The 70,882-nt window shown below is 45.4% G+C and overlaps 2 protein-coding genes across 9 annotated transcripts; one reads left to right on the top strand and one right to left on the bottom strand.

The window, feature by feature from the left end:
• The first annotated feature begins 10,618 nt into the window (after positions 1-10,618).
• On the top strand, positions 10,619-30,266 carry ANGEL2 (angel homolog 2). Of its 7 annotated transcripts, none has more exons than XM_032393098.1 (9): positions 10,619-10,827; positions 13,041-13,366; positions 17,903-18,159; positions 19,081-19,150; positions 20,687-21,108; positions 22,026-22,152; positions 22,571-22,628; positions 25,002-25,165; positions 27,189-30,266. In XM_032393098.1, the coding sequence occupies exons 2-9, from the start codon at positions 13,048-13,050 to the stop codon at positions 27,338-27,340; spliced, it is 1,569 nt and encodes a 522-aa protein (XP_032248989.1). In that variant the 5' UTR covers positions 10,619-10,827; positions 13,041-13,047; the 3' UTR covers positions 27,341-30,266. The 7 variants fall into 7 exon arrangements, with proteins under 7 accessions (XP_032248989.1, XP_032248990.1, XP_032248987.1 ...); XM_032393099.1 differs by lacking the exon at positions 13,041-13,366 and adding an exon at positions 14,998-15,247 and having other exon boundaries at positions 10,619-10,868; XM_032393096.1 differs by having other exon boundaries at positions 10,619-10,868.
• A 313-nt stretch (positions 30,267-30,579) lies between these two features.
• VASH2 (vasohibin 2) lies at positions 30,580-68,823 on the bottom strand. 2 transcript variants are annotated; one of them, XM_032393103.1, is made up of 7 exons: positions 68,548-68,823; positions 59,511-59,599; positions 54,966-55,022; positions 54,140-54,214; positions 47,512-47,893; positions 46,196-46,311; positions 30,580-32,985 (listed from the first exon to the last, which is right to left on the bottom strand). In XM_032393103.1, the coding sequence occupies exons 1-7, from the start codon at positions 68,821-68,823 to the stop codon at positions 32,913-32,915; spliced, it is 1,068 nt and encodes a 355-aa protein (XP_032248994.1). In that variant the 3' UTR covers positions 30,580-32,912. The 2 variants fall into 2 exon arrangements, with proteins under 2 accessions (XP_032248994.1, XP_032248996.1); XM_032393105.1 differs by lacking the exons at positions 54,140-54,214; positions 54,966-55,022.
• Positions 68,824-70,882: the final 2,059 nt, after the last annotated feature.

Raw genomic sequence — 70,882 nt, 5'->3', positions numbered from 1 at the left:
GCAATCTCACCCCTAGGTATTTTACCCAAGAGAAATGAATACACATATCCATATGAAGACCTACATGTGAATATTTATAGCAGCTTTATTTATAATAGCTCCCAAATGGAAACAACCCAAATGTCCACTTAAAAGATGGTCGTCCCAAGATAACTTAAGGTAAAAATACTGATAATAGGTGTTTCATTCCTGGATATATATACCCAAGAAAAGTGAGTGGGTATATCCAGTAAAAAAAGACACACATAAGAAAGTTTGTAGATTATTCAGAAGGTCCCAAAATTTGCCAGAACCCAAGTGTCGATCATCAGTAAAACGGATGTTAAATGTGGAATAAAATCATACTATGAAATTTATATAGCAGTTAGAAAGACTGAACTCCTGCTACATGTGTCAACAAGGATGAATGTACACACGTAATGTTGAGCAAAAGAAACCAGACATAAGAGTACATACTCTACAATTCCATTCATATGAAACCCAAAAACAACTAAAACTATTCTATGGTGATAGAAGTCAGAATGGTGTCTATCCCCAGAGGGTGGAGGTGGGGGATGAAAGATAAACAATGAGTATTGCCTGAGAAGCACATGAGAGACTCTTCTGGGACACTGGAAATTTCACGATCTGGTGAGCAGTTACATAAGTGTATACACATGAAAACATTTATCAAGCTGAACATTTAAGAATTATGTATTTTGTGTGTATGTTGTACCCAATTAGTAAGTTTCTTAAACCTTTAAAGAAATAAAAACTACCCTGGTCTTCCTAGCTCCCTCCAATTCATCCTTCATAGTCCCATTAAAATTATCCATTTTAAAAAGAATATGTCATTATGTTATTCCTCTGTGGGTCTTGTTACCATGATTTTTCTGTCATGATTTTTGGGTTCATCATGTCCGGTCCCTGCTCACCTGTTATCTCATTTCTCTGGGTTTCAGCCAAACCCTTTGCTATTTCACACCTCCAGATCTTCCAGTCCGCTGTTTCTTTTGAAACCCCCACCTCCCATCACCTCCAACCAGCCTTCTGGAATCAGCTCACACAAGGACTAGTTTCTCCCTGAAGCCCTCTTTCACAGCCCCCCATTTCCCTTTCAAGGAGAATTAGGTGCTCTTTCCTCTCTGCTACTACATCTCTATTCTATATCTCTACTATAACACCTATTACAGAGTAGTGATATGTCGTTTAGGCTAATTTAAGACTGACATGTTTTTATTCCACTACATTGTGAGCTCCTTAAAGGCAGAGGCTCTTTTTCCTTTGTATTTGTATCTCCAGTATCTATTGCAGTGGCATAAAGATAAGAGGTATTTGCTAAATGCATGAATTCCAAAGCTCTAAAGATTTTTTTTCCTGCTTAGCCAATTAAAATATGTTAAGTTACAATTATGTGGTTTTCTTCTTTGCCAAAGTCACAGACAAATAACTACTGATCTGAGCTTATGAGTGGATGAAAGAACAAATAAATGTACCCATATTAAGCTCAGTCAAAAGCAAAGAAACTTGAGGGTTTGGTAAACTTTTGCTTCCTTGTCACAGAATTTTCTTCAGTTTCTAGGAGATTTTTAAAAATATTGTATTAACTCAAAGATTCCCTTAAATCTTTTTTTGACATCCATGATCCCAGATTCCTCAGTCTTAAGGTAACTGTTTATGAACTAAAAATGCATTTAAAAAAAAGTTAATACCTACCTTACACTTTGATGTTAGCCTTCACAAAGGACTCCTCCCAGCTAAATGTCTAGTTTGGGCATGTGTGGAGTCAAAATACTTGGTAAAGTCACCACCAAATAGCCATTGATTTATTCATTATGTAGACAAACAAAAAACATGGTTCATCTCTTCAAATAGGTATCAAACAACCACAGAGCGTGTTTTTGCTCTTTCTTATGTGCAGCTTTCTGATGCTCTCCTCCGACGCTCCATTGCTCAGTCTCTTCATTCTCCTCTGTGTCCAAGGAACCCCAGCTGGGGTCTGCTCTTACTCCTTAATACCTTCCCAGAAAGATAACTCTCGGAGCCCTAAAACAAACCAAGCCAGGCATCAAGATCATTTGTCAGAGATGAGCTCGATTCCACAACATCCACAAATCTCTCTACTATAGGGACTCACAAGTCCGCAAAGCCCCCATTCAGGACTAAGAGATGGGAATAAGAAAGGGTTTAGAGTAGAGAAGAGAGAAAGGCTAACCTGAATTTCATATCCTGATTACCAAATTCCTATAATTGTACCTCTGTTTTAAAAGCCTGGACATCAAGAGTTCTTAATTTCATCAGCTGGAACATTAGGAAAGAAACAAGTTCTAGCAAGGGCTGGGGTGCTGTAATGTTTTCATCAATGACTACTGCAGAATATACACTCATGGAGGATTCCATCAGCTTTCCAGACTAATTTACTTATTATAAGACCATTATTTAAATCTTCCCTATTTCAATTAAATCTTTAGTTTGCCACCACTCTAGTAGGCTAAGATGTAACATTAGGTTGAAAAAATGAGAAATGGTATGAAAGAAAAGGAAACATTCCACAATCATAAAGAATTAGGAAACCACTGCACCAGACTACAAGGTTCTGCAGGGGAAAGAACTATGTCACCATGACAACCTGGGATATTTTTATTGAGAGAGTTGATAGACTATACAGAAACATTTTTCAGAATTTGGAGGTTGAAAGTGATGTATAAGAACATGTGTGGGGGGCGCCTGGGTGGCTCAGTTGGTTAAGCGACTGCCTTCGGCTCAGGTCATGATCCTGGAGTCCCTGGATCGAGTCCCGCATCCGGCTCCCTGCTCAGCAGGGAGTCTGCTTCTCCCTCTGACCCTCCCGACCCTCCCCCCTCTCATGTGCTCTCTCTCTCAGTCTCTCTCTCTCAAATAAATAAATAAAATCTTTAAAAAAAAAAAAAAAAAAAAAGAACATGTGTGGGAGTTGAGAGACATTTCAAATTTGGATTTACATCTTTTTTTTTTTTTTTTAGCTTTTCCTTGCAAATCCACATGTGGCCAAATATTGTTTTTTAAGGGCAAAGGGGTAAAAGTCATTTTTATACCCCATATTTATATGTAAATGTTATGTACCTATATGTATATGTAACTTCACTAGTTAGGAAGTTTTCATTAACAAAGGTTACAAACTTTCTTTTTTTTTTTTTAAAGATTTTATTTATTTATTTGTCAGAGAGATAGAGAGCACAAGCAGGGGGAGTGGCAGGCAGAGGGAGAGGGAGAAGCAGACTCCCCGCTGAGCAGGGAGCCCGACGTGGGGCTCAATCCCAGGACCCCGGGATCATGACCTGAGCCGAAGGCAGTCGCTTAACCGACTGAGCCACCCAGGCACCCAAGGATACAAACTTTCTTGACAAGCAGGAGAAATGTACATCAATTAATAGCTCAAAATAGGGTTATTATACATTAGCATACACATCTTTGGCTTAAAAATCTGAAGGTATCAGGTGGATATTTCTCTTTTTTTTAAGGATTTATCTATTTGAGAGAGAGAGAGTGCCCACGCGTGCACCCAAGCTGGGGGAGGGGGAGAGAGAGAGAATCCTCAAGCAGACTTCTGCTGAGCACGGAGCCTGACTCAGGGCTCAATCCCAGGACCCTGAGATCATGATCTGAGCTGAAATCAAGAGTTGGATGAGCCATCCAGGTGCCCTTCAGATGGATATTTCTATTACCTATTAAATCACACTACATTACTTTTCATTTGACTTTATAACATTTTTATCTTCTATTTTTAATTTCCTTCGTACTATTTCTCAAAGGGTCTGCATAAAGTTCTGCTATATGTGTATTATCTACTCAGTGGATGCTAGTTTACTTAACCAAGTTTATGCATTCAAGTTTATTTTGCCTACAAAGTTGATGTAAAATGGAAAAAAAAAAACATTTCTTCCTCTCTGTCTTATAACAGATACTTCACAGCTACCATTTTATTTAAGTTTCACAATATTTCATAGGCATTATTATCCCAATTTTAGAGGTGAAATAACTGTTATCAAGGAGATAATATATTTGCTAATTCCACAGCTGGAAGGTGTCAGGGTCTGTGTTAAAACCCAGGTCTATTTGACTCTTTGAGAGTCTTCCCATTTCCTATGTTACAGTGAGTCTCAATGTCCTCATAAATCTTGAGGCACAGACTTTGCACTTATAAACAAATTGTTTCTGGACCATAATGCAATATATAATGCAATATATTTTTTACTTCCAGCTAAGATACCTTGTAAGTTCTTGCTTTGAAGACATCCTCTGCTCCATACACATAGTAATGAGACATAAAATATAAAAAGGGAAATTAAGAAACAAACAAAAAACAGTGATCATGCTCAGAACCAATATAAACCTCTGAGGCTCAGAACACCAAGGCTGAGGCCTGCTGGGCTCCCCATCTAGGAATTTTGTCCTGCTGGGAACAGGGATCAAAAGTCCTCCCAAGAAGGGAAGAGATGGTTTCAGGCTCACTGCTAAAACTAGGGGCTTCTTCACCCATGAAAAAGGTTGAAAAAGGCTGCAGTGACTGCTTCCAGAGCCATTGCTGAGGGAGGCAGGAGAAAGGTGACACAGCACCACATCTAGGACCTGGGCCAAGCTGTCCACTAGTTCAGAGACTGGATCTGTAATATCTCTTAATAGCATAACCAGACAAGACTAAGCCAGTAATAAAAGACCTGATTCTAGTCTGGGAGTCCCTTGGGCAAAAATGGAGGCAACTAAGAGTTAACAAAGAGCAAGAAAGGAAAAACAAATTTCCTAATCAGGATGTCTGCATATCAAAATTCCAAAACATATAAGGAAATTCATATTCAGAGCAGTGAACAACAAGATTAAAAGAGAGGAGATAAATTCATTCTAGGTGAAATGGACATAAGAGAATGATCTGAAAATGAGTTTTAAATAAGCATGTTTAGTATTCTCTGAGAGAGTTAAAAGAAAAAATACAAATAATTATAAAAGCAAGGAGAAATAAAAAAGGTTGATGTGGAAAAGCATCTACTAGAAATGCTGGAAATAACAAAATATAGTCATTGAAATAAACACTCAACAGACAAAATACACTCTAGAGTGGTCTCAGTTGAAGAAAAAATTTAGTAAATTAATAGAACTGAGAATTCACCCAGACTTCAGCATAGAGAGACAAGATGAAAAGAAGAAGAAAGACAAGGAGGCAGACAGGAGGAGTGGTTAAGAGTAGTCAGAAGACAAAAGAATTAAAGAGGCTTTAATAATGATCTAATAGGAATTCCAGAAAAAGATAATAGAGGAAATGGTGGAAAAACAAAATTCACAGAGATAATGGGGTCAGTATTTCTGAATTGAACAAAGTAATTAATCTTCAGAATGAAAAGTACACACAGACTACCAATCAGAATAAACAAAAACAATTCCATATATACAAAGTAGATCTCTTTTTAAAAAAAAATTTATTTAAATTCAACTTAATTAACATATACTGTATTATTAGTTTCAGAGGTAGAATTCAGTGGTTCATCAGTTGCATACAACACCCAGGTCTCATTATTTCTCTTTTTTTTTTTTTTTTTTATTTATTTTATTTTTAAAGATTTTATTTATTTATTTGACAGAGAGAGAATGAGAGAGAGAGCACATGAGAGGGGGGAGGGTCAGAGGGAGAAGCAGACTCCCTGCCGAGCAGGGAGCCCGATGCGGGACTCGATCCAGGGACTCCAGGATCATGACCTGAGCCGAAGGCAGTCGCTTAACCAACTGAGCCACCCAGGCGCCCCCAGGTCTCATTATTTCAAGTGCCCTCCGTAATCCCCATGGGAATGTTGATTCCTCCTGTCCTCTGGAACTAGTTGAAGGCCTTCTCTAGATGTGTCAAAGTAAAATGTTTCTGTTTCAGTCTGTTCTAGACTTTTCTTCTGTCTCCTGGCTCTGCCTTGTTGGCTGATCGAATCTGGATGTCCCAGAACAGACACTGAAATGGTCACTTCCCTGCCCAAGGATTTGAAAAACAATTTTCAAATAATTCTAAGTCTCTCTGCTGTTGTTCAAAATGTGTATTTTTAGTAGTATTTTCTCTTCTGCCACCTTTCTATAGCTCTAGCCATCTCTATTTCTAGTTGCACAGTCCTTAATTACTTCAGGAGCTTCACTGTACCTCTGTTGCACTCTGAAAAGTGCCTCCACTTGTGACTTACTCCTCAGGAGGAGAGACACTCTCAGACTTCATGCCATTGCATCTCTCCATTCTCCTCTCTGCTCCAAATTCAGCCTTGGCAGTTTCAGTAAAAGAGAGAGGCAGTCTTACCCACTTTAGTTTTGGGCAGGAAGAACAATGTTCATAGATCAAGAGTAAACACAGAAACACAAAAACTCACCAGTCTGGATATTAAAGAGTTGTGCCCTTTCCCACACAGAATTCTTGAAAGTTCCCGTATCACAGAAATGTGGGATTTCAAGCACTTCCACTTTCTTTGAAACACCAGTCCCTCTGGATGAGGTTTATTAACTCACACTTTTTGCCATATTTGCTATTCACATCCTAGCCCACTCAATTCAAGATCCTGAGCTCTTAAGCAGTGTCCTGAGTAACAGATGAATATCTGTACGCTTGTCCAAAAAGCTTGGTTTCCCTTTAGTAGAGACCTTGGACCCTGAGGTTTTCTTGACTATCCTTCTTCACTGCCTCAATCCCTGGCTATCTGTGCAATTATGATGAGATGGTATTTTGAAACATCAAACATTGTCTGCCCATGTCTTGTTAGCATTAGACTATTTCAAGAAAGAAATCACCTGCTCCCTAGAGACTGACCTTAATTATGTAAATTTTGATTCTTAAAACATTTCTGATTAGTTTCTATAAGAATAATATATTATTTTAAGTACATCACAATTAAAGTTATTTCTAATTCTTTTTTTTCCAGGTAATTTTAGGAATTAAATTTATAGAAGTGCTGGGGCACCTGGCCGGCTCAGTTGGTGGACCATGCAACTCTTGATCTTGGGGTTGTGGGTTTGAGCCCCACATTGGGTGTAGAAGATTACTTTAAAAATAAAGTCTTTTAAAAAAATTTTAGAAGTGCTAATTTATCTCTATAAGCCAATCAGAACACAGCTCCTTTAATAAAATAAACTTCATAATTTAACTTATTAATATCTTCCATATGTAGGACATCTCATAGTCATATAATAAAAGATAAAGCCTTCCATGAGTAACAGACACATAGACACACAGACATATGGAGAGTTTATGGCTTTGATTCTACAATTTCAGCCATGGGTCAAGAGTCAACACAGAAGGGGCACCTGGGTGGCTCAGTTGGTTAAGCGGCTGCCTTCAGCTCAGGTCATGATCTCAGGGTCCTGGGATCGAGCCCCGCATCGGGCTCCCTGCTTGGCGGGAAGCCTGTTTCTCCCTCTCCCACTCCCCCTGCTTGTGTTCTTTCTCTAGCTCTCTCTCTCTCTCTGTCAGTTAAATAAATAAATAAAATCTTTCTTTAAAAAAAAAAAAAGAAGAGTCAACACAGAAGCACAAAAACTCACTAGTCCAGATACCAAAGACCTGTTTTTCCCAGTGGGCACAGAATTCTTGGGCTCAAAATAGACAAACAGACAAGACTATTAAACCAGATTCTCTGCTATCTCTCATTCAATAGAAAATAGATCTCTAGAAATCATTAATCCTATTACAGAGATCACCAATGGTCAGACCATATTACCAAATTGCTGATTACTGCTGCCACTAGAGGGACATAATCTATCGTCAATATACAAACCAAAACACAAAACTGGTAGAGAAGAAAATTAAAATTAGGAAAACAGAGATTTAAAAAAATTCTGTTGAGGGGCATCTGGGTGACTCAGTCGTTGAGCATCCATCTCTTGATCTCAGCTCCAGTCTTTTTTTTTTTTAAAGATTTTATTTATTTATTTGACAGAGAGAGAGATAGCGAGAACAGGAACACAAGCAGGGGGAGTGGGAGAGGGAGAAGCAGTCTTCCTGCCGAACAGGGAGCCTGATGTGGGACTCGATCCCAGGACCCTGGGATCATGACCTGAGCCGAAGTCAGATGCTTAACGACTGAGCCACCCAGGCGCCCTTATTTTTTTTTTTTTTAAAGATTTTATTTATTTATTTGAGAGAGACTGAGTGAGAGAGAGAGATCACGAGCAGTGGGGAGGAGGTAGAGGGAGAAACAGACTCCCTGCTGAGCAGGGAGCCTGACTCAATGCCAGGACCCCAGGATCATGACCTGAGCCGAAGGCAGACACTCAACCAACTGAGGCGCCCCTCAGCTGAGGCACCCCTCAGCTCGGGTCTTGATCTCAGGGTTGTGAATTGGAGCCCCGCTTTGGGCTCTGTGCTGGGCATGGAGGCTACTTAAAAAAATTTAATTAAAAAAATTCTGTTGTGCTTCAGATTCACATGGGAGCAAGAAAAGAAATACCTGGACTTGGCAATCCATGAGGCACACCTCTTTGGTCATAAGTTCATCTGTTTCTGTCAGATGAATACATTGGGCATCTCGGTGGGAATTGCAAAACTGTTAAAGGATAATTCTAAAAAAAAAAGTAAAGTTATACAAAATGATTTTATTTAACTTATTGAATAAAGGAACCAGAGAGATGTTATAGTCTGTTCCAGGAGAATCCAAAAAGCAGACAATTTACAGATCAGTAGTATTGACTTTGCAAATGGATGCAAAACTGGCTTTTCTACAGAAGAGGAGAGTTCTCCTCCCATTGAATAGAATTCATTCACGTGTTCATAGATAATCATCATTGGAATTACCACCAGTTCTCGACAATTTAACATTAATCACTACAGAATTCTAAAATAGTCATTCAAGATAAAGGTGAATATCTTTTAGGATCAGACAATCCTCCAAACTCCAGCATTCTAACATCCATTAATCTCTTTTTATTATTTCAAAGTGCTACATTTCTCCTACACATCACAAACCAGAGGTTATAGCATGTACTAGAGGGAGAAGTATCTGTTCATTCACAGATCTGCTCTAATTCTGGTCCTGTGTTAACCATTCATTCAAAAATATCTTATCTACAGTCTATTGTGTACCTAGCACAGCACTAGGTGAGGTAAATTTTGAAAATAATGGGTCATTGTCCTTGCTCATAAGATACTTATAATCTTATCACAGAGTTAAGACATATAAGATACCAGTCAATTCATTTAATAAACTGCAAAATTTTGAGTACAACCAGAAAATAGGGCTGTATAAAATAGAAATACATCTGACCAGCACTATTCATGCATTATGTATTTGTGAATTTTGCCTACTTACTAAAATGTATCTGTAACTCCAAAATCAATACTTGCAAGTGCTTTTTGGTTTTTTTTTTTTTTTGAGAGAGAGGGAATCTTAAGCAAACTCCACACTCAGCATGGAGGCCCACAGGGGGTTCGATTTCACAACCCTGAGATTGTGACCTGAGCCCAAATCAAGAGTCTGATGCTTAACGGACTGAGCCACCCAGGTGCCCCCGCAAGTGCTTTTGCAATCATTCATGGACAAATGCAGAGTGGTGAAAAGTTTAGTTGTCCAACCTGCATGTTCCCAGGTGAGGTTGAAGGAAACGAAGCTTGCCTTCTTGTTTCAGCTCCCACACTATAAACAAGTGTCCTCTTCACAGTCTATTTAGTACCATGTTTTTCACGTTTTTGTGCTTTTTGTTGGTGATTCTGTTTAAAATGGCCCCCCAAGTGCAGTTCTGAAGTGCTTTCTAGTGTTGCTAAGCACAAGACGTCTGTGATGTGCCTTGCAGAGAAAATACATGGGTTAGATAAGCTTCACTCATGCCTGAGTTATAGTGCTATGTTATGTTATGTCATGTCATGTCATGTCATGTATCGATTAGGTGACTAAAATGTGACCAGAGGCTCACGGGAACCCCTATATTTCCACTAGAGACAATGGTTCAGTCTTTGCTAATTCAGTTGGCAGTAACTTTAGAGAACATAACTACCACAAATGATAGCAATCAACTATATTTATACTGAGGGAAAATGCTTTTCAAATGCATCTGATTTCCTCATTAAGATATGAGAACCAAAAAAGCCTTCCCGATAAATTACTACGCTGCTCTCCCAAAGAGCCTACAAAAGCAGTGATTCTGCCTTCCAGTACCCTTTCCCCACCTCCCCAGTTTATTCTTCCGTCTTCCTCAGTTTCTCTCTGTCTCTGTCCCTCTCGGAAGGGTCTCCGCTTAAATAATGCTTTCTAATAATCTAGAGTCCTACACTAAATTTGAGAAGACACACAGGACACACACATACACTTAAAAGTGACCCCTGCGGCTGTGTTCCCACAAAATTAACTGCAAAAATCCCTGGTATCACAGTTCTATGGGAACAGAGACAAGGGTATTTCCCCACCTCGGGCATCCGCCTTTTGAATCTCCCAAGGATATAATAAAAATACGCTAAAACATATATTTTTTTCTTCTTAGCTCTCACGCAACCACCCCGTACCCTCCCGTAAGCCTTTACAAAGCTGTTCAGCCCTTGGTTCGGTTCTTGTTTCTTTAAGACAGAGGTCGGTTGTTTGCCCTATTCCGAAATGGCTGCGCAGGCTTCCCCACACTCTGCGCATGCTACTTGAACGCAATTCGGTGTTGAAGCAATTCCGAGACTTTCGCGGCGCAAGATGGGGACTTGGCGGCCGGCGAGCCTGAGCCTCCCAGCATGCCTTGCAGGCGGGCCCGGAGTCCCGACGTCTAGTGATGGGGAGCCCCGGGTGCCTTCGGCCGCCAGATCGGGTGTAGAGGTTGAAGTTGAGCCCCGGGCCTGGGAATTGGACGCCCGCAGGGGGGAAGATGGAAGCGTGGCGCTGTGTGAGGAGGGGCTACGGCCGCTGTGTGGTGGGGAGAGGCCGGTCAGTAGGGCTGGGTGGCAGGAGGGAGGAGCGGGGGCGGGCGGCCCGGGTTAACCCGGGGCGGGGCGGGCTGGGGGAGAAAGGAGGAGGAAGAGGGTCCGGGCGGCGGTGCCGCGGGGACGAGCCTCCGGAGACCCCAAGGGATAGGTAAACCCGGCGCGCAGCCGGCGGGGCGCTCAGCGGACGGGGTCCGGGCCGGGCCCCGGGCCGGGCCCGGGGCGATCGGTCGCCGGCAGGGCTCGTGCCTTCCCGACCTGGTTGGGCCTTGGAGCCCCGGCCCACTTCCCCTGCCCTGCCCCGGAGCCAGCCCGAGCCCCCCGATCGCCGGCCTCCTCCCAGGCCTTAGCACCCGCAGGGAGCTGAGCGTCGGCGGGGAGGCGGCCGGTCCGCCGTAGGTCCCGGGGCGGCCTGATCCCGAGGGAGGCGCGCGCGTCGCACGCACGCCCAGGGGTTTGTTTGTGGTGTCAGTGTCTCTCCCACTTCAGTCATTTATATACCAGACTTTACGGTTTATTACCAAATTCTCGTTCCACACTTGTGTGTACTACATTTTTTCTTGAAATTGTCTCTTTTTTTTTAGAAAGGCACTTCAGTAATGCTGCCTAATTATATTAGCGTCGCCCTAAGCAGTATCCACGAAATCTTGGGTTTGACGTACTCATTATGGGTTTTTTCTAATAAATACTTAGATGTGAAAAATCAAAAAGTTTCATTGTGTATCATGTGAAATGGACTGGTGTACCGCACCTGGGAAACACAACACTGTATTAATTATTATATAAGTTACGGGGATCTGGTTTTAATCTATAGTCCGGGGCTTGATGACAATTCAGTTCAACAGTGTTTTCCTGAGTACCAGCTGTATGCCAGGCACTGTGCTAGGCACTTGGCGGGGGAGAGACCGGGTGAAAATGAATAAGAAAGCTCTGGCCTTGAAGGAGCTCATCATCTTGAGAAAAAGACGTCTATATAAGTAACTACAAATATAGAGAATAAGTTTTGTAGCACAAGTTTTATATTTCAATACGGTAGCCTATTAGGATAGAAAAGATATGGAGCAAGCACCTAAATCTCTGTGGCTTTCAGAGTTGTCACAAAGCAGAATAATCTGCCCATGTCATGCTTTTAAAGATTTACAATTAAGTTGAATTTAGAGAACGATTTGAGAATGCATAAACAACAAAAATATATCATAACAAATTTAAATGCCTTTAAAATGAATATATAAAAGTCAAGTAACAGTAAATACAGTTTAAGCAAAATTTCTTCGGTGGTAGAAGTGGACAATATTAACACTATCTTGGAAGTGTACTTTTAATGAATTCTGGGAAAGGATAGAAGTCCTCTGAATCCAAAATCTGGCCAGAATAGTATGGTGAGAAGATGGTGCTTAAGTTGCATTGTTTCTTAAGAGAGCCGGAGAGCAACATATTTATTCAAGTTAATGGTAACACTACTTTGGAGATATTTTGGATGATCAGTACATTGGTGCTGTTGGGTTTGAAGTATTGGTGAATTATTAATAAGTAATCGCTATCCCATTTCATTACCCTCAAGGAGAAGCATGCCTTAAAAAAATAAAAAAGGATGGAAAAATAAATTATCCATCTACTGATTAGCCAGAGAGGTAGTTTTGTGAAATTGTGATAGGTTTTTGTTTTCTTAGCTATACAAATGTTTGGAAAATGTAATCTTGGTGTAAAAAACTGCTCAGAAACATGTTTCTACTCTAAACCCAAGTTGGAGGAGAGATTTGCTTTAATTGTATTCAGCTTAAGTGTTCCATATTGAATCAAGTATTACATTTGCTGTGGTTTTTTTTTTTTTTCATAGAGTTTATTAGATATTAGAAAGCTACTCTGAAAACCAGTTTGATGGTTGGTTAATCTCTCAGGTGAACTGAGGACTTTTTGAAGTGTGTGTGGTATTTTGGGAGGCTGATATTCTATGTTAAGTATTTCGAATACCATTCATAGGTGTTTAGGGAGAGTTTTGAGACTGTTGCTACTAATAATTAAATCATGGCTGTTCCCCTCCCACCCATCCTTCATGATTTAGAAGTCAGATTTTAAATATTAGACATTATCGTCCCTTGAGGAAACAGATTTGGATTTTGGGTGCTATAGCGTGAACAAATAGTGGTGCCTCAAGGAGTGTATTTATTTCTTTTAGATACCCCATGTTACCCCATCACCAGAAGAGTCTGGGCAGAGATTGGACGACACCGTGGGAGAATCTGCAAAGGTGTTGCTGGAACAGACATATTTCTAGTTGTATGAGGTGGCCTGGACATTATTCTCGTGCTCCTTACCCATACTTCAGTAGTAGGCATTTTTCACTAAATTGGAGACCACCTTGTTTGTTTGAGTCTAGAACTCCGTTTCAGTACTGGAACTGGAGACCTGACAACCTGAGCCAGACCTCTTTGATTCATCTCTCTAGTTACATCATGAACTCTGAGGGAGATGAGCCTTCATCAAAACGAAGAAAACACCAAGGTAAAGGTGACGTTTATCTTGGTGCAGAAATAGAAGCCGTAGAGTTATTGAAACTTTACTATCTAATAATCCTTAAAACCTCCTCCAGATTTTGGAGGGGTTTAGTATTTATTTTCAGCTAGTAGTTTTCCGTTAGGAAAAAGGAAGTGATTTTTTTTAACTTAAGTCTTTATTTATATCTATTTTTATTTTTTATTGTGTATTCCTGGCAGTAAATATAGAAGAAACTATAGAGAGAGAGAATAAGGTTGGGAAAGAATGTAGGACTAAATTAAAACATTAAATTTAATTTAAGAATAATTATCAAATCCATTGTTTTTAAAACAGAGGTCCCTAGACTTCCTAGAAATTGGTATATGTTCTTGGGAGTTCACATATCTATTTAAAAAATTAAATTTCATGTTTTTATTTATTTATTTTGAAGATTTTATTTTTAAGTAATCTCCACACCCAATGTGGGACTCAGACAATCCCAAGATCAAGAGTTACATGCTCTACCAACTGAGCCAGCCAGTTTAATGCTAACTTTTTTATGTAAGACAAAAGGATATTCTTAAATAGATGCAATCATAAATGAAAGATATTTTCTTACAGAATAAGAGTTTAGCTTATTCAGTATATTTCTCATAGTGGGTTCTGTTGATATAATCTTGAGAGACTGTGGGAAGTTTTGTCTTTTAAGAAGGGGACGACATCTTATTCAACTTGGAGAAATAATTTTTTTCTAAATATGTTGATCATTTCTAGTTTTGTCATTCTTTTTACTCCAAACAATTCACGAGACTTCCTTTGTGCTGCCAGCCCTGCTTCTCCCTCAAGTATATATGAATGATCTAAGTAGAATTTCGAGTTGTCTTTCTTACGAGCTGTGGTTTTCAGTGAAGATAATTCCTCTGAAGGTATTTGGAAATAGACCGTGTAGGTGTTAATGTGTAGGGAGCTCACATAAGTTTGTCAAAGGAAAACACGCAAAGTGAGTCTCACTTGGAAGTCAGAGCTAGGTTAGCTCGAAGATTAGTTCGTGATCTTTTAAGTGAAAATTCTGCTACACGTTTGAGTAGAAATTTTAAGCACTGAAAGTGAAAATCTATTTTTATAATACTTGACCACAGCATGTGTTCATCAACAAATATTTGTTTGAACGAATGAAAGGTGTTAGAGGCATTAAAATTAGGTTCCTACGAACAGTCAGTCCATAACCTATAAATCTAGGGCTGTATGAAGACATGAGATTGCTTTTCCTTCCCGTATTCATTGTTCATCAGGTCAGCACACTGCTCTCTGGTTTAGCCTTTTGTAAATCTGGTGTGCTCTCAGGTGGAGCTGTGGCGTACTGACAAGCATGGGCTCAGGAACCACTCCTTGCTCTCATTCTGCTCCACCATTAATTGTGTGAACTTGGACAGGTTATGGAACCTCTCTGCTCCTTGGTTTCCTAGTGTGAAATAATGCCCACTTTGAACGCCTGTTGAGGATGAAATGAGACATGTCAAAGTGCCTAATACACTGTCGGCTTCATAGTAGGTACTCAGAAAATCGTGGTGGTTTTCCCTTTAACGGATGGGGGATTACATTTACATACTGATAAACTTTGATTGCGATCTGACTCTTTATATGTCCGTTCTTCCTAGGTGTTGTGAATAAGGAAAATGCTCTTCGTTAAGCCATATTTGTGACTTCCGATAATTCACTAATACTTTTCCATCAAGAGAACAGCCTTCTAATTTGCCTGTCACTTTAAAGTGGCATTTGAAGGATTTGTGTGACACAATTATGACTTTTTAATTAGGCACCCTAAAAACCTGATCAGGCCTATTGCTTACTTTCTTTGATTCATCTGTCTTCTCTGCTGTGATCACCTTGTTCCTCCTGACATGGAAGGTATATAAGCTTTTGTAGTGTGAATTTATGTTGTGAAGTATATGAAGGCCAAAGACTGTCATCTCTGTCAGGCGTCTTCAAATTGTCTTCCATGGAACCCTAGCATTCAAACACATTTCTGTATGTTTATTAAAAGCAAATGTGGTCAGGAGAAAATATGTATTTACCCCATCACCCCAGCTCCAGTATACCAGGAGTTGATGGTCATGACATGAAAAGTAATGCGAGAGTTATACAAAGTCTAGAAGTTTGAAAGCCACTCTATTCATTAGGTAATCTTATGGTTTCAGTTATTTCAAAAATGGAATTGCAAAGAGTTGGCTTACACACGCTTGTCCCGACAATACAGCCTCAATGATTTATGTGCCCTTACATATACATATTTTACAAGAAAATACGAACAACTTTTCTGGACCTTCATCTTTCATATTTTACTGTGGTGGTGACACCAGGATAGTGCTTTGTGATGGTAGCCTGCATTTTGTTTGCATGACTAGAGTCCTTTGCATCTTGTATACATACGAAGACTATGATTTGTGGCTAAAACCATCATAGACAGTCCCCAGTTTATGAATGAATTGTGTTCTAGGTAATTAGTTCTTGAGAATCAGTTGTCAGCCATTGTTTCTGTTTTCCCCATGGAAACTTACAAATCTCAGAGTAGTCCTGCAGAGTCAGTGCAATTAGCTGTAGTTCTGGGCCTTTACAGGTAGGATTCTCCATATTCGGTGCAGGATACAGGAGGGGATAGTTCCGTCCCTCTCCTGGGTATAGGACAAGCTCCAGGCTAAGTTCTGTAATCCTGGAAGGCTTTTGTTTTGTTTGGTTTTCTTTCCGTCCACCTTTTTTTCTTTACCCTTCTCCTCAGGCTCTTAGTACCTTCATGGTATCGTAAGTCTCCAATACCCCGTTCCACCCAGACCTCACTATTCATAAAAATGATCTTTCTCTTCTACCCTCTGGTCAAAATGTCTACTCCCTCCGGGAAGCTGCTATCAGCATTTAGATTTTGAGGAAAACAATCTTATTAAACTTGTTTACCAGAGGGTATTTTTAAATTTCACTTTATTGGCGTTCTCATGGAGTATTTTGATACTCTGATTATGAATATATCATCATTGTGGAAGATTTAGAAAAATCACCTACAATCCTTCCACTCAGATAACTGCTCTTAAAAATACTGGTATATTTCCTTTTGGTCCTTTTTTCCTGTATGTATAGAATTATTTTTCCTCAATTTAATCTTTAATTGGTAGAATCTTAGGCATTGTAATCCAGTATAGTGAAAACCTTCATGCAGGAAAAGGGAGATATTCTAAGGCTGAGGTTTTTCCTGTAAATTTAACCATACTTGAAAATCGATCTCCAAATCTGTTTTCCCAAGTTCTTCCCATTTCTTGTTTTCCCCTTCTATTGAGCTCATAGAATCTCTAAAAGTTCCTCATTTTTCTTCATGGCTTCCATGGCAGTAAGCGTATTCTCCTTCATGGTGGGGTGAGGGAGACAAGATCAAAGGGGCGTATGTGTGTATATTTGTGTGTGTGTGTTGTAGGTCATTTCTAAGTCGAGGACTGCCTGTAGTTGCAAAATCTCATGCTTTTTGATTCTCTTTTCATCACTGTCAGGGTACACGTGTCTTTGCAGAGTGTAAACCATCACACATTCCTGGTTGCTGCATGCTGGGTTCTTCAATCAGCCCTTGTCATTTACTAGCATTCTACAACTATGTTATCTTTAACTTTTGCTTTGGTGTGCATTAAAAAGATTTCTTTGTTCATTTTGTCTGCATTGTTCCACTAAATACTGCTTCCATTTATTGCCATCATACACCCTTCATTCATGTCTAAACCAGAATTCTGAGATGAGTTATTTCTAGAACTTAATCATTTGATAATCTTATCTTACTAATAGGAAATAAACTACGGTGTGAAATCATCTTATTGAAAAGCCAACTGTGACATACAGATATAGTTGACCCTTGAACAGCAGTCGAACTGCGTGGGTCCACTTAAACGTGTACTTTTTTGATAAGTACGGTACAGTACTGTAAATGTATTTTCTTTATGATTTTCTTAATATTTTCTTTTCTTCAGCTACTTTATTGTAAGAATACCGTATAAAATATATATAACATACAAGTTATGTGTTAATCTACTATTTAAGTTATTGGTAAGGCTTCCAGTCAACAGTAGGCTATTAGTAGTTAAGTTTTGAAGGAGTCAAAAGTTTTATGCGGATTTTCAATTGCACAATGCCCTTAACCCTCCCCTCTACCCCCTGCATTGTTCAATGGTCAACTGTATGTTATCATGGTTATAAAGTTGCTGAGCGTGTCTGGCAGAACCACTTCTTAACCTTAAGTAAGTGAGAAACTATATAGATCTAGCTTTATTAACACGCTCTCAGTCTCCATAATGACTTGCTAGATCCTTTTAAACTTGTTTTATACCTGTTGGTCAGTCATTATTTTACTGCCTTCATAATCAATTTGATGACAACTTCTGTTACTTAGTGCTATGTTGCCATTTCCTAGGGGAAAACATTCTGTTCATTACCTGTGGGAATTTTTAAAAGGCAAGAAAAAGCTTACATGCAGGAAAATATTTAGTCTGTTTTTCATTAATTCTTTATATTTTGTTCAATATATTTTAACAGGCACAATACAACGACATTGGGAATATATATGTAACCATAATAAAGACAAGACAAAGATCCTAGGAGACAAAAATGTTGACCCCAAATGTGAAGACAGTGATAACAAGTTTGACTTTTCAGTGATGTCCTATAATATACTTTCACAAGATTTATTGGAAGACAATTCACATCTTTATAGACACTGCCGGCGGCCAGTTTTACACTGGAGTTTTAGGTTTCCCAATATTCTGAAAGAAATTAAACACTTTGATGCAGATGTAAGTGCAGAATATCATCAAAATTCTTCACATAAGAAAAGCTCATTTGTTTTTTTTTTGTTTTTTTAAAGATTTTATTTATTTATTTGAGAGAGAGAGAATGAGAGACAGAGAGCATGAGAGGGAGGAGGGTCAGAGGGAGAAGCAGACGCCCCACTGAGCGGGGAGCCCAATGCGGGACTCCATCCCGGGACTCCGGGATCATGACCTGAGCCGAAGGCAGTTGCTTAACCAACTGAGCCACCCAGGCGCCCAAGAAAAGCTCATTTGTGAACTAAATGGTTTTATCCCTTTTGTTTGTGGGGTAAGAAGGGAAGATGGTTTTAAATATAGTGATGGAACACTTTTTAACAATGTATCATGACTTCCAAAAAGTCATTTGCTAATCATTAAATTTTCAAAAAAGATCCAAAAAGTTGGTATAAATAATCATTATTGGTATAAATAATCATTAAATTTTCAAAAAAGATCCAAAAGTTCTGCTTACCAGTCAGTCTTGAGACAGGGACTGGCAATGTATTAAATATTCAGTAAATATTTCCGTTGATTTGAAATGTAAGTCATTCCTATAAAAATCTAGATACATTCAAAGAAATCACCTTAAGAAAGGACTAGTAGGATTTAGTACTAATGAACATTGTAATTCAGGAAAAATATCCCAACATGTAAATTTAAAATACTTCTTTTGGGAAATACCAGTTTTGGATAGTAAGAGAGAGAGCTTCATGTAATTAAAGGTCAGGTTTTTGGGGACTGATCAAATCTAGAAATATTAGATAGTTTTAAGAAAAAGGATTGTGTCTTTTTATTTCAACTTTCATTAGATTTTTAGAATATTAGACGCCTGTTTTTAAAGATGAAAGCACCAGAAACTTCATATTTGCTCTCTGTTTTAATTCAAGCCATTTTTTTCCTTCCAAGGTACTTTGTTTGCAAGAAGTTCAAGAAGATCATTATGGAGCAGAGATCAGGCCAAGTTTGGAATCTTTGGGTACAATGTAACTTTTATTTTAGCTGGATTTACTTTGAAAGATTTGTGTGTTGTTAAAGTGTAACATGCTAACAAAGATGTGTGTGGTGTATCTGGGCAAAAAAAAATCTTGGGGCACCTGGGTGGCTCCGTCTTTGAGCGTCTGCCTTCCGCTCAGGTCATGATCCCAGGGTCCTGGGATCGAGCCCCGCATCAGGCTCCCTGCTCCGCAGGAAGCCTGCTTCTCCCTCTCCCACTCCCCCTGCTTGTGTTCCTCTCTCACTGTGTCTCTCTCTGTCAAATAAATAAAATCTTAAAAAAAAAAAAAATCTTAATTTTGAAAAACTTTAATACCCATTTCAAAAGGTCAGGAAAAGATTGAGGTATTTTAAGTGGGAACTTTTGGGTTGATATATAATTTTATTTTTTATTATTTTGTTTAAGATTTATTTCTTTTGGAGGGGAGGGGCAGAAGGAGAGAGACTCTTAAGCAGGCTGCACGCTGAGCCTGCTGTGGGGCTCGATCCCACAATTCTGAGATCACGACATGAGCCAAAACCAAGAGTCAGATGCTCAACCGACTGCACCACCCAGGCGCCCCTTGATAATATAATTTTAATTCAAACAGAAAAGTGTGTAAGAATCTCTTAATAGATTCCTTTCCAGGAGTTGCTCTACCCACCACTAGACCCCAAAGTTTCTGAGTTCTATATCAGGGACCATCCTGTCTGGTTCATCATTATAACAGTGTCTACCAGTAACAAATGGGTAGAAGCTAAAAACCTGCTTGATGAATGAACACTTCGAGAAACAGTTCATCTATTTAAGAAATGCTGCCTACTTTGCATTCATTCCTCAGCAAATATTTTTTGAATGCCTACTATATCCTATGCACTATTGTAGGCTGTGGTGATCTAGCAGTGACCCAAATAGATAAGTCACTGTCCTTGTGGAGCCTATATTCTGGTGGAGAAAGGCTGACGGTAAACCAAATAAATACTTAAATAGCACATTAGGTAATGGTAATTTTGGAGAAAAGCAGGAAAGTAGAATGGGTCAGATTTCAATTTTAAACAATCAGAGAAGGTAACATTTGAGCAGAGACTTGACGGAGGTGGAGGAACAAGCCATACCTAGAGCCTTTCAGGCAACAGAAGTAGCAAAGCAAGTGCCCTGAGATAGAAGTGCCTGAAGGCAGGTGGTGAGGTGTGTGTGGAGTGGAGCAAGCAGGGAAGAGTTAGAAGCAGAAAGGTCAGAGATGGGCTGTCGGGGGGCTGGAGGGGGGGTGTAGATTATCATAAGGCCTTACTGTCTTTGTCACAACTTCTGGGATGGAAATGAGAGCATGATCATGCACATTAGCATATTTAGGACTGAAGTCTACCAGTAAAGAGACCCATTCCTAGGACCTAGACCCAATCTCAAACTTAGCATCCTACATTAATGCTTGGGAGAATACACTTTGATAAATGTTGTACAGAGATATTAGGAGAGCTGTGTTTTGCCATATATGTTTATATGGCAGTCCCTGTGTTAAATTTTTTTTCTTCCTCATAGGTTATCACTGTGAATACAAGATGCGGACAGGAAGGAAACCTGATGGCTGTGCCATTTGCTTCAAACATTCCAAGTTTTCACTCTTATCAGTGAACCCAGTGGAATTCTACCGCCGTGATGTTCCTCTGTTGGACAGAGACAATGTTGGATTGGTGTTACTCTTGCAGCCCAGAGTTCCGAGGGCTGCCTGTCCTGTGGTCTGTGTAGCTAACACACATCTGTTATATAACCCAAGGCGAGGCGATATTAAGCTGACCCAATTGGCCATGCTTCTGGCAGAGATTTCCAGTGTTGCCCATCAGAAAGATGGCAGCTTCTGCCCTATCATTATGTGTGGTGACTTTAATTCTGTTCCTGGTTCTCCGCTTTATAGTTTTATAAAAGAAGGAAAGTTGAATTACGAAGGACTTGCCATCGGCAAGGTAAGTGCTTGCTTCATCATTATTAGGAGGCGGATTTAGTCTCTCTGTTCATTGTAGTGTGAGGATAGTCATCACATGGCTGTTTGAAAACCTTGGATGACCCAGTACCCTTGCTTTACCAAGCTGTGATGATGTTCCCCAGCTACTAATAAGTAATGATGCTCACTTGGTTGAATTTCATCTTTTCCATCTATTCATGGCAGCATTCTGCTTGGAGGAATTGGCAGGTAGCAAAAAATCCAAAATGGGGGAGAAGAAGAAAAAGCATTGATAGACTTCGTAAATGAGGAACTGTTCATAAGGGAGTGTAATAGAATTTTGAGTGCTGCATGTGGGCAATATAGTTGGCAAAACAGTAATTTAATATTTCTTTAATATGCACATTTTCCTTTTCATGATGGTAAATATTTTCTTAGCTGACTATATCTCATGTTTCTCCCATGTTTATCTTCATTGTGCTTTTTGTTGCTTGCTTCAGATCATTTGATCTCCAGGGTTTTAACCAAAATACAACTCTCCACCACTGAGGTTTGAGTGATAGTTTTAAAATTTTGTAAGAGTTGATCTCCCTTAGTATTTTATATAATAGTTAGATCAAGTACATAAGATTTTATATTAATGTAATTGCAGGTAGCAAAAAAGGAGGGGCAGTATTAATCCAAAGTTATAGATCATATAGATGTCCCAATTAGAAAGACATGTGCAGGAAAGGAAAATATTGCCATTTTTATGTAAACAGTAACTGCTTTCTGAATTGTATTTGAACAAGAGTTCATAATCACAAATAATCACTTACTATGATGAATAAAGGTAATATTTACCATTCTTGGATTTCCTCTTATTTAAGACATAAATTTTTCAATACATAAACTATTTAAAATCTATTCACTTAAGATACCTGTTGAAATTTTGTTTAGGTATCTGGCCAGGAACAGTCTTCACGGGGACAAAGAATTTTATCTATTCCAATTTGGCCCCCAAACCTAGGTATCTCACAGAACTGTGTGTATGAGGTACAGCAGTTACCAAAAGTAGAAAAGACAGGTAAGTGTTTGCAGTACATTTTGGCAGCCTCCTTGATAATAGTGTTCCCTTTGAAGAAGACATCAGACTAAATTTTTCAAGGGATAACATCTCAGGGATGAATATTCATATATAAAAACATAATACTTACTTGCTTATTCCTTTTCTTAATGAAGTCTAAATTTACCATTCTTAAGTTGACCTTCCAAAATTGTCTGCATGAATTATTTGCATGTTGCTTTGGAAATGTTTGCATTTCAGTTTTGCTAATTACGGAGACCATCAAAACATAAAGATTCCCTGATGGAACATTTAACTAGGCATCTGTCTAAACTAGACATGTCTTGAATATCATTCCTAGACTAGGAGGACTATTCTATGGCAAACTAGAGCAGAACCATGTATTGATAGTTTAATATGTTTCTCTTTGTTCTTATAGACAGTGATCTGACACAGACAGAGCTGGACAAAACAGAGGTCTTAGTGACAGCTGAAAAGTGAGTTCTGGAAAGTAACAGTAGACATTTACGGACTTTACTTGGGTAAAAAAATCATTTCTCAAAAATCACTTGGATAAAAAATGAAAAGGATGTTTTTCCATGCTGGTGAAGAATGCTGAAGTCAAAATAGACCTGAGTTCCTAACTGTGCTACATTTTAGCTGTGTGATTCTGAACAAGAAACTTAACATCTCTGAGATTCAGTTTCTTTATCTATACTTTGGGTAGTTGGGAGGATTACATGAAACAAAGCATGGAAAGTTTGATGTTTGATTCATAGTAAGGGCTTAAGCAGTGTTATTTAAAGCAAACAGCCTGTCCATGGACCTGGACCAGCTAGTACTCTGAAATATGTTGCTATTACATATTTAAACAAAGGTCAAGATTACAGGAAAATACCTTTCAGATTTCAAGAGGATGCTTAGCCTCCTTTGACTTACTAGATCTCAAAATAATCTGTAGGAGAATTGATCGAAAAAGAATATGTCAGTATAAATATTTATATTTAAATTATATAGTTTACATAAATATTTATATCTCTTGAACTGCAGGGAAAAGTTACCAAAGGTGGAGGGGTGAAGATGCCTGGATTCCTTATTATTAAAGAAGCATGAATATTTAGGGCTATGGTTGAGAAACAGATGTATGTGAATACAGCAGGATGGAGATTTAAATCCTGTCTCTTTGGGAGATTCTTAAAATGTTTTTATTTTATATTGTGACTCTTCTATTGGTTTTAATTTTTGTTTTAACATTTGCATTTAGGGACCAAATTAGAATCCTCTCATTCATTTTATCTGCTTTCTTCTCTGTCTTATTTTATTTTGTATACTTTGTATTGAGAAAATATTAGCTCATATATAAGAAGCTGGTAAGATAAGGAGCAACATTTTTTGAATTTTTAAAAAAGAATATGTAAAAATTCATGATTAAACCTTTCAAATATAGTAAAAACTTCCCTAAGATTTTTTTAAAGATTTTATTTATTTATTTGAGAGACAGAGAGCACGTGCATGAGAGAGCATGAGCAGGGGGGAGGGGCAAAGGGAGAGGGAGAAGTGGACTTCCCGCTGAGCAGGGAGCCTGATGCGGGACTCGATCCCAGGACCCTGGGATCATGACCTGAGCCAAAGGCAGATGCTTAACTGAGCCACCCAGGCGCCCTCCCTGAGTAAGATTAATAAGAAGATAAATCTAACAAATATTTGTTTTTTGTTTTTTGTTTTTTAAAGATTTTATTTATTTATTTGACAGAGAGAGAGAGAGACACAGTGAGAGAGGAAACACAAGCAGGGGGAGTGGGAGAGGGAGAAGCAGGCTTCCCGCTGAGCAGGGAGCCCGATGCAGGGCTCGATGCCAGGACCCTGGGACCATGACCTGAGCCGAAGGCAGACGCTTAATGACTGAGCCACCCAGGCGCCCCCAAATATTTGGTTTTGAGTAATTCTAAAATCTTTTTATAACAGAATGAGGTATAAGAAAAGATACTTTTAAGTATCTATATATAAATGTAGTGTGCTTATATGCAGAGCTTTTATCTATAAACCAAAAAATTGATAGTAAGAGAACGGTTTGCAGGAAACCTATTTTACATTTAATAGTATTGTAAATATAAGTTCTCAGACATAAAACATTGCTAAAACTGGAAAGCAAGGGCATTTTGAAAGAATAACCTTTGTTCTTTGACATTGAGCTCTTTAAAAAGTGTCTTTATATGTGTATTTTAAGCACCTAAGGTAGTGCCTGAAACTTAGTAGGTATTTGTTAAATGTTGAATTTTAAAGTTTTTAAAATTTTTTTTTCACAATATAAAAGATTTTTAAACCTTAAGATGTGTTTATTGGAAGTGATTTTTAAACTCTTTATTACATAATCACATGTATTTGTAACATGAGATAATATAAACCATTATAGAAGCTGTTTTAAGATGCAGTACAAAATTATCTGATATGTCATAGCAAGAAAAATCATAGAAAAATATAGTCCCTCTGACATCAAAAGTCTGGTGGGTTCTACATAACATTCATAAAGGCCACTTTTTCTTTCTTAAAAACACAACAAATAACTTATAAATTGTTTTAGAATGCATATTTATTAGGAAGTGCAGACTCTCAAATATGTTATAATTAATAATAAATCACATTAATATGTTAATAATTGAGCTTTTACCCCACATATCAAAGCCTTGTTAATGGGTTTTGGATATCACCACATGAATAAATGAAGGCCAAATTGTGATGTGGTCTGTTTAAATAAAGCTTGTCTGTATGTCTGGCTTTGTCTGGAAATTAAATGAGAAAGTGCTTTAAACAGGAAGGATTCTAAAAATCAAGAAAAACTTGATGCTAAGCAATTTTTCTTTTCAATTTAGATTATCTTCAAATTTACAGCACCATTTCAGCTTGTCGTCTGTTTATTCACATTATTTTCCTGACACTGGAATTCCAGAAGTGACCACCTGTCATTCCCGAAGTGCCATAACTGTGGATTATATTTTCTATTCTGCTGAAAAGGAAGATGTTGCCAGGCAGCCAGGTAAAGAATGCATGTAATCTTACACTGTGCTTAAGAAGATAGTAATTCCAAGGGGGGTGGGAGGATGGGTTAGCCTGGTGATGGGTACTGAGGAGGGCACGTTCTGCATGGAGCACTGGGTGTTATGCACAAACAATGAATCATGGAACACTATATCTAAAACTAATGATGTAATGTATGGGGATTAACATAACAATAAAAAATTAAAAAAAAAAAGAAGATAGTAATTCCAACCTTGGCGCTGGAGGTCAAGAAAAGTTAGCTAAATATCTAGGTGAAGTTTTAAATTAAAAGTTAAAAATATTTTGAAATTGGTAATGTATTTGAGTAAATCAGTTAATCACCTGCAAAACATGGAGGCAGTGAAACACTTCAAAGCAAATTATTGCCTAAGAATTCTATCCCTAGCTCCCCCTTCCAGTTCCAGTCAGCTTCTGAGTTATGGGTCTCTCATATTGCCCTTTGGTTTTACTTGCCATAAATTTACTGGGTTTTTTGGCGGGGCGGGGGGAGGGACAGCAACATCAGATAGTTTTGTACTTAAATTTTACTAAGGCATGCTGCCTTCATCGGAGGACCTAGCTTATATTGCCAACAATAGACAGTTTTGTCATGTTGACTCTGGAATATTAGATCTTTCTGGAAAGAGAAATCCATTATATGAATATGTGGTTTCAAAGAGCGGAGGTGATAAAACACTTTTCCTTATATGATTCAGTAAAAGTAAGGTTTTAAATATTAACCAAAATATTTAACGTGGAGAAGAAAATGCAGTTTAAAATGACTGGAAGGCAAAAAATATCTTTCAGAAAACTTCACAAGTCCAAAATATGGACAGTTGTTTTGTCTTTTCTGGTTTTCCTTTTCTTTTTCTTTCTTTTTGTGTGTGTGCACTACTTTCCTTTTGTCCTTTTTTCTTCTGTTTGTGTTTTCCTTCCTACTGAGGATAACCTTATTACTAACACTCGGGATGGCTTAAGCTTAGCCCTCCCCAACTAGATCAAGTCTATGAAATAATGCTTGCTGCTTTGAATCTGTAGTCAGGGTCTGGTAGTTGTCATGCTGTAAATGTTCACTAGGTGGCGGGAGTGTGCCATGAACCGGCATCTCAAATGTTGCCATTAACAGCAGGTCCTCTTACTCTTTTGTAGGCACTGACTCTGGGACCAAAGTATACTAATTTATTCTCCAGTCACCTTATAAACTTCCTACTCAGCTGTGGCTGGGTCTGTCTGGTTTATACAACTATGGAATAGTTGATGAATTTCTTAATGTAGTTGTCAATCTCAAATTACTTTTTTTTAGATTTATTTATTTTAGAGAGAGCAAGAGAGCATGTGTGTGAGCATGGAGGGAGGGGGAGTGGCAGAGAGAGAGAGTCCCAAGCAGAGTCTGCACTGAGCTTGGAGCTCATCGTGGGGCTGACCCCACAATCCCAAGATCACCACCTGAGCCAAAACCAAGAGTCGGATGCTCAACCGACTGGACCGCCCAGGCACCCCTCAAATTACTTTATTTTTTATTTTTTTATTTTTATTATTTTTTAAAGATTTTATTTGAGAGAGAGAGCATGCACAAGTCAGGGGAGAGGCAGAGGGAGAGGAAGAAGGACAAGCAGGCTCCCTGCTAAGAGTGGAGCCCTAGTGGGGGTTTCAGTCTCAGCCCTGAGATCACGACCTGAGCCAAAGTCAGATGCTTAACTGACTGAGCCACCCAGGCGCCCCTCAATTACTTTAACATACTTATGTATTACAGACAGTATTTTCTTCTAAAGATTATTTGCAGAACTCAAAACAAAAAAAAATTTGAACCAGAAATAAAACCAAACATCTAAAACTGCTATGTGTCTGAGAACTATAATTAGGTTATAACTCAATATGAAATTTAATCATATTCTAGCTGTTTCCCATTAGACTCCAGGAAGTTCTGAAGTTCTGTATCATCGTTTAAAAAAGGACTTGTAGGACTAATTTACAATGACCAGTTGACACAGTTTCACTAAACATGTGTTTCCTTAACGTAGGAGCTGAAGTTGCTCTGGTTGGTGGCTTGAAACTTTTGGCCAGACTATCACTCCTTACGGAACAGGATTTGTGGACTGTTAACGGACTTCCAAATGAAAATAATTCTTCAGATCATCTACCTTTATTGGCTAAGTTCAGACTTGAGCTGTGACTCTTCTTGGATTACATATATACTTTTCTTTCCAATTTACATTCTTTTTCAAAAAATGTAAAATATTTCTTGAGAGTTTGCATGTTTATTTTTGCGCCATGGAGTTTCTGAAGAGGTTATGTTAAATGCTTGAAACAGATGTGAGAAGAAACAAGTTTACAACAATTTTCTTTGTAATACTGAAAAAATATTTTCCTGACAAGTGCGATCCAAACGCTCCTTATTGTAAAAGAGTTGTAAATATTTTTTATTCTAAATCCCAGTAAAATTGACAGTGATTTTTAAATACAGTGCATCCTCTTTAGTTAGTAAAGCATTTCAGTTGATGTTTTTGGCAAGCTTTACGGTGGATCCAAAGTATCTTTGAGTTCTTGCAAACCACAACTCATTTCCCTCACAGAAGGCCTGATTTCATTGTGAGGACCATCTGTTTGTTGAGTCCTAATTAGTTCATCTCGGAAATCACTCACAAGTGTCCAGCCAACCATTTTAGCTTGGTTTTGAGGAGGCTTGATAATGCTTTCTAAAATTGTACAAATTGCTTAATCCATCTTATTACTCTCCTGAGCCGTGTACTATGTCTGCATTTTGTTGGGAGATGTGGGTCACCATTACTAGTAGGTGAGGTGCTGTATACACGCCCTCTTTCCATCCTGTGACAGACAGACCATTCCAGCATGCCTGAGAGAGGCAGAGACTGGGTTAGATTGCCTTTGTTTCCCTAGCACTTTTTGTTTTTTTCTTTTTTCTCTTCAGTTTCAAGAAGAGATCCCTGGGTTGGGGGAGAGTCTTTATTTTTCTGAACCAATTCTGTGGAAATTTATTTTATGAGGAAACTTGTCTTTAGAACAAAGTGGCAGCTATAAGATTCTTTTGGTTTTGCCTCAGATATTTAGGAAGCCCGCAGAACTAGTAGGGAGATACCAACTTGGAGACCTAATACTCTTAAGTAGTAATTTTAACCATCTTAGTGGTTTTGTTTCTAAGATGTTACTTTGTTTTCTTTTATAATGAGGCAGCAGTGTGAGGTGGTGCTGACATTTTTTTGTAAAGTGGTTTAAGAGCAGGTCTAGTGAGTCCCACAGTTGGAGCTCTGTGAATGTTTGGATCAAACATTTTAAAACAGAAAAAGTGAACATGTCCTCTTTTTTAGACATTAGGATCAAAGAATTATGCGCATTTTTACTAAGTAGTAATTTTATATTATACTGAATTATAAAAGTTTTTACAACGGGTGTTCTTCATAGAATGCCTCATCTTAAATTAGAAAGCAGTAGTTACTCTGGGTCCTGGACTCTAAAGGTTTTTGTACTAAAGTATATTTACTACAGTTATTTTTTAAGAAAAGAAATCAAATGACTACCTGAACAAGGCATGTGGGTTATAAGGATTTACCTACTAAAAATCATAAGCAAGTATTTTTAAATGTTTAATTTCTCACTTTTTTGGGTTTTTACTTACAGTATTAACTGTAGTTCTAAGATTTTCCACATTTTCTAGTAACAGTCTGCAGAATATTGTATGTTCTAATTAGCAGATATTGTCATCATGAAATAATAGTATAATTAATCCTTTTTAATATTGGGGAAAGAAAAATGAAAATTCATTAATTACTGCTTTGTGTTTATGTGAGTTTATTAACAGATAACTTTGTGTATAGGTCATTGTTGCTAAACTAACATCTCTGAAAACCTCTGTGAAAATTTAATTTTTTATGTCCTGATCAATATATTGATTTTAGGCCCTTTTCATGTGCTTCACTTTGTGGAGTTAATCCATAAAAATGTTTTCCACTTTAGCCTTTAGAATGTAATAGTATTTTGTGAACTGGAGGCCAGGGGGTCAATGTAACCTTCTCACAGGTTTTTAAAGCTCCACTAAAATTAACTGTCCACTTGTCTTTACTTTTTTTTGGTTAGAAGAATTGGTAACTCTCTTGTATTTACCTGCCAAAAGCATTTAAATCTGGTTAATTGCTGAAGCCAAATCACCCCCAATCTGAAGTGCTGTACTGGCCAAGTTTTAAAATGGAAAGAGATACTGTGGAGTAAGAAATGTTGGTTTTACTGTACCTTTTGATATCAAGATGCATGTTTGAAATCTTGTCCCTTTTTTTTGGAATTTAGCAACTGTCTGCTTTTAACCCTTTGCTTTCCTAAAAAACCAAGTTAGAGATCCAGAGAGTTCAAGGCGTTGGGGAAACAGAGAATTCAAGTTATTTGCACTTTGTGAATCACCTAATAAATTATTACTCTAGTGCATCTGGGCCTGGAGATTTTGTGGTGGGTGTGCTAAGTGTGTACGCTGGGCTGTTCCCCTTTCTAAACTATTCCATTACCCTAAAGCCTGTATTACTTAGGGTGATGCTAAAATGTAAGTGAATTCAGATGTGGCAAAACAGAATAGTGTTGAATATAGAGTCTGAAAATTGTGGAAGAAGACAAGGATGAGGGAGTGATAAATGAGTTTACTGGGACAAGTATGTAGTAAAAGGACAAGAAAAAAATAAATCACACCATCTTACGTTTTTGGAAGAAAAACAATCCTTTAGTTTCCAGGATGGTTTTATTAAAGTCCCATGCTGTGTATAAACATACAAGTGATGAGAAAAACATTAACTTGAAACATGCACTTATCTGGCATTCTCTAAAATACCATTATACAAGTTTTCCTTTACTTAGAAAAATACCCACTAAAACAATCACAGTTTTCCTTAAAGATTTAAAAAAAATGTATTGGCCAGAACAAAGTCCAAGAGAATAAACAAGATTCTGAATTGTGTGTCAAAAAAACTGTACAAGGTTGTACATAAAACTATAGCTTACAAAAGCCTTGGGTATAGTAAGAATACAGAATTAAGATTTCCAAAGTTCTATTTACCAATATCTATTAATAAAATCCTTATGAAATAATTGACTTAGAAAAAGTGAAATGCTCATGATTTCAAAGTGTATAGAAAATACTAAATATCACTTTCTGAAATAAAGTATACTCAAAACAGCACAACATGGAGTCTAAAATCAAGATTTCTGTCATCCATTTAAACTTTGCATATATCCCCATAATGGCTTAAGCATAAAATTTCTCTTGCATTTATAACTTTAAAAACTAGACTCAAATCATCTCATAGTTTTATTTTTTATCTTTTGAATAATAGCCAGTTTTAAAATCAATTTTGGGGAGGGGGGTAAATCATGTCATGGTTTTGTTTTGTTTTTGCCTTAATATCATTTTAATTAAATTCCTGCACTAGAATTTAAGAGTTTGGTGCCTTTCTCACATCTTTCAGAAATCAACGTAATTCCATAGGCAATAAAAATAGAATGAAAACTAAGAGCATTTTAAATTACTTTTCATGTTTCTGTGACTAACCCTGGCTCTGGGGGACTGAATCTTAAGATCAAGAAGTGAGTGGAAAAAAGATCAGGTTACTAATTGAATCACCAAACCAGCTGGCGGTTTTAAGGCTTATAAGTCAGCATATTAGAACAGTTGGTGTTCCTATCCTTTTAGCCTTTTTTGTGGGAAACAAGAGGCTATGCAACTAATGACATTGTATATTTTGGAGGGGACGGTACTTAAATAATACTTGGAAAATCCTATTCCAAGCTCTTAGAATGATTGCAGTGGTAGAAGTTGTATACTTATTAGAGATAATAAAGTGTCAGATTGATAAACATAAGATACATATATCTTGTTTTTCACAGAGAGAGCTAAGTCAGTATTGTTTTAGAACGAGAATGAATTGACTAATTGAAATACTTCAGTACATGTGGCCGTGAGGCTGCAAATGAGTTTGCCTTATGAAGAGATACAAAGATACTTCATCTTAAACTGGAACTGCGAATACTATTCTTAAAGTGATTAAGTTCAGAATTTTTAACTTCTGTATTTTAATCTAATTGAGATGTATACTTACTTAGTCCTTTTCATGTAAAGGACACTAAACTTCCTTCTTTTTCAAGAAAATACCACTTTCTATGAATGCCATGAGTTTTTTTTTTTTAATGCCATTGAGTTTTAGCATAAAGTGAGCTCATGCACACATGGCCGAGGGATGAAGTCACCTTCAGTGGTTTTACTGGTAAAGAATCTCAGTGAGCAGATTATTTTTCTACTCCCCTTCCTAAAATCAGGCAAAGAAAGCCAGGCAAAGAAAGCCAGAGAGGAAGCCCTCAACTGAGATAACACTTCTGTTGACTAGCAGACTTCACTTACATCTGCGCGGTGGTCTCACGAGTTGGCACGGCCGTTGAGCTACAACAGATGAAACGGAAGCATGCTCTTGATGTTGATAACATACAGACTTGGCGGGTAGGGTTCCTCTGTGCGGGCTGCAGTCAGAAGTTACACGGATACACTGTCCATCACGGACTCCATCACGCTCTAAGATGGAACACTGTACCTGAAGACTTGTCCATTTAAGAAAAGGTTCTGCTTCTCTAATTCATCGCATTTTCCAAAATCAGTTCCTAAATGTCATGAAGTGGTACTTAAAAGCAAGGGACTGGAAAGGGATCACGTCATGCCACATTTGGTCTTAATATAAGACATCAGAACACCTCTCTGACAACAGTGAGTCCTTCAGAATCAAGGCCTGACTCAGAGTTTAAAAATCAGATGGACGTAAACAGAAAGGTTAACTGGTTCTCAAGACTCTGCTGATTGATTCCTGGCCTCTGCCTTCTGAGTGTGTGATTGTCGGAGGTAATTGCAATACTGCTAACTGTGTGTCACAGTGCCATGACCTCTTGTGCTTTTTTTGCTGGAGTTTGCAAAGTTTAAATGTTAGTGACAGAACACAGACTACCTTCTGATCATGCTTTTTGTTTTGAAAGAACAAAAAACCGCTGTCAGTGAATGCTTTAAGAAAGATTAAGAAAGAAGTAACTCCAAGGTCCTGAAAATAGTTTCCTGTATTGCCAGAAGAATTTCAGTGCTTTTTAGTAAAACACTTGATATAATACCTTAACTCCCATTATGTGTGTACCAGGAAGAAATCCCAAACTTTGTGGAGATCCCCATTGGAAATATTGGGGAAACAATACAAATAGAATATAAAAAAAAAAACAACAAACCATTAAGTTTGCATATCTGATGTCAAGATGCTGAGGTAATATTGACTGCTTAAAAAAAAATCCCACCAATCTTTGCCTCTGTTATTGCTGAAAAAAGACATTAATACTGGCTGAGTTACCTTACTATATCAAAAGTGGGAGGGAGGGTTTCAGTAACATATACTACTGGTGAGGAGGCATCATGTTCAAAAGCAAGTAAACAAAAAGTAGGTCAATGGGAAGATAGAAAACTACGGTTACGTATTTCCCTTTCTATCTGTAGTGAGGGAGACAGTCCAACCCCGATGGGGTTTCTTACTTCAGCCTTTTCATGGTGGCCCCTTGGTGAATTTCAACATTAATTGTTACCACCCACTCAGATTCCATGTCCAAGTGAATCCTTAAAAATAAAATCCACAGGTTCTCAATAAATAGTTGCAGTTCCTCCTAAAACGCTGGGGTAAAGTGCAGAGAGAAGCACCACGGAAGCCCTCTTGCTGGCTGATACGGCTTGCCTAAATTCGGATTTGGTAGCCCACCTCATTCAGCGTGCTAAGGTCAGCCACCTTCTTCTCAGGCAGTGCAGGCCTAAGGGTCAAAGGAAGATGGTGGGGGAGAGGGGATGGGATAGAGAAAGATCACTTAGTATTTGATTCAGAGAACTCGACTTTGTTCTCCTGACCCTTCAGATGCTTGCCCCCAGCCCGCCCCTCGCCCCTCCCCCCCAGCCTTCGTTCCCAGCTTGACCTCGTGTTCTCAAGTCCACTTTGATGGGATATGTAGGGAACATTTTCACAGGCTTTTCAATGTAGAGCTGAAAAAAACTGACAGGTTGCCGAATGAGTTTGTCCAACTTGAAGCCTGAAGCCTGCGTTCCGTCACACTCTAACTTCTGAAACCCAGTTATCTGTAAACCTTGCAAAGGTCTAAAAAAATCACATGTAGTCCAGTAGAACTAAAAACCTCAGCCAGACTCTCCCTGAAACCTTGGCTTCCTGGTGCTTGTGCCCTGGGGGAAACCCAGCAACTACAAGACTTCTCAGGTGCCAGACTGGCACGGAGAGATGCTTGGCTATCTTTGATAGAGGATTACTCTTCCAGGCCTCGGTGCATAAAATTGGGGCGGATCCTTTACAACTCATCTGAAAAAGCATGTCAATGTGGAAAATCATTTCGTGGCAAATCCTCTCTTCTCCCTAAATACATTTTCCAAAGTACTAGTAAGCATTTATGTGAAGTCATGTCAGAAAATACTTCAAGCTGGAAAAAGAAAATCAGTAAGCACATCACCTGTCTTCATTAAAGACATTTCCTCAATGATTTCCCGATATAAGAGTACGCCCAAGCATCCTCCCGACTTCTCACAGTTTTTCCATTTCTTAGCCTCCTACCTTCTCTGATAAGAGAGAACGGAGCTTATAAACCAAGTTTAGCAGGTTCAGTATGGCTAGAGAGCTCTAATTCCAAAGCTTCACATTCAGCCATTTTTACCAGAAGACTGAAGATATTTTTAGGATACACATGACCCTTGTTTTAAGTGTTTGAAGAAAAGAGACCAAAAGGAAAATATAATGGTTTCTTGGTTTATCCTTTGAAGGGTTTCCTAACAGCAAATACATTTCCCCCGGCAGGAAGGTGCTCCAACTCACAGAGCCAGAAATCAACAGCCAGCTAATGTCAAGGGGGCCGCTTAAGGACACGAGGCTCAAATTTTGGCAACAAGTTCTACCGCCTACATATTATCATTCTCTCTCTGTCTCTCTGTCTCTGCCCACCTGCATCTCCTCTCCCTCCCTTCCTCATCACCCCTCCCACCTTTCCCTCAACAGCCTATGAACATCCCCTCTGAACCTGATTATTCAAAGTGGTCAAGAAACCTTCCCTGACTTGCTACTTGGCATTACTAAGGAACTTGTAAACTTAACTCATCTCTGTGTTGCATGAGGCTGATTTCCCAGCGTGACCATGTGCCCTGCTTTACTGGTCAGGAATCATGCCTCTCATTTCTTTGTGCCCGGGGTGCACAGATGATGCTGACAAATATGGCCGACAGAGGATAGACGTCCCCGGACTTGCTTGCATGTAGACCCCTGCTCACTGTACCAAAGAGCTCAAGGCTTCTGACCGGAGCAATGGTGTCCTCCAGCCGTACGTGCCCTAGAGATCGGCCATTCCCTATCAACAGAGCCACTGGTAGAGTGGACCCCGGGGACCACTGTAAGGACCATTCTTGAGTTGGCAGCTAATGGGAGCACACTTCCAGCTCAGGGTTCAAACTTAAATTTATATCTCTATCCTAGTCCTCAGCCCGCTAACGTGGAGAGAACTAGGGCTCTTGCAGACAAGTCCGGTTCAGAGTCCATTTGTATCTAATCCATTTTCTTTCTTTTTTTAATTATTATTTTTTAAGATTTTATTTATTTGACAGAGAGAGAGGGAGAGAGACAGCACAAGGAGAGGGAGAACCAGGCTTCCTGCCGATCAGAGAGGACTCGATTTGGGACTCGATCCCACGACCCCGGGATCATGACCTGAGCCGAAGGCAGATGCTTAATGACTGAGCCACCTAGGCCCCTCTAGTTCATTTTTTCAAAAAGCCTGACATAGAGTCTGTTTTGTTTCCTTGCCTGAGGTGTGTCATCTTTTCAAACAGCGAATATGGGACTTCCTCCTTCAGGTAGATTCCCCATAAGTTAGCATCACCCTAAGGCAAATGGGGTTAGAAAGGCAAATCTACTTACCCCCTCCTCCATGTGCCCCACTTTTAGAAAATTCAGCAATCAAAAAAAATTCACTTGTGGAAGGATAAGCTTCAAGTATCCCTATGCATTCCTCGCTTTACAAAAGGATTAAATGGGGGGTCATTTCCTAGAACAATTAAAATATAATTTCCACACTACCTTTCCTGGTGGTTGAACTACGTGCACATATGTTCCTTATCCAAATATCAATCACATTTGTAGTGAATGGATTTTTTCTTTATCTGATGCTTTTAATGATCTCTGCGGGGCAGAGTCTGTTAGTTGCCCCGCCACGTGCACCGTCCCCTTCTGCCCTAGTACAAACCCGCTCTTCAGCCGGGCACGGAGCTGCCAGAACACAAACCACGTTTCCCAGCCTCTCTGAAACCGCTCAGGCGTCGGACTAAGGTGTAGCCACTGAGACTGACGTGGAGGTTGCCAGACACCTCTTCCAAAGGCAAGAAGCATGTGCCCTTCGTGGGTTTCCCTGCTCTCTCTCCTGTCTTGTGGGAGTGATGGCTGGAGTGTGGCCCCCGACGTGGGACACTGGAGAGGCCCAGCAGTAAGTAAGACGCCCCCTACCGCCTCAGTTGAGCCCCTTTCCCACGTTGGTGAGCCCCCGGCTAAGTCCTAGCTTCACCCCGACCTTACCCGCCACCAAACCTGATCCTGACTGGGATCATGTCCGTCCATTAACTCACTAATGCAACGCCAAGTCCGATGCCAGTCATGGTGGGTGCCGAGTGGGCCCGAGGAAGGTTCACCTGGGGAGTGAGCACACGTCCCTAGCAAGTTCTCTAGAATTCCACTCGGGAGAAGTAGCCACACCCTACACAAAGTCCGGAGACTCGTGTGTAAGAGTCTGTCTTCTTCCCCGGGGCCCTGCACCCCGTGCAGGACCTACGCCATGGCGGCTCTTCACATCTCCCATTGTCTGTCAAGAGTAAGCAACAACTCGTGCTCAACAAGAGGATCCCCGTTCCAGGGGCCCTTGCAGCACACACCAGTGAGCTCACCCCAGTGCCGGCACCTTTCTTCCCGACCTGGCCTCTTTCTCAACACCGAGTGACACGTCTCCTTCTCCGAAACTCTGAGAAATATGCTGCCCTTCCTGTGTGAGAAGAGCGCTCATAAGACACCAGCCTAACATGCTTTCCCGGGTGGTGGAGCAGGTCTGCGCTGACCTCTTTTCTCTCCCTCAGTCCCCGGACCAACGGCGCCTGCTGGGAAGTCAGCGGCAGGACAGGCTGCAGGGTCCGGGGGGCGAGAGGAGGACAAAGCCCAGCCGCTCGGCCCTGGGATGTGGGCTCGCCTGGGACCCTGCTGCCGCTAGCCACGGGCATGCCGCCTCCTCAGAAGCCAGTGTTCGCCCACTCACTGAACTCTCTCACTTTGGAGCCCACCGGCCCCCAGGAAACGGAATGCTCACCACACTCTTCCAAGTGTGTGTGTTCCTAAAACCTCACCCTTTACCTTTACCCTTGGTCTGCTACTGGTTCCCTTGGAAACAGATGTACTTTAACTCGGGGGGTCTTTGGCCTCCTTTTTCCTAAACCTTTCCTTAGCACCGCCACCAGTCACTGTCCCCTGCCCACCCCGGCGGGGTCTTCCAGGTGCTGAGAAATCACCATTATAAATAGTTTCCATTTAGTTGGCACTTACAAGGCACCAGGCATTGCTCTGAGAGGTTTACAGGGATTAACTGAGTGTCACCATAACCTGATGGGGTTGATACTGTTCCTACCCATTTTACAGAGGAAGAAATCGAGGCACTGAAAGTTAGGGAACCTGCTTAAAGCAAAGTCACATGTTTAGCAAGCGGTGGAGCCAGAACTCCTCCCCAGAATCTAGAGCCCATGCCCTTAACCATGAGGCAAACGGACCCCATCCTCCCACTCCCCACACAAAGCATCCTCCCAAGCATCGAAGGATGACACCACAACCACTCCTGCTTCTGCACTGTGACATGGAATGCTCAACCCCATGTCTTGTCGTCCCTCCATGGTCCAACCCAAACACCACTTCTCCCGCAAAGTATCTGACTTCCTTCCCTCACAACGCATTACTTCTCGCCCCTGTATGCTAGGGCATTTTCTCTAGTACATCTGCTAAAGAATCCTGCAGGTTCCGACTCCTCATGCCTGCCTCAGAGACTGAACAAATTGAGAACAGGGATCCAGTCCATTCAGCTATGAATCCCTCCTGTTGAATAGCCTGTTCTCAATTAAACCTGGGTCAAGTTCTCATTAACATGTAAATGGCGGATAGGGCTTCATTATGTTATCTTTATCATGGGATATTTTTAACAACGTCCTAAGCCAGGAATTCAAGTCACCATGATGACATTGTAAGAACTAACAAGTTTTCCTATACAGGACAGGATTTATCTTACCAAAGCCGCTTGGGGAACCTGCCTACTTTGAAAAGCTGAATGTGGATCTGCAAGCACAGAGAGCTGGAGGGCTTCCAAAGGAAAGGGACTAGGTTGTCCCCTTCCTCTGTAGCCCACCCATCCCCCCGCCCCTTATGTATCCAGAACCCAGGGAAGAACAGAAGGCTAATACTGCCAGAAAAGGATTCAACCGAGATCCCCGGTGAACTGCCTGAAAGAGGAAACCCTTTTCTCTCCCAGCGCTGCTGGCTGCAATCCCCTGGCCTGGCGGAGGGCAGAAGTGGGTTATCACAGCCTGCCACCTGCCCGTGGGCCTCAGCCAGAAATCCCGCTCCCTCCTGGCCAGCAGCTCGTCTCAGGGCCAGAGCTGGGTGAGCTTGTGCGTGAGGAGACCTCTTCCAAGCGCTCCCCTGGCTATAATTAGAATTCTGCAACGGATTTATTTTTAAGAAACACAAGCACCAGGATGATGATTCAGCCAGATCTGCACTTGCCCAGAACCTCTCATCAGATCCACGGTTATTATTTTAGACCGAACAATCAATGTCTCCAAACGCCTCCCTAGTCCACACAAGGGAAAACATCTCCGAGGATTTCCTAATGAAGGGCTTTCAGCCCGCCTTCTGTTTTAGGGGAAGCAGGGAAGGGAACTTAAAGTTTCCGGTTAATAGACTTTGTGGAAGGAAGGCGGGGGGGGGGGGGGGGCGCTTCTCTCAGCACACAAATGGATAATCCCAGCCTCGTCTGTTGTCACATAAATATATCCAGGGTGACCTAGGGTGGGTGGCCTGGTCCCAGGTGTCCCCTTCACCCCAACCTCAGGCTTGCATTCCTGGAGCTAGCTACAGCAGAGGCTGTTCAGAGGGGAGGTAAGTTGAGGAGGACAGGATGGTGGTTGCATAGAGAAGGTATTCTGTAGCAGGGAAACCTTAGTTTTCCATCCTTGTGACACATGGTGGAAATTCACACTCTGGATTTTTTTTTAAGTAAGCTCTATGTACAATGTGGGGCTTGAACTCACGACCCTGAGATCGAGTCATATGCTGTACTGACTGAGCCAGCCAGGGGCCCCCACACTCCCGATTTTCAATGTGATCTTTTTTTGTTCCAGGTAGCTGGGAGTAGATAGGGGACTTTTAGTTTTCCAGTTTGTCTCAATCTTATATGGCTTGTGACTCGTTGACTTGATCCAAGTCCTTCCGAAACCTTGACAGTCCGGGGCGAGTGAACCATCTCGTGGGTGGGCAGTGGCCCCTCGAGTCTCGCACACAACCTGAGGCAGCCTCAGTGTCCAGGGAGAGCTTGGCTAGATTCTATGTTGGTGTCAGTGAAGCCACAAGGAACCTCAGAACCAGAAAGTTCATGGCAGCATGTTGGGGACCGAGTGGGGACATCGCGTCCTAGGGCTGAACATACTAGCTGGTGTGTGTCTCTGTGAGACTGGGTTTAAGAGAAGAAGCAGTAACGCGGAAGGAGAGCCTACAAGCTTCCCCCCAGGCTCCAGCCCCCATCCCTCTTCTGCCCTTCTGACTAAGGCCTGAGTCTGGGGCACCCCTCCCCTCACTTCTCAACCCCCGCCCCCCTCCCCTCAGCAGCTGCTGGGGAGCAGGGTCAGCAGGCCTGAGTGGCAGCTGGGAGGGGAGAGCAAGGCTCCTGTAACTTGCTGGCTGCTTACTCACCCACAGGACTTCATTAAGTAACACTTTGCGCCAAGTACCTTGTAGGTCTCGGGGTTACACGAGGACAAACAGCAGCTCCTGCTCTCCCTGGACCCGAGGGCCATTCCCTTTCTTCTGACGGAAATTTGCCTCTTGTTTCTCCCATATGAGTAGGATACACTTCGGGGACACGGCCCATCTATGTCCAGTTCAGGGCTGCCTGATTGGGAGGCCGGGCCACCCATCTATTCATGCTTCTTACTCCTGTGTCCCCTGAGGTCACAGCCCTGGAGGGTGGGCAGTGTGCATGCCCATGTGTTCACCCACTCACCCTCACGCACAAACACACCCAGGAAGACCAGGTTAGCTCTATTCCTTGTGGACTCGGGATTCTAGAAAGGGATATACAGTAAGGATACAACTCTAACATGGACCTCTCGGTCCTCAGTGTTAAGTGTGTGGGACAGATTAAATCAGGGATGGTGCTGGCCCAGCATTTACAAGTTCAAGCAGAGACCCCAGGCCTTCCTCTCTTGTCTAGTCTGGCAGGAATCAGGTCAGGCTGGGCCCCGATTTAGGACTTATGACCTGTCTGGGTAGGCCTCAGTTGGAGGGCCACGGGAGGGGGAACTGGTTCCTTCCAACCTGTCACTGTCATTCCAAGCCCGTCCTGCTCCTCGCTCACATTCGCCACTTCCCAGGACAGTGGGTAGCCTGCTGGCAGGTGCGGGGCCGATAGCTGAAGCTGCTATGCACGCATAAGAGATTCGGCTCAGCAGAGACTCTCCAGGCCCTGCCCCTTCTTTCAAGGCCTGCAGAGGTAGGAGGCTCTGGCCAGAGACCAAGAGCCACTGGCCACTGTCTGAGATTCCAGGGCACAGCCTCTTCCCCTTGCTGTGATGGAGAACCCCTCTGGCACCCCCCAATGGTGTCTGACCTCCAGGAGCCTCTTTGCTCACTCAGGTCAGGAGGTCTTTGCTGATACGGCTCATCATCCATCCTGGTTTCTCCAAGCGTCCCCAGGGACCCCAGACTCTATGAAATCCCAGGAGAGCTAAGCTGAGCAGTCCTTTGTCCGGGCTTCTAGTAGGAAACTTCACATCATCCAGGAGGCTGACTTCTCCCTCTCCTTCCACAACCATTCTACTTCTCTCTCTCTCTCTTTTGCTTCCCCTCTACTTTCCTTGCTAAGGAAATTATCTCCTTTTCACCTCTGGGGACATTTTCTCACCCGGAATGGAAGAATGGAATGACTTCTTGGCCCTCATTCAAAATATCTTCAATGTGATTAGACCATGGAATCAAACTGATTCTCTATGACTTCATTATGACTTCATAGCCTCACTCGGGCAACTGCCTGGAGGCATTGTTGCGATCCTTCAAGACAGAAGGGAGCCGGAACTCCACTGTCTAGCTTGGGGCCAGCAGTGAAAGGAGACCTTATCTTAAGATGGGGCTTAGTAACCTCTGTGACCCTGAGGGTCTCCAGCAGGGTGAGCGAAGCCCCCTAGAGCCACAAACCGCCACAGAGACAGATGACCAAGAAGGGAAATCAAAGAGGGAAAAAAAGGGAGGAATAGAATCATAAATAGCAAAGAAGAGCAGTGGAGGGACAGAGGGGGTAAAAGAGGAGCCAGAGAGCGGAGAGAGAACAAAGACATTCTCAGGGGTCCTTAGGGACTCTTGCCCCACTTGGGAAGAATGTTCCACGTGGTCATTCCAATTGGCATGAGCTGCTTTCATGCTGACACGGGCAGCCCAGCCAGAAAACTGTCGTCCGCGCACCCCTACGCTCCCGGGTTGTGGCCATAAGCAGTAAGCCAAGACATGTGGACTGTCAGAGACAGAAAGGACCCCAGGGAGCCTTCGTGGTTCTGCGTAGGGGAACTGTTGGCATTTTAAGTGGAAAGGTTCTTAATGGGGGAGGATGAGCTTTGCAGGAAGTTTACCATCCTTGCCCCCTCCCTGGGATCTCTCATTATAATAAGCAAAAACCTCCCCTCGTCCCACCTCATTTCTAACCCTTGTCCCCTAGGGTGTCCTGGCTGCTGCTGAGAAGCGAGTGGCAAGGGGACCGAGGCCCAGCATTGGGAAGCAGTTGGTAGAAGTTCACGCAAGCCTTTAAAACGTGGGTCTCAACCTCGATCTCCTTGTCTCTTTTAGAATCAATTTGCTCTGTGTGGAAGGTGCTTTAAACACTCCTAGGGGAGCAGAGGATGACAAAGGATTGGTGGGTGGAGGGTGGGGGAGTCCGTTTCCCTCTCAAAACCTTGCCCTGAGCCGACACCTCGTACAGCCTTTGCTGTTTGCCCTCCCACCCCGCTGACTCTTCTGTCAACCCAGTGACACCGATCCTCCTTTCCAGAAGGATTATTCAGACCAGTGCAAAAATGGAGAGGAATGCAGGGCTGGAAGTAGCTGCAGCTGTAGGGGTGAGGTAGGCAGGGATAGAAAGCCACTAAAATGATCCCAGCATAGAAAGGGGCTGGGGCCCCACAGCTGATGGGCCTCTTGCCTGTTATGGTAATAGTCCACCCTTGGGCCACTCCCAAGCTTCATTATGGCACCCAACACATTTAGAAATGATTTGATGGCCTTATGTAATGCTGAAAAAAATAACACAGTGACAGAGCCACCAAGCCCTTCCTAGTCCCAGCCATTCTACCGTAGGATGCCCAGAATTTTGGTGGAGTTATTGGGTCACAACCAGATGCGTCCCTTTCTCATTTCCTCGCCAAATCAAGATCACCTGGAGAAAAGCCTGCTTGGTGAAGGCCAGAGGTAGAAGCTGAGAAGAGGATCTCCTCCAGACACACCTCTAGGAACCAGGGTGTCCTGGGCTCTAGTCTATAGCAATGGTGGAAGCTGGGATCTGGAGGGGGAGGGAGGGGCTTGGTGCTTCCGTCCTTCTTGTCCTCCCTGTCTCACGCAGCCCTTCATTTTACTTTCAACTCTTCCCTTTCTGTCCTCTCGAGCCCCTGTGATCCCCTACCCAGCCCTGCAACTCAGAAAGCAGGATTTAGGAGGAATTAGTAACACCTTGTAACACCTCAGTCCACTTCAAACTTCAGCCACGATGTTTGCCCTCTAGAAACCCCTCCTGACCTCCAAACTCAGAAAAGAAGGGGCTTCAACTACCAAGGATGGCCACGGTCTTCCCGGATTTGCTCATACGAAATGGTCCACAGGAACCCACAAGCCACCTGGGCTCCCTTGATGGTCAAACTCTTCCAAAGCCACCCCACCCCGGCTGTGAAAAAGAAAATCCCTAAGACCTGACCCACTAGGGAGAGTTGGTGGAGAGAGACTCCTGGGAACCAGTGCCGTGCCCAGGAGAAAGGGCTGCGGGGTTCCGGGGCTGGTCACAGCCACTCTTCGCCATTTTGGAAAAGTTTATGTTTTCATTCAACCACGAGCCATCACCTCTGTGCCCCTGGGGCCTGCCTGCTGGGGCTGGGATCAACTTCGGGGCGTGGAGGGAAGACGGTGGTGGAACGGAACCCCCATCTTCCTGCAGGTCCTCCTTCCTGACCCCTCCGGTGACTACTGCCCTCTCCCTACTGCCTTTCTCCCCATCCCTGGGCCCACTTCCTGCTTCCAGCCAACAGGAGGGATGAGGGTGAGTGGGGCCCCGACACTAGAAAGTGGCTTTGCAGTCACATCTGCGGCAATCTAAGAGCTGTCCTCTGTAGGTGCAAGTGTGGTCCCTTGCCTTGGCTGTGTGACAAAGCAGCCAGAGATTAGGGTATGGGCATGGCCAGTGTCCCTTCCTGGCCCCTAGAAGAATGACCAGCCAGGCTCCGACCAGCGTGTCTTCAGTGGAGCCCAACCATGGGGGTCAGGCCAGGGTCACACCCTCTAACCTCACCCCAGCACCTCAGGCTCCAGAGGCCCAGGCAGGACTGGGCAGAGCTGGGCCCCGGAATCACACTCGGCCTCCTCTGCCCCCCTCAGCAGACCCAGTGCCTGCACCTTGACATTCTGTTGTTTTTTTTAAAGCCACCCCCCAAATCAGTTCTCCCATTCTGACTGATCAAACCGTGGCTCTCCAAGAGTGGTCCCTGGACCAGCAGCATCAGCATCACCTAGGAACTTGCCAGAACAGCCGGTCCTCGGGCCCCATCCAGATCTGCTGAGTCACAAACACTGGGAAAGGGGCCCCGAAGTCTATTTGAACAAGCCCTCTGGGGATTCCGGGCTTGCTGAAGTTTGAGAACAGGGTGTAGGATCCTTCTGTCTATCCTCACCTGGGCCCTTGTGCTGCATGCAGCCCCTTCTCCACCCCGTGCAGATAACCCACCTGCTCCTCCTCACTCCCACCCGATGACGCACCTCCTTCACCAGCAGGATAAAAGCCACTGAATGCACAGTCTGTCAACTTCTACGTCCTCATCTACCTGACCTTAAACTCTCCCTCATTTTCCCCCCCTCCTTTGCTCCTAAGATCTTCACAGCTGGCTTCTGCAGGTGTGGACAGGCCCCTTCACACTCCTGATCCATCCTCTCTGCCTATTGCTCCCCCATCTCCTGTTCTGGTTCTTCTTCCTCCGGGCTACTCAGGGCCTGACAGCGCTTCCTTCCTTCCTCACCGACTTATCCAGCTATCGCTTCAGCTGTCACTTCTAAGTAGATGGTTCTGATGTCATGATCTCTATTCCTCAAGCTCCAGATCTGCATTCTCAGCGGCTTCTAGGATGCTCCCCCGGGATGCCTGAGAAGCGGCTCAAATCCCACAGTCCAGGCTCCAATGCACCTTCTTCCCCTACTGTTCTCAGACCACCAGTACCTCGCGTGTCCTCTGACTTCTGTCTCCACAGCCAGTGTCTGAGATCTTGTTGGCTCTCCCACCCCTGGGCACTCATGGGAACTTTTTCTGGTTAAAAACTTCACAGGCCTTGGACTGCAAAGTTCCAGTGGATGCAAGTAGAACGGATGCGACAGCACTGGTCCGAAACCCGACACGGCCGTCCCGCGCATCAGTGCGTCAGGTGGCACGCTCAGGACTCTCTGGTTTAGAGGGCAGAGCGGGGCTTTATTGACTGCTCGATGTCTGCTGCAGACTGCGAGCTCCGAAGGGAAGACTTCGCCCTCCTGGGGCAGCAAAGCTAACCAATCAGAGGAAAGGGCCCCTCCCCTGCTTCTTGGGTGACCAGACTGCCACTTCCGGGTTGCTGGCTGCATGCTTCGTGACCCTCCGAAGAGGGTTTACATACGCACAGTCCTCTGGGACAACTGTTACTTTGTTCAGGGACGCCAATGACGGGATGACTGCATCAGAGAGGGGGAGAGCTAGGGTTATGGTGAAGGTCAGGGTCAAGAAGCAAGGGTGGTGGTCAGCATCGGAGGCAGGATTCGGGTCAGAGGCTTCTGCAAAAATCTGAAGTCATCCTGCTCTCTAAAGGGACAAAGCCATGCCGAAGCCCCCTCGTTCTCCAGCTTCTCTCACTGCAGGAGCTTCCCAATCCCCCCTCCTCCTTCTCCTTTCCAAGCCCGGACCCCAGTCATCTTAGCCAACACCTTTGGCTGTAGATTCTGCACCCTGCGTTCAGCAGTGGGAAGTAGAATGGGGACAAACCGAGAACCTTCCTCGGAACTGACACCACTTCATCCCGCACTGTTCTTCCAAAGACAGAACCAACACTTCCGTCCCCCTCCCCCTTCCCAGAGCCAGGGGACCTGGGTTCCAGCCCCAGTCCCATCACTGACCAGCTACAACACAGCATAAGATAACAAACCTGGTTTGTGTTCTTGTTTCTTCCTTTGACAGTGAAAACGAAAACTCTCCCTTCTTACTCTATAGGATTGATGTGACAATAACGACATGCTTGTATTAAAGGCAGTTCACCATGAACAAATCGCTCTCACTATATCTTCTAAGTTGATCCTACGACTCCTTGAGAGAGAGGCAGCAAAAGCATTTTTATCCTCTTGGACGAATGAGCAAACTACGGCTCCTGAAAGGCTTGCCCAGGCCGCAAGGCTACGGGGCGGCTGAGCTGAGGCTCACCCCGGACCTCCGGGCGCTGTACCACACCATCCCTGGCTCGGCGAGAGCCTCCTGTGACCCGGCATGCTGCTGGTATTAATAAAAGTGGTATTTTTTCCTGCTGTGTAATTATGGCCCAAATATCTGCCAGTGGATTATCACTGGTTACTTTGGGCCTCCTCAGCTTCTCCAATCTGTCATTGCTCAAGTGAGTCATTTTGACCTAAGAAGTAGGTGTGGGGGGCGCCTGGGTGGCTCAGTCGTTAAGCATCTGCCTTTGGCTCAGGTCATGATCCCCGGGTCCTGGGATCGAGCCCCGCATCAGGTTCCCTGCTCAGCAGGAAGCCTGCTTCTCCCTCTCCCATTCCCCCTGCTTGTGTTCCCTCTCTCACTGTGTCTTTCTGTCAAATAAGTAAATAAAATCTAAAAAAAAAAAAAAAAGAAGAAGTAGGTGTGGGATCACTGGCCTCGGGGCTAAGATGGGGGAGGGTAGAGTCAGCAGGGAGAGGAGGAGGCTGCAGGTATTTCTGATGCCATGATCCAAAGAATGATTGTGATTTCTGCCGGGCACAGAGGGCTACAGGGTTTTAGGAGAGTTTCCTCAGTTGTAACAATCCGATCTTCTGGCTGAGGGAACTTAAGCCCGGGACGCTTACATGACAGGCCTCACGTCATGGGGCTCACAAGGAGCTGAGCTGGCCCCAGACCCAGGCTTCCTAAGTCTACATCCCCTGCTCCTCCCACGAGGCCAGGATTTCGGGGTATCCTTCATCTCTTGCGGTCTGGAGCCTGTCCCTTCATCTGAGTCTACAACTGGCAGGCGGCGGCCGCAGAGCAACAGGGGTCATGTGCATAGTGGATCCTTCTCCCCAAGGGATGCCCCCTGAATGAGGGGTGGTCCTCTCAGAGATCTCCGTCTGCTTCAGATGCCATGCCCAGGACACACCTTTGTCCCCACGGGCCAGGACAACCCCACGGATGCGTGTGTTGGGCCCCGAGCCGGGGAAGAGAAAATACTCACGACTTGTCTCTCCTGCCGAGCCGTCTCGGGGGGCTCGCCTGTCTCCTTCGGGGGGACAGGGACTTCCCCCGGCTTCTCACTTGGGTTGGAGAATGGGCACTTGCAGGTTTCAGGATCTGAAGGAGATGTGAGGAGTTACCACACTGGCTCCGAAAGGAAACCACCCTTGGGTCTTCCTGCAGCATCCCTGCCCCCAGCCTGCCGGGATCGCGGGGCTTAGGAGGTACCGAGTCGGAAGACCTCCAGCGGGGAGTCCTAACAGATGATCCTCGCTCAGTCTGCACTGGCGAGGAGCAAAGGACCGCCTCCCAGAGGCTGAAATGATTACGCCGTGCCCCCTTTTCCACAGCGGAGAGGCAGAGCCCCATGCCTCAGCCTCCTGGGGCTGCTTCCAGGTGCTGGGTGCTGTCTTGTGAGGGCAAAGTCCCACCTACATTGCCCCAGAAACCAGCTTGTTCTTCCTCTGACTCTCCCACCCCACACACAGGCACAGAGCGGTTTCAATTTCTCTAGAATCTCCGTTCCAAGTTCCTCAGGGTGAAGAGGACAAGTCCCCAGGCCCTAAACAGAACCAAGCCTGAGGTCAGCAAAATCTCTTTCCCCTGTGGTCCTCTGTGTACACACAGGCTTTCTCTCAGTGACTCCACAAGCCCTGGAGGGACAAGGACAAGCAGGCATGATGTCACCATGGATGTGACATGGGAGAAGCAAGAGGGGCTTATGAGTGTAGATTCTATGAAGCCAGCACAGTGAATGATTCTTCGCTATTGTGACACCAGGTCAGAATTTTATGCCAAAATGCGTTGCAATACATAAAGCAAAGCCGAGACATAATGCGACTCTGCAAAAGATTATAAGGCAGGGTGACCCGCTGATCCTCGTGTGCCCAGGACCTTCCTGGTTTTAAGTACTAAAGATGTCATGTCCTGGGCATGTTTCAGGCAAACTGGAATGACTGGTCACCCTATTATAAAGACCAAAACAACAAAACAAAATGAGAGGCTTAATCTAAAATGACTAACATTTTAGATTTGATTTCATAGAAGGATGTACATGCCAAGACATCGCTTAACTGTAACATCTAAGTTGACTTCAGCTCCAGTGTTTGAAGTAGTCTATACAAAGAGAAACTTTAATTGTCCATGTCAAATAGCAAATGATTTCTATTTTTTGTTTTAATAGGATGGCTACTAAGCAAGATAAACTCAAGAAGCTTTTGACCATCCCAGAAACATGGGGCATGAGGCAAGAGGGAGACAGACAGAGGTTGTGGATAGAACTCTCTTGCATCACTCATTCGCCTTCCCAGCACCTACCTTCATTCTCATGTCCCTGGCATATTTCTCCAGCTCCTTCCTTATGTCAGCCCTCAACATCTTTGAGACATTGAGGACCAGCTGCTTCCACTCAATGGGCTGAAAGCTATGAGGCTCGTGGGGGACATACAGCCCAATCTTGACCTTCTTCACTGTGTGCAGGTACTTCTTGTAGGAGTCTTCAAAGTCAAAGATGAGGTCACTCAGAGTCCGAAAGGTCAACGGCTTGTCCATCAGCTCAGCCCTTCGGCTCATGCCCAGTGAGCCATAGTGGCCATTGCAATAAATCCCCAGCACAACGTGGTGAAAGTAGTTTCCTGAGAAGTAGGTTTTAAAGCTGATGGGGAATCGCTCGATGGAAGGCTGTCCATTGGTTAAGTATCTTAGACCATCTGAGTCAAGGAAGAGAAGGGAGGCCTTGAAAATTCAGAGCTTGGACTCCCAGGAAGGGAAGTGGCCCAGACAGGCAAAGTAAGTGTCCATCCCTCTGCTTCTGAGGCCCACATCTAACCTATCCAGACTAATCCTTTTAGAAAGGATTCACTTGATATCTTTGAGTACTTATTATATGGTGCATACTGAAGCCAAATTAAAATGGGACAATGAGAAAAACTTGCTTTCTACTTTAGTAATTAAATAAATGCAAAACAAAATCATGGCTTTTCCCCCTCCCTTGGTTTTCTACAGGGATGATGAGTATTAAAGACTTTTTTTATGTAATCGGAATGATGTTCTCAGACATTAATTCTGGCTGGAGTGTGTGGGACAGAGCCAGAATTGAAGGCCTCTGCAATGTTCCAGGAGAAAAATGAAAACCAGAATCAAGGCAAGGCAATGAGATGTAAAAGAAACAGACCGGGGCGCCTGGGTGGCTCAGTCGGTTAAGCATCTGCCTTCAGGTCTGCTTCTCCCTCTACCCCTCCCCCCTGCTTGTGATCTCTCTCTCTCAAATAAATAAATAAATAAAATCTTCAAAAAAAACAAAAACAAAAACAGACTGGTTGATTATCTGGAAGGGAAGGCGTCAGAACAGGTCACACCTGCCCCTCATCTGTTGCTCTCATGGACCCCAGCACCCCCATGCCAACAGCCTTGGGTACCACACAGAAAGCTGCCTCCAGCACCCGAACCTCAGGCTCCTCACTCCCCAACGCACTTGGCATCACAGATTGGCTTTCTCCACTTATCAGCCCATCTGGATGGAGCAACCCTGCCTCTTACCGTTGTATCGGTTTGGGACCGGCTACCCTACAGGTGCAGCGTCATGTAACCACCCGGCTGACTCCACACGCCCGAGCGCTGGACAAGAAGTACCACATCCTTCAGCCCATCTCAAAATCCCAGGATAGTCCCGGCAAGGACCCAGTATTTCTGGAGAGGGATGTTGAAAACTCACGGTGTCACTTTTCTGCTGAAAACCTGTGGTGACTCCAAGGAGTTTCTAAGGTAAATAATCATCCAGGTGCTGCCCACGGCAGCTTGTGCCTGGTAAGTGCTCAGTCAGCGGATACGGTTCTCCACTGTCTGAGAAGCTGTCTTCACCGTTTCTTGCCCCCACTCAAGTGGACTTTCTACACAGAGGCCAGAATGTTCTATTCAAGCCAAAATTTGGTACGTGTCAACTCTTCTGCTTCAGTTTGCACTGTCTCTCATCTTCTTCAGACTTGGTCCAAATCCCTTACCAAAGTCCTGCCACGATTCAGCCCCTGCTCATTATTCCTTTGTCCGGTTTCATGCCCCCCACACCCTGGACCAGCACATGGACCTGCAGTAAACCCGAGACATTTCTGGAGGATATGCCGAGACCATAAAGAATCCACGCCCGTGCCCTTGGCACATACATTCCCTCATAATGGGAAGTCATAGATAACTGGAAGTCTTAAATGAGTTTTAAATGACCTTCACATTACAAAGCTATGAGACCAATTCAACAAAATGCCACTGCACATACTCCGCACCACATGACACCCCCTATTGCAGTAGAACTTCTCTTATGGCTTCACTCACACATCAGCCTTCTAGTGCAGGGGATTCAAACCTGGCAGAGATCTTCGGGGTCTCGTAAGAATCATGAGTGAGGACGGGGTGGGCTTACTCTCTTTATACAGGCGGCATCCCGACTGGAACAGCCCCACTGCTCTCTCCTCCCTCCTGCCACTCTTCCCCAACCTTCCTCAGTATGAGTTAAGTAGCCCCCCCAACTCAAGAGCCCCTGTAGCACTTGCTGCTCAATCATCCAGCGCTGTAATTGTGTATTTGCATTTTGTTTGCATCTTGTAGGGGTGGGAGTTGTGTTCTGCAGGCTGGTGTCTGTCCCCAAGCGTAGCACAGGCCTGGTGCACAGAAGTTCTTCATTAATGCTTGCTGCAAGGATGACCCTCCATTGTGAGCACACCTTCCTTAGGCTCAAAAAGACTGCCTCAGTGAGGGCCAACCCAGGTACCCTTGCAAGAAAGAAGCTAACAGAAGCCAGCCCGAAGCCCTGAGGTCAGCCCTGTCCTCTGTCCTCAACTTAAGCACAGATGGCTCTTCGCTATAAAAAGTTACGTGTTTTGTCTTCACTTCCTCCTGTGAGATTAACTGGCAGTAAGGGAGTGAAATCACAACCTTCCGAGTCCCCTGACGTCCATTCCTGCTTGTTTTCTGGGGTAAGTTCTCTGGGGCTGGAATAAGGGCATTCCTTAGTTGTCTTAGACAGGATAGCAAGCCCTTATGGGTGCGGATCTCCTGTGCCAGACAGCCTGCAGGCAGGCCTGTGGAGCCAAAGATGAAGCCTGTCGGGGAGACAGACTCAAAATGGACACAACATGATCCGTACGGCAGCTCCTCAAAAAAAAGAAAAAAGAAAGAAACATAAAGAGTTGCCATACGATCAGCAACTCCACTTCTGGGTGTGTACCCACAAGAATTAAAAGCAAGGATTCGAACAGGTATGTGCATACCCATGTTCACAGCAGCCAAAAGGGGGACGTGACCCAGGTGCCCCCGGATGAATGACTGGATAAACCAAATGTGGCGTATGACATACAACGGAGTATCATTCTGCCTTAAAAAGTTAGGAAATTACGACTCGTGCTACAACACGGATGAACCTTGAGGACATCAGGCTCAGTGAGATAAGCCAGTCACAAAAGGGCAAATACTGTATGATTTCACTTTCTGAGGTATCTGGAGTAGTCAAATTCAGAGAGATGAAAGTAGAATGATGGTTGCCGGGGGTCGGGGGGAGGAAGGAAAATGGGAAATTAGCACTCGATGGGCGTGGCATTTCAGGTGGGGCAAGATGAAGTTCTAGAGATCGCTGGTGCCCATGCTTGCGCGACCACGTGAATGTTCTCAATGTCACTCAACTGCGCCTTAGACATGGTTAAATTGGTAAATTTATGGTATGACTATTTTACTGCAATTAAAAAAAACCACATTCACAATACATGTACGTCAAGCCACTACGCTGTTCACCTTAAACTTACACAGAGCTCTACGTCCACGGTGTCTCGGTCAAACTAAAAAGAACCACCCCAGCGTGATGTGTGCTGTGAGAGAGACAAGCCGCGCACCCCCAGGGGGAGCAAAGAGGCCACACGGTGACCACACCGAAATTAGTCTTGTGGGACAAGTAGAGTCAGCCACGTGGAGAAGAGGGAGGGAGGAGGGGATGTCACAAGTCGCCATCGCTAGGATTTGTTCCGTCTTTATGGCCATCAGGAAAGCCATGGGACCTGGAGCAAGTGGGCACAGAGCAGGCGGGGACAAGGAAGTGTGACTGAGGGCAGGGAAGTGGCCTGAGCTTTTCTGAGGGAGCAGCCGTGCTCAAGGTCCTGGAAGATCCGCCCAGCATCTAACCCGCCTCTAATTACAAATCTGTCACCTGAATCAGCCATAGCACTTTAGTACCGTGATTAAGCCCCTTCATGGTCAGCGAGGCCCCCCAGATTGCTGCCAGGATTTGGAAGATGAACTAAAGGCTCTGTCTCGGGCAGGGCTGTGCAAGTGTGTGCATGCCCACATGAACTGAAGCAAGAGCAAATGAAGGGGCTCTTCCTGAATGAATCCTGAACTCTGGACTCACATCAAATGAGAGAAAACAAGGAAGGACAAGACGGGGGACTCGGGCTTCCAAGCAGCAGCTGAGCTGACCTGTTTCAAAGTTGTTGAGGTGCCATGTGTTTCCCAAGACCCGCAGAGGGGCCTGTGGGCGACACAGACAGATGACCCAAGTCATGTCCTTCACTGTGCTCCAGAGAAAAGCAGGCCAGAGGGATGCTGACAAAGAGCAAAGAGAAAAGACAAAGATGCTGTAACTTGTAATTCAAGTCTGTGTTTCTTGTCTGTGTCCAAGAGTCAAATTTCCCTGAGTTGAGCAGTGTGAGCCCCATTCCTCCACCCTTCCCCACCTTCTCGGCACTTCTCTGAAACACCACACTGGTAAGAACAAAGGAAAACCGAGAGCACACTGTCTGATTTGGACAGGCCCAGAGGCCAGTCACAAGTATATTCCTCACAATCCCAAAAGAATTGATTAATCCCAGTAAACCTAAAGTAGTGCTTGTGTTCATACAATAGCACAGGGCCGCGGCTACTGTGTAAAGCAAGATGGCCTCCGCCCAGGTGCACCCAGACCTCCGTCAGCAGAGTCTGAAGGTAGCTGGTCCGTCCAGGGAAGGGCCTGTGCTCGTGCTCTCCCTCACTGATCCCCCCAGCAAATCCCCAACAGCTGCTCACCCCCATTAAACTCGCAGGAGGCTCTGCCCAACAGCTGTGGCGGACTCCTGCCACAGAAGGGCCCCCGGAGCCATCTGCGGCCTCCACCCCGTTCTGCCCTCCGGCGGGGCTCGCCAGGCACACATCTCATCTCCTTTGTGAGGAGCAGAGAGGAGGTAGGACAGAACTGTGGGGGAAGGGCCACAATAGGGCTCAAGCTCCCATTTTTCAAATGTCAGCCTGGGCACCTGTGGACAGTCTCTTTCAGACGAGGCCTGCCAGTGCCCTGCAGACTGCAGAGGGCCAGAAACGCCCCTTCCCATGAACGTGTCCAGGAGAGCAAGCCCACAGACTGCACCTGTCCTACTGCCCCCGGGCTGACTCTGAGCCACCGGTCCTTCCGCTGACGTCACGCTAGCCTCTTTCTCTCCTGGGTTTCCTTCCAGCTCTCTAACTTTCCTTCTTCGTCTGTCACGGGCTCACCGTGTCCAACTAAACCAAAAAAGGGTGAGATGTCATCCTTGAACTTCTCTTCTCACTCCTTCCACAGCAGCCTCCACTCCCTAAACACTCGCAGCTCCCCAATTTCTATTTCCAGTGCAGAGCTGCCTCCTGAGCATCATGCTCTAAATACCCCACCCTGACATCCTACCACACCCCACGTCTCAAATTGAACAAATTCAAATCTGAACTCCCCTCCCCATAAATCTGACTCTCCCCACAAGCCCTTCCCTTGGGCTGCAGCGTACTTATCCAATCTCAGTTTTCCAGGCCGGAAATGTGGGCTCATTGCCTTTGTCTCCTCTAACTCTTAGAGCAGATCAGCCCACGGGTGGTGTTGATGACCCCCCGCTCCTTCCTCCACCTTCCCGGCTACTGGGTCAAAGTAGCTCACCTCTCGGTTGCCTTCATCACTCTATTGGTTGACTTCTTCCTCATCAACTCCTGCACTCAGTTGGCCTCTAAGTCCTGGAAATTCTATCTCCTTGGTGTCCCCTCACCTCCATTCCCCTGGTCAGGACCATGGTTCAAGCACCACCATTTCCCTCAGGGAGCAGCTCCTAACGGGCTTTGCAGATCCAGCTCCTTCTCCAGTCTGCCCTTCAATCTGCCCGAAGAACCACCTCTCTAACACACACGCCTGATCGTGTCGTGCCTCTGCTGCTGATCTTTCACGGGGGCTGCCCTTGCCTTCTGGAGGAAGGTCACAAATCTCAGCACAGCACTCAACAACCCACCTGGTCTTTCCTGGGACAACCTGCCAAGTTCATGTCTTGCTGCGTCTCCTTGGTCACTGTCCCTTCCAGCCATCCACCCCAAAGGACTGCAAGTTTCTTTGCTCTTCTACCAAATCATATTCTACTGCCATCACACCTTTTCTGGACCATATCCCCCTCAGGCTAAGGAGCCAGAAGTCTGGTGGAAAATGGAACAGAAAGTACGGGAGAGCCCAGACCCTTGTTTCAGCTCTACATTCTGTGGAGTTAAGACTCTACACCATTGCTTGGTCTCCTCCACAACCCACTCTTAGAATTTTCCCCAGAGATGCGTTTGGATAATCCCATTTCCCCTTGACCGTCTATCCTGTTGCAATGCCCGATAAATGCAAAGAATAATGATACATGCTCTCTCTGCCGTCCCTCTAAGTTGGAATTCTGCTCGTGACCAGTGCATCCGGCCTGAGACCTGGGCCCGGTGCAGGCTGCAGCTGACAGCTCACATTGACCATGACCGGGGAGCCAAGCTCTCATCTGGTTCAACTCTAGAAGGTGAAAGTTAAAGAGAAGCATCAGGGGGAGCTTGACACTTTCCCCAAGGAGACCACAGGCATCATCTCTGTGAGTCTAGGACAACAAAGGCACAATGGGCCCCACGGTGAGGCCACCATCTATGGAGTAAACTTGAGCAAACGTAACTTCAAGGATACATGCCCAGGATGACAGCTTCCAGGCATTTGATAGGCAAGGACTCCCGAGTCATTTCTTTCGCTGTTTCCATTAACCTGTAGGGTAGAGCACAGCAAAGTATCTCAGGACTTATTTAATTATGCAGTCTGTCTGTCGGTCAATCCATCAGCGTGCCTGTCTCCACACCAGGTGCCATGCAGGTTTATAGAGGGAAAGGGGAGAGCTCACTGTGCAGGACGGAGCCAAGGCGCATCTGGACCCGGCAGAACTAAATTCCTAAATTCTCCACTCCTCTCTCCAAACATTAGTTCCTGGATGGTTGGTGCCTGTATGCCATGGCATTCTCTATGCCCCAGGACAAGGGGCATTACAAAGAGCAAGTAAAGGAGGCCACATAAAACAAACTTCAGGGCCACCTGGGTGGCTCAGTCGGTTAAGTGTCCGACTCTTGATCTCAGGGTCGTGAGTTCAAGCCCTGCATTGGGCTCCGTGCTGGGCGTGGAGCCTGCTTTAAAAAAAGAAGATACACTCTGAAATTGCATTGCCAAAAAGAAGCCTGAAACTGTGTGATGCTGGGGGTGGAGCCTACTCAAAAAACAAAAACAAAAACAGAAACCAACTTCACAGGCCTCCTGCACCCCTGTAAGAGTTAGTCTTCCCCACAGAGCTTAGCTGTCAGAGTGGCCCAGCCCCTAGCCCCACCGCCAACCTTGGGGCACCCCCACCCCCACCCCTTACAGACCAGGATGTTGGAGCAGGGGATATAGGGATAAAGGGTGGGAGAGGGAGTTGACAGCTTTCGAGTAAGAGAGAGGTCCCCTGGCCCACAGATCATGCACCACTTACCCACTCAGCGGTCTCATTTTCCTAATTTCAAAGAACTGGGTCCCTGTATGATTGTATCTGTGTGAAGTATGTAAAGGGAAAGTGACAGAAAACTCCAAAGGTCCCAGTGATCCAGCAGAGGAAGCTATGCATTGATTTCTTAAAGGGATGAGGAATGAAGAGTGAGGGACTTTCTGGAAAGTGCCCAGTAGCCAGAAGGTAGCCAAGAGCCTCTTACTCCTCACTGTTCTGCCCTGAAAATCCAATTTCTAACTTAAGCTTCAAAACACCTTGGACCTTTATAATAGCTATTTTCAATCTGCTCTGTATTCTGTTTAGTTGAAAACATGTCTTAATTCACTTATTAGACTACAAACTCTTTGGGAGTTAGGACCATTTATTTATTACCTTTATATCACCCACAAAGCCTGGCGCAAATCCAACATACTCCAGTTAGCAAATATTATTAAATGAGTGAGGAATAAATGAATAGATGGGTGGACAGATGGATGGATAAATGGGTGGATTAGTGGAACGGTGGATGGATGAATGAAAGGAAGGATGAATGGAATTGATGGAATGGAAAGGTAGGTGGATGGATGGATGGATAGACAGACGGATGGCAGGAATTGATGGAATGAAAAAGTGGGTGGATGGATGTATAGATGGATGGATGGATGATGGATGGAAAGGATGAATAGAATGGAAGGGTGATGGCTTGGAAGGGTGGATGGATGGATAGATAGTAGAGGTGGATGGATGGATGGATGGATAAATGGATGGAAGGAGTGGATGGAATGGAAGGGTAGATGAAATGGAAGGGTAGATGGATAGATGGGTGGGTAGGCAGGCGGGTGGCTGGATGGACAGATGGATGGAGGGAAGGATGATGGATAGAAGGGTGGGAGGATGGCAGTAGGGTTTCTCAATAGTGCAGTCTCTGCAGCAAAGTTTACTGTGGAGACATCACCTTCGTTTCACTGGACTGATACTAGACCATGGTTACTAAGTCTGAGAAAATGACACTATTACCCACAACTTGGGATTTAGCTGGTTGCCCAGAAAGTGTCAGGGACTGGCAAGCCAGCACCAGGTCATTCTGAAGGAGATCAAAGATTCCCTGATGTGATGCTCTCAGAGACTAGATCTTGATTTTTTCAGAGCCTAAAGAAAAGTTGCTTTACACATTTCTCTTTCCTGCCTCAAACAAAATCCTATAGATAAAAGCATATGTTGGGAAGGTGCTCATGAATCGAGAACTTGTAACCCTGGCAGGGGGTATGAGAGTAGATGTGTGACCCTAGAGTGGTACAAGCAGTGGCAGAAGGGGGCGCTGCATACCCTCCCAAGGAGGGTTAGGACCCCCAGCCCTCCCCCAACGGGCACGCATAACAACTACTGGAGGGTGGGGGGTGGGGGGCTCATTATAAGAAGACTCTGGGCTCCCCCCCTGGAGATTCGGATTTCAGGCCATGGTCCTAACCCTCGATGTCATTCAGAGTCACACTGCCTTGGACTGTTGTGTTGGAGGTTCCAGGGTGAAAGCCAGAAGATGATTTTAACAAGCTCACCAAGCTGGAAATTATCAGCATGAGCCATAAGAAGAGCCCATCACAGTATATAGGCTCTTGCCCAGCTTTTGAAAAATGCAATATAAAAAACCTTAGAGGGAAAAGAGAAAAACGAGGGGCTATGTATCCTCACTGTGAAGCGATATTTTTACTTGACCAAAGATCTCATTCAAACAGTGAGACTCCTGGTAAATTTAAAGTAGAATTCAGTGGACAAAAATTCCACCTGTATGCCTTTCTCCCTGTTCACAGATCCAGTCTATACACCTAGTGTGTAAAGTGAGACCAACCCATAATAAAGTAACAAAAAATTGCCTAGCCTTCCATTCTCAGTTCCTTACCGTTATGAGCCCCAGAAAGTGAGTTGGGGGGAAAGCCTCTCGTAAACATTGCCTTCAGAGTGAGGTACTTCCTGAGCCCGAGCTGACCCTCAGAAGGCCTCTCCCCACGAGGCAGAGCTCAGGGGGCACCTGTCTTTCCAGAAGCCCATGCAAGATCAGCACTCCTGATGGCTGACACTCTGAAGCTGTCAGAAGGGAAGGCAGGATTTGTCTTTTCATGTCCCCAAACAAGCACGTCTATAGTTAGGACTAGCCTGGTAGCTAAGCATGCGTTACTGTGTCCAGGACAAAGCCGTAGGAAGTTCCAAAGACCTAAATACATACTTCCTTTTACTGCCCTTCGCTTTACTGCCCTTTGCAGATACTACGGTTTCTTGTTTTGTTTTGTTTTGTTTTTTACAAACCGAAGATTTGGGGGCACCTGGGTAGCTCAGTTGTTAAGCGTCTGCCTTCCGCTCAGGTCATGATCCCAGGGTCCTGGGATCGAGCCCCGCATCGGGCTCCTTGCTCAGCGGGGAGTCTGCTTCTCCCTCTCCCACTCCCCCTGCTTGTGTTCCCTCTCTCGCTGTGTCTCTCTCTGTCAAATAAATAAATATAATCTTAAAAAACAAACAAACAAACCGAAGATTTGTGGCAACCCAGCACCCAGCAAGTCTGTCCACACCATTTTGCCAACATGTGCTCACTCGGTGTCTGTGTGTCAGATTTTGGTAATGCTCACATTTCAAACTTTTTCATTATTATTATGTGTTATGGTGACCTGTGATCAGCGATTACGACTTACTGAAAGCTCAGAGGATGGTTAGCATTTCTTGACAACAAAGGCTTTTAAATTAAGGTACGTAGATTGCTGTTTTAGATACGTCATTGAGCGCTTCCGATGTGTTATTCCAGGTACGTTATCAGGTAGTGTCAGCAGAACTTTTATGTGCACTGGGAAACCACAGAATTCACTGGACTGGCTTTATTGCCATATTTGCTCTCTTGCAGTGGTCTGGAACCAAAACTGCAATGTCTGCGACGTGTGCCTGTAAAAGTCTGGGCAGCAGAGAAAACAGAGGTCACACTCTGCCTTCTTTGCACATTGGCTCCAACAGCCGGGTGACCGGGGGCACGATCCCAGCAGCCCGCGGCACTTTCCCTTTTCCGGCCCTCTCTGCAGTCAGTGATCTAGGTCAGTGACCATCGTTACGGGTCAGAGAAGAAAATGAAAAAGCAGATCCTTCAGGCAAACTGTGAAAATTTGGCTGAGAACACGCTGTAGGGTTTATGGAAGAATGAGCAAATGATGAACATTTGCCCCTATCAGGGCATCCCCAGCCAGGCTCATTCCCTTTCATCTCTGGCTGCATGATCCTTGGGAAGATCATGTGCTAGACGGAAGTGGGGAGCAGTTCTAATTTCCGTCACCTTCTAGAATATTCTGTGAGTAGTCAGTCACACCCTTGGGCTCTTGGGGTCCCAGGCTATCCTGGCAGAAGTTTATGCTATGCTCCCCAGGGGTCCCAGTTTGGGGATCAGCACCAACAGCAGATAGCCTGCTCAGGGTTAGGGCTGTTCGCTTCACCCCCAGAGGCTGGTGCCACCTCCCCCTCTACTATTTCTTTCAGGATTCCACTGGGAAGATGCCATGCAGGGGAGTTATATCACCTGTGAAGTGGGAACTGCGAGGCTAATGAAGTAATCTGCCTACCCAAATCAGTAGCAACTGGTGTTACTCTCCTCTGGTATGCCCCCCCTTCAGAGACACACACAAATCCACAGGAAAGATGCTTGCATATGGCACAGAGAGGAAGGGCCTCTTCTGGGGCACGTGGGAACATGTGTGCAGTGTCCCATGAAATCCTTTCTGCTGAGTTCTATGTCTTTCGGGACAAAGGACGGAGGTCAGCAGAGAATTGACCCTTGGACAATGTGCTGGGGGCTAGGGGGCCAACAGCTGCCTCGGTAGGGCGTCTGATGCTGTCTTAGCTCTGAGATATTCACGGGCGCGGGCAAACAGTCTGTCCCTCCCACAGACACCTCTGACAGTCCAGCTCCCATCTGATTCCTATCCCTGAAAAAAATACCAGCAGTGGCCAATGAACCAGCCTCCGCTGCTCCTTTGTTCTTACAGTGCTGCTGGTGCGGGCCCACAGAACAGATCTAATCCTGGCTACAAACAAGCCATGGACACCGGCAGAGAGAAGGACCAGAGTCCGGCTGGTCTGAATTCAGCCTGGACCCACAGGGTTCCTCCACGCTTCTCCAAGCTCACATGAAGGAATAGGACCCCCATCCCAGGGCCCCATTTCTTCCTGCAGAAGGGAGCAAGGCTGCCGGTCTGGGGCACCTGGGGAGCCAAAGGCAGCGCCAGGTGGGCCTCCTATAGATTGTAAGTGGTCAGGATGAAGGCAAAAAGTGAGAAAGGAAAGAAAAAGAGCAGAAAGAAGCCAAGGAGGGAAGAGGGAGAAAGACAGATAGTAGAGGAAGAGAGGAGGGAAACAAAGATCCCCTATTATCATGCTTCCAGACTCACATTGGGGCATCCCTCTATGCCCGGCCTCACCAACCTTAGAGCATTTACTGACCAGCTGGGGACAGACCTGCCACCAGGCTCGAGATCACCATGCCCGTCCCCGCGGGGTCCGCCCAGACCCTGGTTGGAAGGATACTGTAGTGTCTTCATGTAGTTCTGGATTGCCTGGAGCCAGTCTGGGATCGTCATCGACAGCCTGTAGTTTGGAACCTGGGGGACTGAAGGCTGCAGAGAAGTAGAGAGAGAACTCTTTATCAGGGAGATGCTCCAGGGCCCAATGTCTGAGGGCAGCCAAGGGGCCGAAAGCACCAGAGAGCTGCTCCTGACAGCAGACGGCCACCTGCACAAGGTCTCCCCAGACCACGTGGTCCCTTGCCAAAGTTCTGCTTGTCTGTGTTCCCTCCATACACTCTGCCCTGGGGCACCATGGCTCGCTATGGCCCTCTGTGGGTTGTGAATGTGAACGCAGCCTGCCTCCCCATGGGAGCCTCAGCGTCGTCTCCTTGAGGCCAAGGACCATGTCCTATAGCATCCCCCACTAAGCCTGGCCCAGGATGTTCACAGGGGTACCCCACTAACCCTCACATTTTTACTGCATGACTACACCTTTTGCTGCATGGCTGGTATGACCCATTATACTCCAGGACACTACTGAATACAAGACGAATGGCACCTGCCATCTCTCCTCAACACCACGCCCATCGAGGCCCTTCCCTGAGTTTGGCCCAAGCGGATTAGCAAAGATTCCCCTCTTGCCATGACTCTTCCCAGGTAAGGGCAGCCCCTCTGACTCATGAACACCCCCAGCTGCCCAGGCGCCTCTTCTTTTCCTCGCCTGCCCCTTGGTCAACACCCACTGAGTGTCTACGACTGAGTGCACGAAGTTCTAACCACTGCTGGGAAAAGAAAGGAGCAACATCAGGGGAGGACTGGAAAGCGGGAGATAAGTGCCTCTTCTCAGGAATTTAGAGCTAAGACACCAGCTCTGAGACACCAGGCAGCTCTGAGCACCCCTGCCCATGAGGCCAAGAGCAAGAATGAGCAGGGGCTTCTAATCCAGCCCTTCTCTTCCTGGGTAGAAAGGGACGGTGTGTGCTTTCTTCCCCCTATATGCTTCTCAGTCTCGTAAGCTTGGCCTCCGGCAGGGCTGTTGGTGACAGAGACACTGGGCCCTGTGAGCCTGTGGAAAGGGGAGGCTCCTCCAGGCTTAAGCCACTTAGGGAGGAGCAGAAGGGGCTGCAGGACGGATTAGTTCATCCTCAATCCTCGAGAACACAGGGAAAGGGAGGCCCTGGGGATTTAGCGCTCAGCTGATGGAAGGTGAAGCCGCCGGTGGAGAGACTTGGGGACGGTGCTGCGCAGCCTGGCTGGGCACCAGGGACAGACACCGCCCAAGGACATGCCCTGGCCCCCTCCCTGCTCTCCAGGCTCGGGCCCACGCTGAGGCTGGAGGGCGCGCTGCCCCTGGGCCTGTGGCGGGGCCCCTTCCATACTTCCACGCCTTCCACACCTTCTACACCTTTAGCTGCGGTTACTTAAAATGCTACTTGACATTCGTTTCCTCTCAGTGCTTCTCTTTTCTCTTGGCTTTGCAACTTCCTACTTCACAGCAACTGCCCCTCCGGCAGAACGGAGACCAGTCACACGTCCTGCTTCACGGCCAAGGTGCCGAGAGTGTGTGTGTGTGTGTGTGTGTGTGAACGTGAGGGGGTGTGTGTACATGCATGCACAGCTGTTCTGCAAACTACATGCGGTTTACAACATATCCACTCAAATCACGGTTCTGTCTTGGAGAGGAATTTTGGGGAGCAAAACGTTCCAACGTGACCATTCGCTCACGTGACCCTCCCACACGTGCAGGTGCACGTACACACACACCGATGAAATGTATGTATTATGTATTATGAAATGTATCCTCGTATTTCTGCCCTTACAAACACTAGAAGTGTCCATCTTGTTCTTGCTTTTTGCAGTAACATCCACTGATCTACCCATACCTGGAATTCTGTGGAAGAAGGTGCCAGAGATTGCACAGAGAAGTGAGGAGAGAAGGGGAGATGTAGACAAACATTTCTTTAGCACCTGCTACATTCCAAGCTCTAGGTCAGGGGCAAGGGAACACAGAGACGGAGGAAGGAAGGAAGGAATGCTGTCTTAATTAGACAGCATTAAGGCACACGTGTATTTCTACACGGAAAAGTGCTATTTGTATCTATTTAATACAAAAGATGGTAAAAGCATGGGGAAATGCCCCAAAGAATCACCGGCCACCTAAGGGATCCTCAGAGGGGTGTCCCTTGGCCAGAGCCCTGCCATAGCCACACGGACTTGGTTCAGAGGTGGCTACGGGGGCCAGCCACCAAGCCCAACAGAGCCCACAAGAGCCAGATGGTGGGGTGGGAGTCAGGCAGCAGCTGGTCCTCAGAATAGCAGCCCGATGGCGCCCAAGGGCTTTTAAAAACAGCTGCCTGGTTACCTCAGGCCCGGCTGAGAGTGCCGGAGCTGTGGCCACATTCCCCAAGCCCCAGCTGGGGATCAAGGCCGCAGTGGGGAGAGGAGCTGAGACAGCTGAGGGGCTGATGTCATCAGGCTACAACGCACCCTGCTGTCTGGGAAAGCTGGCTGGGGCTCGGGCTGGGGGCCGGCTCCCAACCAGCATCTCAGGCCTCCAACACGCCCACAGGACGGTGGACTATATAAACCAGGTGGGCTCCTTGGCCGGTAAGTATGAGACCGACACAAGATCCAAGTCCCTGCTCTGTCACCTACTCACTGTGGACCCTGTCCAGCTCCATGACCTCTTTAAGCCTCTGTTTCTTTCCTGATAAAACAGGAGAGTATCACCCTTTTCAAACCTTCTGGGCTGGTTGTAAGGATTGTAGGACCTAATGTACAAAGCAGGCAACTTGGGACTGGCGCTCAGCACTCTGGAAGCGTTGGCTATGTTATTATTCATCAACAATGTGTTTTCGGGATCTAGACTGGGGAAGCCTGAATGGTCTTCACTTTTCTGGAACTGGAAGACAGAATCAGCAGGGCCTGAGTCTCTGCACACTCAACGTGGAACATCACAAAGATGCCTTCTCACCCCAATGGAAGAGAACACGTCTACTTCCCCCTGGGGACACATCTTGACCATGAGCTAATATCCTTAATTCATGAACAGTTCATACAAAGTTATAAGAAAACTCTTCAGGGGCACCTGGCTGGCTCAGTCAGTACAGCATGTGACTCTTGATCTCGGGGTCATGAGTTCGAGCCTCACATGGAGTGTACAGATTACTTAAAAAAAAAAAAAGTAAACTCTTTGGGCTTTAATGAAAAAAAAAAAGGCCCAAAAGGTAGAAGAAACCCAAATGTCCATTGACAGGTGAATGGATAAACTTTAAAATGTGGTACAGGGGCACCTGGCTGGCTCAGTCAGTAGAGTATGTGACTCTTGATCTCAGGGGTCATGAGTTTGAGCCCCACATCGGGTGCAGCTTATTTTTTAAAATGTGGTATATACATACAATGGAATATTATTCAGCCTTTAAAAATGACATTTTGACACAAGCTACGACATGGATGAACCTTGAGGACATGCTAAGTGAAATAAGCAAAACATAAAAGGACAAATATATGATACCTCTTACACAGTCGTCCCCCTTTATCCACGGGGCATACGTTCTGAGACGTCCCCCCCCCCCAGATGCCTAAATCTGCAGATAGTGCCAAACTCTATCTATACTATGTTTTTTTCCCCATGCATACATATACCTCTGATAACGTTTCATTCATAAATTAGGCACAGTGAGGAGATTAAAATAATCAATAAACTAGAACAAGTATAACAATGTACTGTAATAAAAATTATGTGAATACGATCTTTCTCAAAATCTCTTATTGTAGTGTACTCACCCTTCTTGAAATAGGAGGTGATAAAATGCCTACACAATGAGATGAAACGAGGGGAATGGCGTAGGCATCATGACCTGGCCTTAGGCTATTGACTCTCTGACCACAGGTCAGAAAGAGGATCATCTGGGGCGCCTGGGTGGCTCAGTTGTTAAGCATCTGCCTTTGGCTCAGGTCATGATCCCAGGGTCCTGGGATCGAGCCCCGCATCGGGCTCCCTGCTCCGCGGGAGGCCTGCTTCTCCCTTTCCCACTCCCCCTGCTTATGTTCCCTCTCTCCCTGTGTCTCTCTGTCAAATAAATAAATAAAATCTTAAAAAAAAAAAAAAAGAAAGAGGATCATCTGCTTCCAGACGGCAGGTAACCATGGGTGACAGAAAGCATAGAAAGTGAAACAGTGGAGAAGGGGGGCCAACTTTATGAGGCAGCCACAGTAATCAAATTCATACAGACAGAAAGCAGAAGGGTGGCTGCCAGGAACTGAGGGGAGGGAGGAAGAGGGGTTAGCGTTTAATGGGTACAAAGTTTCAGCTAGGGAAGAAGGAAAACTTCTGGAGATGGAACACAACAGTGTGAATTACTTAACGCACAGAACTGTACACTTACAGGGGGTTAAAATGGTAAATTATATGTTATGTATATTTTACCACAATTTTTAAAACAGTCATGAAAAGACAATTCACAAAAGAAATGAATACATATGAAAAAAATTTTCAAGCTCACTAATAATTTAAGAAATGCAAAGTAAAGGGGCGCCTGGGTGGCTCAGTCAGTTAAGCGTCTGCCTTCAGCTCAGGTCATGATCTCGGAGTCCTGGGATTGAGCCCCGCATCAGGCTCCCTGATCAGCGGGGAGTCTGCTTCTCCCTCTCCCTCTGCCTACAGTTCCCCATGCTTGTGTGCGCTCTCTCTCTCTCTTTCTCTCTGACAAATAAATAAATAAATAAATCTTAAAAAAAAAAAAAAAAGAAATGCAAAGTAAAACCACTGCAAAATGCCATTTTCACCACCAATTAGTAGAGATATTCTGAAATGTGGACACCTAATGCTGACGGGGATGCTCTTATAAGGCACGATGGGAACATAAATTGGTACAACCTTTTTATAAAATGCCCATGGCACATTCTTTTTTTTTTTTTTTTTTCCTCCCTAACGGGTCCTAAGAGTCCCTCCTCATGTTATTTTCCTGCCCTGTTTCACCTGAAACCCCAGCCTAGATTTTCCATGGCCGTTCCCCTCAAGGTTCCTGCCTCCTGCCTCCTGCAACCAGCCCCTCAAGTCACAGCCCAGCTGATGAAGGCGGAATCCAGAGGGAAGAGATCAAAACCAGCCTCTCTACACAGGCACTGTGCCTGTGGTCTGGGGTTGGGGACCCTGAGAGGTGGGGGGCAGGAGGTAGGAGTGGGCCAGAAGGGAAGATAGCTGTTCACGAATAATGCAACCAGCCACAGGGAAGGCTTCTGTGGTCAGGCTCTCTCTCATCCCATTCTCGGCAAACACAATTACCTGTCCAAAGAATGCAGAGAGAAATGATGTGAATGGACATAGGTGTGTAACTGGCATCCCCATAAGCAAGAGACGGGGAAAGGCAGAAAAGGAAGCCCGGAGGCAAGCCAGAACACTCGGCACCAGGAATCTTCAACAAGAAAGAACAAAGAGAAAGCAAAGCTTTTGGCCGTCCCTGCTCTGGAAAACACGGGTACCTGTGCACACACACCAGGCAGAAGAATCTTCTCTGGCAACTTGGAGAAGCAGCATAGAATATCACTCATGAGCCCAGGATGGACCCCAGGCCTCTGCATCAGGGGCAGCCAGGAACCTGTTGAAGGCGGCCTGGTGTGGAGCTCTGGGGGTCTCAACCTTGGGCCAAGCAGGAAGGACAGACCATGGTTCTGAATCGAGGACACAGGCAGGAGTGAGCTGCCTGCGTGAGCTAGCAGGGGGCAGGAGTGGGCCCTGACTGCAAACTCTCCCCGCCACAGTCTCACACTTCTCCGCTCAGTCAAAGCTGAGTCCTCTAAAAGTGAATTCCTTCCCAATTTAGAAACAACATGAGAATGAGGCACAGAAACATGGGGTCTTTAAGAAACTATTGCTGTTTCCTGCTGAATCCATTCTGGTCACCCCTTGGAGAGTCCAGCTCAGCCAGTAGAGAAGCGGAGGAGCTGTTTCCTAGCACACCCTGCTGGTTTTTCTGGGCCAGCCCCTCTCTCTGCTTCTCCCTTCTCTTCCTCTATCATCCTCCAATGACTGCTGCTTTTTGGTACTTTCCCTGAAAAGCCCCGGACTTCAGCTAGTCAGCTGCTAGCTTGGACCCAGTAACCACCAGGGGTGAGGCCTGCAGTCACATATTTAAAAGGTGGCTTGCAGAGGAGGTGAGCCCCCGGACCCCCGAGCCCCCCACCCCCCCTCCCGCCCCGGTAGGGGCACCTGGACCTGTGGGCAGAACTTCCCATGGCAGCTCACAAAATGTCCTGCAAAGAAGTATCATTCAGTCCTCCTCTTAAACCTTTGGTACCTTCCCCTGTCCTCTTTTGCTTCTTAGTCTATATTCAATTGCCAAAAAAGGTTAGTCTCCCTGAAACTCTCCAACCCTCTACCACCACCCAACACCCCTCTTCTGTACAAAGTCCTCAGCAAGACACTGGTAAAGGAGAAAAGGACACGGACCCAAAGGAAAAAGTCTGCCAAGCTGAGTGCAAGAACAGCCCTCGGACCAGAGAGGAGCGGCCCCCGGAACCAGGAGCTATTTTGAAGCTCTTTCCCATCTCAGGACCTAGGTAGGGGTCAGGGGTTGGGGAATGTCAGGACTTGGGAGAAGGGGATGCTGAGATGGAGTTGGGGTGGGGGAGAGAACCAGCTATTATGATGCAATGTAAGAGAGAGAAATGTTAAGTTTTTTATTTAGGTTCAAAAAGCCAAGGTCCATATTTAGCCTGGGGTTTTCCTGGCTTGGCAGGAGTTCTCATATGACTTCAGATTACTGTGAAAAGATAAGACAGTGTGGCTGCTATATAAAAAAAGGGAACTTTTTTTTTTTTTTTTTTTTTAAAGAACGCAGCATTCAGCCACAATAGTGGAAGCATCAGGTACGGGTCTCAGGGAAGAGTGATCTGTGTTCTAAACCTCTCAGACAACATTGAGAATATTGTGTTTCATATGTGCTTATTTTAGAGGGCTGACTGGTGACAAACTAGCAAGTGTCCTAGAAAGAGGGTGAGGAGAGTGCTTTGATCTGGGAACTGTGACACTAAGACCCAGTGAAGGGAGCTGCGTGAGGACAAAGAACTAAAGGAAGATGCAGACTGACGGAAGCTCACGGCTCTGAGGACTTGTTCTAAGTCAACTCTGTTGTCTCATTGGAGACCTGGAGACGTACGGGTCATATCATCAAGGGACTGAAGACCTGGAAAGAAATTTGTATGAAATCTGGGCTACTCCCATTTTACAGATGAGAAAACTAAGGCCAGAGATTTTAAGTGAGTGACTGAGGCCACAAAGCCAGATGTAGCACAACCAGGACTAGAATTCAGTCCCTTGATTTTTACTCCAAGTCCCATCCTTACTCCAAGAGCACTGTGTCGTAACATTCTAGGGAGCTGTGAGTAGCGAAGGAGGTAGATGTGTGCTGCTGTGATTCAAACAGCAACACAAGAATCTGCGGGGACGTCGCGCTGAAGATGAAGAAGGAGAATTTCTGTGCCACCGAAGAAAAGAGTTTCCCAATCACCAAAACCCAAATCTGGCCAGGCCCCGGGGCCAGCTGCCCTGTGAGGTGATGAGCCCCCCATCCCCATGAGGGCTCTGGAAAGAAGAAGGGATTCTGCCGAGGTGGGAGACCAGTCTCCACCAAAACAAACATTCCCTGATTTCCATGGAGGAAAGGGGTCCCCACACACAAGGCCAGGAGGAAGATGAAGCCACAATTAGAAGCAGGGTCAGCGGTCAGGAGGCTGAATTAGAATGGCAGCATGGGACAGCAGGAACAGGCCTCTGTCCCCTGTGGCCACCTCTCTTCCATGCTTAAAGGGCTCCCAGGTCCTCCTTAAGTAAAGCAAGGCTCACTCAAGTAAGGACAAAATCTGAAGTCAGAACTACTGGCCAAGACCAGTGTTGTTCTCATGCTCAAGGAAAACCCAGCAAGGTAATTACAGCTGACACTGAAGCAGGAAAGATCCTCGTTGGGCATAATGAAGATCTCCTTGCCCTGCTGTAAGAAAGCACTGACTGACTGCAGCAGGAAGCGTCCGGGCTCTGTCACTCCCCCCAAGGGCACACACAGCTCTCTGGCCTGCAGGGCTCAGATGCTCAGGTCACCAGATGCTCCAGGTTGGGGATTCAGCCAGATGGCCTTTCAGGTCTCAGGTCTGGCATTTCTAGACCAGTCCAGGAATGTTCTCAGCCACATCAGTGTCCCCAGGGGCCAACGGAAACCATCTGCCATGCCATAACCCCCAGGCTCTGCAGCATTTCTCTGCAGCTTGCATTTTGAGGTCTCACAGAGTGACCACCGCACATCTCCCTCCCTCCGTCTTACTAACTATATCCTCAGCCACCAAACTCAGTCTGCTCACTGGCTTCTCTCCAAGGTAGAAAGAGTTTCACTCCTGAACCTCTTTCTCTATCCAGTGAGACTAATGCATCATGTGCACTGGAAAGTCCCTTTCAAGCAATAGCCAAAACTCTTCTTTTTTTTCTTGGAGTGCAGATAAGCTGGGAAAAGAGACAGTTCACTGCTTTGCAAGTTTCAGAGGTGAAAGTCACTGTCATGAAAAAAAAATTGGCAAAAAGTCTAGAAATGATTCACGCTGAGAAGTCTGACTGGTTGATTGCAAAATTCATTCACAGCCTGATAAATCATTTGCAAGGGAGAGACAGGGGAGGACTCAGAGTCTCCAAAGACGACAAGTAGGGTGGGATCCCTCGGGGGGCCTGTGCATTCTTGGCAGCGCTGGTGTTACCTGGTGGCTACGGCTTTTGCTGGAGGAGCATGCACATGGGGGTGAGCAAACAGTTTGGCTGGAGATTCAAAGAACTCTTGGCATGACCAGACCACACAGTCCCAGGACAGGAAGCCCTCTACCTCTCCCTCCCCCATTTCTAAGGCTTCCAAGACAAACATCTCTATTAAGCAAAGGGGGTGGGGACTGGCCGGAAGAATGGGGAGCATAAGGGAGTTTAGAGCTGGACCAGGACAATGGACATGGCCACTACTTGCTATGCAGACTGAAGTGTTCCCATCATTGCCCACCCCACCCCGTCCATCGAAGCCTCTGACCTTTGCCAAGAAGGTGGCGTTCCTGATGGCGCCCACCATTTCTCCCCCCTTGGGGTGCACCTTGGCCACATGCATCCACATGCGCTCCCAGGTGTGGCTGTCGATGGGGAAGCCGCTCTTGTTAACGTGAAACAGCACCCCGCCGTCTTTGTCCTCCTCCTCCGAGCCCCCGCTGGTGGCGAGGCTCACGGGCCGCGCGTGGCTGCTCCGGGACCGGGTGCCTTTGGCGCCTTTGGGGTGGGGGCAGCGGTGAGTGTCGGCCGCGGAGCCGGTCATGGTGGGGCCGGGGCGGGGCGGGGGCGCGGGGGGCGCGCTGCGGCGGCGGCGGCGGCGGGGGGCGTGTGCGCGCGGGCGTGGCGCGGGGATCAGCGCCCCGCGGGGACAGCCTTCTCCATGCCTCTGGCTGCCGCAGGACGCGCGAACCGGGAGCGGCGGCTGGAGCTCCGCTTACCGGCCGAGCCTGAATCAGTGGAGACACAGCACACACCACGGGTAAGTGTACACCAGAGGAACCGAGGCGGGGGCCACTGTGTCCAACGGCGGTGGGGCCTCGGAGTGGCCCCGCGTCACTCCCCGCTCCCCCCACCCCCGCGCGCCGACAGACCCCCTCCAGCAATTGCACACGAGCTTGCAGCCATGCAATTCCCGAGGAAGGCGACTCGAATTTTGCCCCAAAGCTTCACACACCCCTAGACACCGGGAGGGGGATCCAAGGAGCGTGGAGGGTGCGGAGTGGACGGGTAGGGAGAAGAAAGACAGCTCGTGCTGCGTGAAGGAGCAGGAGGTCCCCACAAGGCTCCACGCATTCCTTGGTGCCAGATGTGGCGGAGCGCCAGCCGAGCCCAGAACGTGCCGGCACGTGAGCGCCCGGGCTGCCGCGAGGGCGCAGCAGCAGCCTCGGCTTGCAAAGGCGGCCCCCTTTCCGCCCGGAGGCCCTCCCGGAGCCGGTGGGCGAGGGTCGGCTGCAGCCCCCAGGCGCCGGTGCAAGTGGCCCCACCCGCCCCTCTCCCCGAGTTCCAGCGCCAGGCACCCTGGGGACTGGCTGCGGGCGGGGCGCGAGGCGGGCGCGCAGCAGCTCCGGGACCCTACCTCGGGCCGGCCGGCCTCATGGCCGCGGAGCTTCTCCGGGCGGCGGGGGCGGCGGGGGCTGCTGCGGCGGCTGCGGCTGCTGGGCCTGGGGCTGCTGGGGCTGCCGGGGCTGCCGGGGCTGCTGGGGCTGCTGCGGCCGTCGCCTCATTCCATGTCCCATTCTCGAATGTTATTCTGTGACATATAACCGAGTCACCCGGGCAGCCGCCGATGTTCCGAACGCGTCCATTGGCCACCGCAACAAAGAGGGGCGGGTCCCGGGCTCGGGACTCTACAACCGGGAGCTCCGCGACGCTCTGATTGGCTCCGGGGCTTCCCGGGCAGGAGGGGAGAGGAGCAGGGGGAGCTGGGCGGCCACGCGAAATCCGATCGCTGTCTTGTCCTGGGAGCCCCGCGGGGCTGGAGCGTTTGTCCATGGGACTTAAGTTTCCCCAGGGAGGGTGGCACTGCGAAGGTCTGCAACTGTGGGAAGCAGAGGAGAAACAAAGCCACCCAAGAAGTGACCCCGAGGTATCGAAGGGCTTGTCCTTAGAACTTCGTTCCCTGAGGAAGGCTGGACACAGTCACCTGCCCCTAGCAGGGAGTGATGGACAGTTTAGGCAGGGGCTGTCACACGAAGGCACAAAATTAAATTTTTTTTTTAATCTCACATTACAAATTTTCCAAAACTGACAAGGGGGCACAGTATGTACCTTCTGACATTAGTCATGATTAATAAATTCCTTTTAAACCCATGCTGATATGCGCCACTAAAACCCAGGAAGTCAGTGAGGCCCCAACTATTCTGTCACAGCTAGAGTTAGAGTAGGGGCTGGAGAGATGCTTGAAAGCCATGGTGAAGTGGGAGCTTTTCCACACTCTCCACAAAACACGTTTGCCTTATGAACACCTTTTTTTTCTCTCTCCCTTTTTTTTTTAAGATTTTATTTATTGGGGCACCTCGGTGGCTCAGTCGTTAAGCGTCTGCCTTCGGCTCAGGTCATGATCCCAGGGTCCTGGGATGGAGCCCCGCATTGGGCTCCCTGCTCTGCAGGAAGTCTGCTTCTCCCTCTCCCACTCCCCCTGCTTGTGTTCTCTCTCTCACTGTCTTTCTCTCTCTGTCAAATAAATAAAATCTTCTAAAAAAATAATAAAGATTTTATTTATTTTATTTATTTTTGCAGGGGGAAGGAGCAGAGGGAGAGGGACAAGGAGACTCCACACTGAGCAGGGAGCCAGATGTGGGGCTTGAGCCCCCAACTGGGAG

The sequence above is a fragment of the Phoca vitulina genome, unplaced genomic scaffold (assembly GCF_004348235.1).
Source record: "Phoca vitulina isolate PV1807 unplaced genomic scaffold, GSC_HSeal_1.0 scaffold71, whole genome shotgun sequence".
Classification (NCBI taxonomy): domain Eukaryota; kingdom Metazoa; phylum Chordata; class Mammalia; order Carnivora; family Phocidae; genus Phoca; species Phoca vitulina.
This window is presented reverse-complemented; position numbering and strand designations above follow the sequence as displayed.

Excerpts from the sequence above, each read along its gene's own strand:
- ANGEL2 (XM_032393096.1), top strand. The coding sequence starts at position 10,810 with ATGGAAGCGTGGCGCTGTGTGAGGAGGGGCTACGGCCGCTGTGTGGTG. Across the intron at positions 18,160-19,080 it reads TTAAACACTTTGATGCAGAT|GTACTTTGTTTGCAAGAAGT; the intron begins GTAAGTGCAGAA and ends TTTCCTTCCAAG. Across the intron at positions 25,166-27,188 it reads AGATGTTGCCAGGCAGCCAG|GAGCTGAAGTTGCTCTGGTT; the intron begins GTAAAGAATGCA and ends TCCTTAACGTAG.
- VASH2 (XM_032393103.1), bottom strand. The coding sequence starts at position 68,823 with ATGACCGGCTCCGCGGCCGACACTCACCGCTGCCCCCACCCCAAAGGC. Across the intron at positions 59,600-68,547 it reads ACGCCACCTTCTTGGCAAAG|CCTTCAGTCCCCCAGGTTCC; the intron begins GTCAGAGGCTTC and ends ACTTCTCTGCAG. Across the intron at positions 54,215-54,965 it reads AAAATGAGACCGCTGAGTGG|GTTAATGGAAACAGCGAAAG; the intron begins GTAAGTGGTGCA and ends TCTACCCTACAG.